The following is a 71708-nucleotide window of genomic DNA, read 5'->3' on the forward strand; positions in this document are numbered from 1 at the left end:
GGAGGGTACTGTGCCAGGTTCTGTTTCTAGGAAGGAGACCTGACCTAGCTCAGGGAAGAATTCAACCATAGGTGAGTTCACTCTAGCAATCTGGGCCTTCAAAAGAGGATGGTGATGTTGAACTAAAGAGTAAGTTAAGCTGAGTGTTATCTATAAGGAGTGTTTGGTTGGGTCATCTAGACAGGTGCCTGGACACTGGGTTGCTGGATTGAACACGAAGACTAACTTCAGCTTGCTCTGCGCCCGACCTAGACCACAAATGCAAGGAACTGAACATGCAAGGGCAGGCAGGCACGGTGAAGAGAAAGTAAGGCAAAGATTACAGCGAACATCTGGCAGCGTGCATTTGTCTCTTTGCAAGTCCCTAGCCCGGATTAGTTTCTTCCTCTTGCAGATCCACGTACAGTCTGACATGAATCTGATCCAGCACAGCTTTGGTTACATTTCCTTTGTAATTGTCGTCTTGTTCACATTGCTAATCACAATAGGGCAGGGCTGTTTTATTGACTTTTAGGTGTGTTCTCAATGCATGACTCACAAGATAACTTCTTGAGATATCAATTAAACATTTTCTTCTTCTCGTTCTCCTATTTGGAGAACAGGCTTTAGGCATCCTCGCCTTCGCTGGTGGAGGGCTTCATGACTTTTTGTCAAAACTTGAAATTGAGGCTTGGGATGACTGAAAGGATCCCACCGGAAGCTGGAAAAGGGCCCTTCATCTTGTGGGATGAACTGAGTTGGAAATAGGGATATGAAGGGAGAAAGTATCTGATATCTAAGGCAGAGAGAACAGTGCGGTCCAGGATTCAGGGAGGAAGCGACTGGGGTGTCCTCTTACTTCCTGCAGTGGTGGGAGGTTGGGAAAAGCAGGCAGAGCTTCTCTTGCAACTGGCTTCATGCGGGCCTTGAGGATCCTGGAGTTTATCCTGGTGGTGAGAAAACAGTAAGGGGTTTGCGCCTTTGCATCTCATTCTCCTGCATAACAAGTGTGCATCACTTCTGTGTTTTTGAGTAAATACTATCCTGTCAACCAGGAGATAGCACAGCCAATTAAAAAGTTTTCTTCCTGCTAATTAACATTAATTAATTAATTAATCACCTACCCCCCCCCCAAATCAAACACACAGAATCCTTCTCTTGCTATTTGCTTGGTGCTGCCTTGACTCAGTTCTCATTCCTTACCTTTTTACCTCGATGTGTTCACCCAAGGGTGTAAACTGGTCTCTTAGCTCATATGTCCTCCTTCAGTCCAACCTTCACGCTCCATAAACATGTTCTCTACCCTAAAGCAAAGCCAAGGCACTACTCTTCCCCTAAACTTCCACATGAGGTACACAACACTCATCCTTGCATACAGACTAAATCACACCTTTGAACTGCGCACTTTCGCCTTTCCCCAATCTACAATAACATTTCAACCTTTCCGCTCGGTCCACACCCCTCCTTCAACTTGGCCCTCACAGTCTTCCCCCATCTGCTTTATTCTTGTTTCTGCGACTTTGATCCCATTATCTCTTCTAAATGTCCCAGTTTTTTTTTTTTTCAAAAAAGGGTTGACCCAAATCAATCAGTTGCAAAAAGATCACACTCCAAATTTAGCGTCTTAAACACTAAATTTAAACATGAATAATTTCCCACAGCTTCTGTGAGTCAGGAGTTTAGGAGCGTCTTAGTTGAGTTGTAGCATGGAATCATTCACGAGATTGTGGTTTGCTGAAGGTTTGGCTGCAGGGAGAGGTCCGTTTCTAGTGACTGTCACACTGGTGCTGGCTTCTCTGTGGCTCCTAGAGAATTCTCCGTGGCAGTTGGCTTCCGCTAGAGCAGTGGTTTCAACCTTCCTAAATGTTGTAACCCTTTAAAACAGTTCCTCATGTTGTGGCAACCCCAACCATAAAATTATTTTGTTGCTACTTCATAACTGTAGTTTTAGTACTGTTATGAATCATAATGTAATTATCTGATATGGGACCCCGAGGGCTGAGAACCACTGCTCTATGGAAAACAGTCAGGATATCAAGGCAAAAGTCATGATGCTCACTGGGATCTCAGTCCAGAGTCACATACCATCAGGTTAGCCTTCGGACCAGCTCTGACGTAAAGAGAGACAAAGGTGAGGACACCACAAAGCAAAGCTCAGGGAACAATCGTGAGAGTTGGCTGCGCATGTTTTTCAGGAGGCTTTCTTGATTCTCCAACTCTACGCCCCCTATCTCCCATTTGCAGTAGCCCAAATTCTTTAAAGCTCAGGAGACTTAAAGCTGGAGACTGCTTAATAAACTTCTATTTTCTCTTTCTTATATTTATGGCAAGCCAGGGGTGAGCAAGCCAGGAAGCAGCACTCCTCCATGGCCTCTGCATCCGCTCCTGCTCCAGGTTCCTGCCTGTTTCAGGTCCTAGCCTGACTTCCTTCAATGAAGGATTACGGTGCAAACATGAAAGTCAAATAAATCCTTTCCTCAACTTGCTTTTTGGTCATGGTGTTTCATTGAAGCGATTGAAACCCAAACTAAAACTGCAACGTTTAGAGACAAGGGGTTGACTCTGCGCTGATGGAAAATGTATGTTTCAAAAGAAACGGGTGCTGGAGTCTACTTTTCAACTCAAGTTTTATATTGGAAGTAGATCTGGTTTGCTTTGAGCCTCTCAAGCATTACTTCATTTAGATTTTATACTAAGGGTAGAAATTACTTCGTCCTTTTTTGGGGGGATCAGGACCACAGTTCTTCGGCTGTGCAGTGTTCCTTTTTGCATCAGCTTGGTAAAACTAACTTGTTGGACTAACCCTCAGTGGTTTTTATCAGATGGGCACATCAACAACTAGAAAACATTGCAGCTTGTATAATTTTCCTGCTTTCTTCCCTCCCTCCCTCCCTCCCTCCCTCCCTCCCTCCTTCTCTCCCTCCTCTCCTTCCCTGCCCCTTAAGACTCTTCTATGTTTCTTGAGCAAGGGTATTTTGTAGACTATCTTGTTTGTGAATTCTTCTTTTTTTGTTATGTTTTTTGAATGTTTTGAAATCTATTTTCTCATAGATGATGCTTTCAATTAGTTTTGGAAACACTTCTTTCATTATTACAAACTCATTTTTCTCCCTAGGTTCCCAAAGCTTTCACACTATACTGGGCTTTACTAGTAAACTAGCACCGCCCCCTTCCCATGGGCTAGGAGGCTCCTCTGGCCTTAGGGCGTAACTTTGGAATCATTTTTTTTTTTTTTTGTCTTTGTCAAACCTTAATTAAAAGTTCTAGAAAAATTCTGAGTTTTCTTATTGGTATTCTCACAGCACTAGTTCACTTTCCCAACGTGACATTTAACTCATCCATATTTTCCTTCATGTTTTTCTTCTGTACCAGCCTCTGGAGAATAAGGGATTGATTGTTCATACATGCTTTCTCTGCGCCGGGCATACCTAATTACTTAAGTGATTCCCAGGGTAATGGGAAATACACGATGGCATATGGAGGATTTGGTAGAGGCTCTACTTTCGCGTAATTTAGATTTTGACTGATTGAGCACCTGCACACAGCACACGCCACGGTCTCTGGTCTTTGCCATTCTCATAACCTTTTAAATAACCACCCACCCACATAGAGGGCACCTAGGGCACCACTGTTTCATTGGTTACTTTAACGTGTAGGCAACTTTTAAACGTGTATGTACTGTGTGAGGCTTTATAAGCTTCCTTTATGGGCGACACTTGTTTCCAGGACTGAGAACAGCCATTCATTAAGTTATTGTGCATGGGATAGACTGAAGGCTAGGGATAACAATTCCTGCATGATAGGGTTGGGGCAGGAGAAGAATGCTGTAGTCTGTGAAGCCCTTCTGCTTCTGGGAGTAAGGCCAGCATTAAGACAACGCACGATTGTTATTTCTGAATGTCCCTTTGCAAAGAACAGCGTTTCTTAAACTTTCTTTGACCAGACCTAAGATAAATATACATTTTTTAAATCGCCATTCCTTGAGCATATCAACAAAAAATATTTTTTTCCTTAAAATTCCTTTTTGACTTGAATTCTGAGATTGTTTTTCTACTACATACTCTTTTTTAAAAAAATAGAACGATAGGCCCGTTCTTCTAAACTGATCTTACAGAACCCCAGGGATCATAACCCACGAAGGCTTGGAATAAGATATTTGATCTGTAGTCTTTCTGCCTGGGTCTCCCCTCACTCGTTAAGTGGCAAATGATGACCACGCCTCCAGTCTTGCTAGTACTCCGTGATGGGGACGGTCCTCTCCTTCCCCGGCTTCTTTAAGAGGGTGGCACCGACTCATGCAGGGGATGGCGAAGGGGCCGGGCTCGCTGAGTCGGCGGCGCAGGCCTGGCCCGCTCTCCCAGGTCTTGTGAAAGCCAGGGTGTGTGCACGCGGAGCTCACAAGACCTGGGCGGTGGGAGCCCGGGACCAGCGCCGAGGACACGCAGCCGGTACCCGCCGCGTGTCCAGCGACTCCGCAGGGGTCCGCGCGTGCGCAGAGCGTGCCCCGGGGGACCGACTTCCCCGCGCCCGCCCGCCCGCGCGCGCGCCCGCCGGCGAAGCCAAAGTCCGCGGGGGGCTCGGCGCGGCGGCGCGCGCCAGGGGGCGTTCCCGCGCGGCCGGCCCCGCCCTCGCTCGGCGCCGAGCTAGCCTCCCAGTCTCCCCCGCGCTTCCTGCACTGAGGCTGTCGCTGGCGCGTCCCCTGTCCCGCGGCTCGCTCGCCCTGCCGGTGCCATGGCGGCCTTCAGCAAGTACTTGACGGCGCGGAACTCCTCGCTGGCGGGGGCCGCCTTCCTGCTGCTCTGCCTGCTCCACAAGCGGCGCCGCGCGCTCGGCCAGCACGGGTGAGGCTCGCGGCCGCGCCGCCTTCCCGGGCCCGAGCGGGGGCTCCGGGCGCGCGCCTTGCCCTTTCCTCCCGGGCCCGAGCGGCGCGGGTGTCCGCGGAGCGAGGCCAGCGGTCCCCGAGCCCCGCGGCCCACGGCCCGGTGGCAGCCGCGCTGTCGCCGGACTGTGGGAGGGAGGAGGGCGCGCCGTGTCCCCGCGCCCCCTCGCCGCCTCCCTCCTGTATGCCAACTTTCTGGGTGCGTCCTGGTTTTGCCATCTCATCGCCACCGAGAGCGCTAAGGATTTGTTCGGTGGACGCTCTTGGCTATGACCCCAGGACCAGCTTTGGCTGGACTCCGGAGTAGTGGAGGTGCAAGTCTCCAGGGCGTTCCTAGGAGGGTGTTCTGGGGCCACTTGGCACAGTTTTCTTCCAGAGGGGTGCCCGGCTCTCCGAACTGGTCAGCGAACTCCCTGACATTTCTTTGGGAAAAGCTGAATTGGCTGCGTGGTGTGTGGAGGACAAAGTTTCCTCCCCCGGCTTTATAGGTGAAAGGTGAAAGTGTGTTTTAGGTGAAGATCACTTGTTAGTACCGTACTGCTTCCTGCCTGCAGAGAACGTTCAGTTTTACTTTGAACTTTTGGGAGATGAGGAAAGAAGAAGAGAATTGGGTTGTGGTGGTGGGATTACAGGCACAATTTTATTTCTTGTCGCCCAATGGATTTCAGCGAGTGATTGCAAAAAGGCGACTTTCTAAGCGTTCTTGCTAGTCTTTGGCTATTTAATATCCCATCTTAGAATAATGCTTCGCTGGGTTTTATCTCATCAATCCTCTGGGCAGGTACTATTGTCACCTGCTTTGGATTTGCTTGAACTATTTAGAATTTGGCCCAGAATGCTAGCGCAGAGTTCCTAGTACTCTTTCCATAAAGTAGTTTTTGTCCTTCTGTGTGTTTTGACTTGCCTGTTGCCTGCAGCATTGTGCTTTTTCTTCCTAAATCAGCTTTACAAAATAGTGACACACATCACCATCATACACTAACTATTCACATTTCTAAAAATTATTTTTTTGGGAAGAGAGGAGGAAAGGATTAAGTATTTTTTTCGCTAGATTGTGGCCTTTCCGAACTCCCATTTGCAATTAGAAGTTATTGGCTGTTTGGGGGATATGGCGATAGAAAATATTAAATGCTTTAAAGAACTTTTTTTTTTTTTTTTTTTTTTTTTTTTTTTTTTTTTTTTTTTTTTTTTTTTGCAGAGAAGCGTTTCCGTGCATAGAACAGACAGGTATTTTAGTAGGAAGGGAATTTGACTGCTAACCTCTCTGACTATTTCAACACAGTTCTCTTTACTAGATAACATACAGGGTAAGTGTCAGACTTGTAAGACTTGTGCAAGTAGAACACACCTGTGTAACCAGTGCCCAGATCAAGAAGCAGTGTGTTATCAGCACCCTTGAAATCCCTTCATGACCCTTTCCAGTCAACAGTCCCAGCCAACTCCACTGATTTATAATGTTGTAGATTATTGAGTGCAGGGAGTTTTAAACATAATCTAATGGGAAATAGTAGCAATAGTGGTGACACAGTGTAGTACAATTTCTTTTCCTAAATAATCGAAACTATTCATCTGCCATTCCAAAAATCTTTTTGAGAAATTTTGTGAACTTTCTGATGATGGAATTATGCAATTGGTAATTTAATGAACAAAATAGAGTTCATTGCTAATCTTTCATATTGGGGTAAGTAGTGAAATCTTTGTTTTAGGCATTAATGTTTTGAGGGATTTGAGCAGATAAATGTGAGACATAAACTCCTGAGATAAAATGATTGAACTTAACAAAAACCACTGACAATGACATGTATACCATTCACACACACACACACACATCATTCTTAGTGATATGTATATATATGATTTTATATGTATATTAGTATATAAATTAGATATTGTGTGCTTTCATGATTTTATGTTTGTCTTTCAGTCTCTACCTTTGGTTTCACAGTTTGGAGGTTATAACATTCTGTCCTTCTATTATACTAGCCTTTGCATGTGTTTGATAACAGCTAATTATTTTAATATCTAGTGCTTAACTAAGGGATCAGTGTTTCTAGTCCTTATTTTATCCATCTTGTGAATGAATAGTAGGTTTGTCTTAGAATATATATATTCTTTTGAAATTGGATAGGTAACAGAGCTAGTAAAACCACTTCAGGAGTTATGTTGCAACATTATTCTGAATATTATAGTGGATAAAATTCTGTTGTTTTAAAAATCTGTTAATATAATTTTATCATCTTATTAAGTCACACGTGCACACTTGCTCTTTTATTATGGAAATTTTTACATAATATACAGAGTAAGTAGAATAATAATCCCTATTAACTTTATTCATATTGTTTCATGCATATCTATTTTTTCCCTGCCCTTTTTATAGATTTTAAGGTAAAACGTATATTTATTAAAACACGCAATTCTTAGTTACACTTTTTTCAACCAAATAGACACATTTGTATTATATTCCTATCTTACAAATTAGAACATCTTCATATCCCCAGAAAGTTCCTTTGTATTCTTTCTAATTATTTCCTACCACTGTTTGCTAACTTTCCCCTACTTTGCTCTTCCTTAAACAATTGACCCCTTACAATTTGCCAAACAATTGGCAAAAGTCACTTAATCATCAAAAAGGAATTGCCTGTTTAGAATGTTGTATTTCTGTACTACATGATATAGGAGACAGATATGTGTAACATTTTAAAAAATGTCAGCCATCCGTCTTAAGGAGCTTATATTCTTGTTGGGGAAAATAGACTTACACATAAAATGTTAAAAGTGTCAGGTGACACAGTGGCGTATACAGCCACTGTACTATCCTGGCTTACCTGTGTTAATGATTTGGTCCTTGCTTTCGTTTTGTACTTATTCAGCCACGTACGATTAACTTGTAGTCTGATTATGATCTGTGCTCTCAACCACTTCTCCCACTGGGTTGGTTATTTTTCTTCACAAGTTGGCTCAGTAACAAACTTTGTGCTAGGTGTTTCCAGCTTTCCTAGCCCCAGGTAACAGAGCTGTCCTTTGCTTTTCTGACACTGTCCTGTTTCTCTTTGCTAGCACTCACTGCTTAGTTTTTGTTCTGGTCTCTTTCCTTGGCTTCTGCTTATACCAGACTCTGAATTTCCTGAGACTTTGGACTGAGTCATGCTTGTTTTTCCAATTTACTTAACTCTTATTTTTTGCTGCACTGGGGAGCGTACCTAGGCAAGTGAGCTAGGGAGACTTTGAGTCATATTTACATCCCTCATTTGTATATGTCCCAGGATAGACACTCAAGAAGTGTTATGGAGGGAATAAGTGATGCGGAACTGGGGAAGAACTTTGAAGAACAGTTGACAGGCGTTGGAGAAGGAAATAGAGATCTTATCTTCATAGAAGTCATGAGTGTGCCCAGAAGTCTGTAATATGATCTGAACAGTGGGAAATCAGTAGGCTAGTTCCAGTGCAGGGAATGGGACCAGTCTACGTTACCACAGTATTTTACTATGCTAAATAATTAAGCCATTAAAGCAGAAGAAAGCAATTTCCCTTCCTATCGGTGCTTGTGAAGTAAAGTTCAGATTTCTCATCCTAGGTTTCAGAGCTTTCCTCCGTCTAGTCTCATCTTACTTGGCTAATCTTGTTGTGGTCTCGCCTGCCAGTTGGTACTCTGGTCCAAATAGGCCAGTTTCTGCACTGTTCTCTGAGCAGGCTACCCTCATTTCTGCCCTTGGACCTTATCCCTGTGACCAGTCTTATCTGTGAGTTCTCTGTCTCCTTTGTTCTCCAGTTCTTTAGCATACTTAAAGAGCTAGAGAAGGGGCTGCTCTTGACGACCTCAGTGATGGTCACCCGGCTTTTGCATGATCACCTTGCATTCAGGTGCCTTGCCTGTTGTAGTCCTCTTCGCTGGCTGTTGTCTAGCTGGGTGTGTCAAGTACATCTTCATCTTGGTCCCTTTAAAGTCTTAGTCTGGAAGTGGTGGGGCACAACTTCCTCCCCAGATACTTCTGCAGAGTTCCAGGCAACCTGTATTCCTCTTACTCCCATCTTCTTTGCTTCCGCTGTGTTTTACATCTCACTCACTTGTCTTTTGAGGCTGTCTCATAACTATGTTGCTTTCTCTACACCAAGCAGATCCCCACAGTGCTATTTATAGAAGAGTTCTGTTAGAAAATTGGAATTAGTAGCCAAGGTTGTAGCTGACTGTAGTCAACATCTTAAGATTCTTTTCCTTAAATTATTTCTTGTGTTTTCCCACTGCTAGAAATTTCTTTGCTGTTTTCCCAGTCCGAGTCTTAGGGCCTGTTGCCAGGCCTTGGCTTTAGCACGAATGCGCTTCTGTCTCTAAGTCCTGGTAACTTTCCTGCAAACTTAATTTGTCCTTTCCTCATGTCTATCTGTCCTCTTTAAATCAAGCTACGGGCTGCCTTCATGTTTCTTCGTTTTACAAGTTCTTTGAGGGTTTTGCATAAGCATGAGCCATGTGAGGAACTGGATCTGAATGACATCTTTAGAATTAACCCTATGTGGCTTTCTAGACTAAAAGGAGATACTTAAGGAAAACTCATTAAGAAAAGGGGTATGTCAGCAACAGCAGCTGTGTACTGAACCCAGTTGGTGCAGTTCAGGCCAGAGCAGAGTTGTGAGAAGTGTGTCTGTGATCTGCTGGGGCCATTCGTGGGTAGAACTGTGCCTGGCATGGTGTACTCGGAAAATATTGTTCAGTGATTCTTACCTGTGAGATGCTGATTTCTTGGGTCTTACTGTTCTTCGGTATATCATAAGCGTAGGAAAGTAAGAAATTGTAATAGAATCATATATTTTCATCATTACAGACCAAGAGTTGGAGGAAGCAGACTGACCTGAGATTAGCAGGTAGATAGAAAATCAACTTCTTAAAGGATGCTGAGGTTTTAGCTTATTACTAGATGATCAAGGGGTTCTCTTCTTGAGAATTGAGAGGTATGAGCCAACTCTGAACCTTAACATGTGAGAACATAGTGATCAAGGAAGACATTGACACTGATCTCTGACTCTCACATGCATGAGCATTCTCACTGCACCCACACACAAACACATGCATGCGTATCCCACACATGCGGAATGAAAAAGCTAGACCATTGAAAGAGAACCATGCAATATAACATCTCAGTACTGCTTCTGTAGTTCAATCCCAATCCTTTTAAGAGCATCCCTCATAAAATAAACCTCTAGTAATAATATATTTAGAGTACTATTCTCTGTTTACCTGTGAATACAATTACATTGCATTAAGAAATAGATTTAAGGTATTTTCAACTGTAGGGTTCCTTTAAATTTTTCTATTAGTAATGCCCAAGATAGGCTGTTTAGTAGAGAGCTGGAGGTGGGGGAAGCCAATGTAGGATAACAGTAGCATTCAGTTTTGTGGTTAACATGGGTTCAACAATAGCTAGCTCCCCCTTGGAGAAAGTGGGATCAGTATGGCAAGAAATAGAACATTTACTCAGCACAGTCTATTGAATGTTTGTTGTTTCTCAGTATGTTAGTGAGATTAGCACGTTGACTATGGAACTACAAATAATAATTTAAAAATCCATACGGCCTAAGAATTTCTAGACCTGTGTTAGGGATGTAATCTTTCAGGAAAGAACATGAAATTAGAAAGATTTAACTAATATGCGTATTACATGGATAGATTTTGCCTTTGAGCTCAGCCTTAATCTCTTTTGCTCAGGGGTCAAAGGTATTCCAAGTAGGGAGAACAGCTTGAGCAAAGACATTGAGAAAGGTCAGCAGGAACATGAAGCTGGAGATAGTATCATAAGTGTCTTTATTGATGTTTGTTGATTTCACATTATATTTTAGACTTATTTTGTATTTATTGTTTACACCAGTTGTTTCAGATAATCTTATATTTTCATTTTGTGACTGAGGAATCAACGAGCTTTAGAAGCATAGGTTGCGGGAGGTGGTTCAACGGTTAAGAGCATTTACTGCTCTTGCAGAGGAGCCTGGTTTGCTTCTCAGAATCCACATACTAGTTCACAACCATCTTTAGCTCCTGCTCCAGCTCCAGGGGATCTGCTGCCTTCTGACCTTGTTGGGCACCAGCCACTCATGTGGTACACATATATACATGCGGGCAAAACACTCATACACATTAAAAACACAAATCTACAAACAGTTAAGGTTGAATTAATTATGTGTATTGTAAAGAATAAAGCTTTTTTACTCATTCTTTTAAATGAACTATGATTAAAAAAACAGTCAAGACTTATTCATGGGCTGAAAAAGGGTGTCATATTAAATACAAAGCAAAGTTAATTATTAAATTTATTTTACTGTTAAAATATAATGTTGAATTACTTGATTTTCTCTTATGTATATGTTTATCTGGTGTGTGCATGTGTGTCTGTGTGGAGAGAGAGAGGGAGGGAGAGACAGAATGTTACATAGGAGTGAGTGTGTGTGTGTGTGTTGTGGGGGGCCTGAAGTTGATGTCAGGGATCTTCCTCCACCACTCTGAGTCACGGTCTCAGTGGGGGTGGGGGGAGATTTGAGCTTGCTCTATGAGAGAGCGAGAGCGAGAGAGAGAGAGAGAGATTGAGTTTGATCTTGCTCTATCACTCTTTGACCTTACTCCTTACTCCTTGAGTCATGGTCTCTAAATCAGAGAGGAAGGGAGGGAAGGAGGGAGGGAGGGAGGGAGAGAGGGAGGGAGGGAGTGATCTTCCTCCATCACTCTTGACCCTGCTCTTGATTGAGAGTCAGAGTCTCTCAATCAAACCCAGAGCTCACTGATGTGGCTTCTCTCTCTAGTCTTGCTAGCCAGCTCGTTCCTGATATCTCCTGTCTCTGCCACACCCAGTGGGCATTTATTTTGGGTTCTGGGGATCTAAACACCAGTTTTCTTGCTTGGCTTTGATCCACTGGAATCAGAATCATGGTCTTCAAACGGTCAGGGTGAAAGGAGGGAGAAGAAAGGAAGCCAACAGATCACTGAGAAGAGTAGCAACAAGAAAGGTCAACTATTGATAGACATGTGCTGAAAGAGGTCTTTGTACTTTAATAAGGGAGAGTAAAATTTTTAATTAACTACTAATTTAGGGACAGCGAGATAGCTTAGTCCGTAAAAGTGCTTGAGTTCAGTCCTCAGAACCCACACTGGAAGGAGAGGACCAACTCTAAAGTTGTTCTCTGACCTCCACACATGGCATGAGTGTGCCTGCTATAGACATAAAACAAAGTTTTTTTTAAAAAAGAAATACTAATTTAAAATTAAGGAAATATGTATAAAATGAAGTTAAAAACTGAGAACTGACATTTCATAAGCTTTAAGAAAGACCTTACACTACACTACAGGCTTATAGGGTAGCAGGAATAGTACTTGCCTTGGAAGAAGTTGCAATCTAGCTGGAGTAAAATACTGATAGAACTGTAAAATTAGACACGTTAGACCCAAGCAGAGTGCTCTGAAATACGGAGTCTTTATTCCAGAAACATGCAAAATCTAAACTGAGGCTTAAAACTGAGCAGGACTTAGTGTGAAGGTGATTTAAAGGTGAGTAATAACCATGAGCACCATGAACAAAACAATCTATTTCATAAGAAGGTGGAGTACACTGAGGAAAAACCAGCTTTTCCTAGTGTGATAACAAAAAAGATATTCATTTTAGAGACATGTGTTCAGATTCTGGCTATATGCAGGTACAGCTTTGGAGGGAATTCCTGGGTCAGAATCCCAGTGACATCATGTGTTGGCTGTGGGACTTTGGGCAACTTAAATAATCGCTTTGTACTTTGTTTTCCTGCCTACAAAAATGGAAATAATGCCACCGTCATGAGCTAAAATACATATAGTGCTTATAACAGACACAAACACATGTGAAGGTGCAGAGGTTAGTGGCTGTGTAAGGAAGAACTGGTAGTTGTGTTCAGGAGTGGGGGCAATACTTGAGAAAAATCTCACCTTCAGTGAGAACGTACTAGAGTATATAAAGTGATTATCCTAAGTCAGACATAATAAATGCCTAACAAAGGCAGGAGCTATGTAAATAGGAAGAAAAACCAGGAAAATTATTAGAAATGACAGCAGAAGCAGATTAGAGTTGAGAATTAACTCAGTATGGAAATGAGAGGGAGAAAGGGGCACAAACTCAGAGAAATATTTAAGAAAGGGAAGTGTTAGAAACCATTAGCTCCCAACTCATGCCCAGCAAAATGAAATTTTTTTGTTCTCAGAGTCAGTGTGTCCCTGAGAAGGGTGGAGGGAGCGATTCCTTAACCACAATAAAGAATAACAGTAAGCATTATTAAGAGTGTAGAAAAATACTTCTTTAAAATGAGATAAAACAGCTTAATTACTCTGGCAAGTGCTAGGCGGTGGGAGGAAGGGAATGTGGAGGTTACAGTGGTTTGTCGAGCTTTATTCTGAAACGGTGCTTTTTAAAAACAGTCATGCCCTGTGTGTCTCAAGAAAACTGATGTCTTTGTCTGTACAGGTGTCTTGTTGAAAGAAGTTACTCACTCATTCACTTGTTCCCAACAACTTGCTGCCTTGGCTCTGGCACGTTTCCTGGTTTTCCCAGGGTTTGCCACTTTCACATCTGGTCACTTTGATTCTTTTTCTTTTCTTCTTAGGCAGGTTCCAAAAGTCTTAGTCTGAAACTAAATTTAAAGGAGAAAAGAAAATATAAGTTTCAAAAGTATCTACCATGTGTCAGACATAGTGTTGGGCCTCAGTGGTTTGGAGATGAGCGAGATGGGCCCTGTTCTTGTGTTGATGAGCAGCAATTACCGATTGTGAATGGGGGCAGCAGATGCCTGATATTCTCTGTTGGAGGGGAAAAAAATGGACGAAGAAGACTTCTAAGATAGAATTGCTGGACAGTTTGTTATCCTGATTGGTGCAGTTTAAGACTGAAGGGAGGTATAATTAATCACTTTGTCGTGAGCACAGTAGGTGTGAGGAAGGACCAGTCTGACCTTCATTTCAAGAAGTGAAGCCTCTGATGGTCATGAGTGGGCATGTGGGTACCAGGTCCTCCCGAGACCAGCAAGTACTCTTAACAGCTGAGCCTTGCTTCCGGCCCTGATTTGTTTTTTGAAATAGGTACTCATTGCATAGCCCAGGTTGGCCTGGAACCCCTAGTCTTCTTGCCTCATCCTGGGATTATAGGTGTGTGCTGACTCTTGCCTAAGAGGACTCCTTTTCAGCCGCAGCAGTAACGTGTAAAGACACTGCAGTGTGGGAGCATGTGAAGTTAGCTCTGTTGAGTTGGAGCTGGTCAGATCCTTGTAATTTCACAGTACTGATGTCAGAGCGCCTTCAGCATGTAGAGTCTGTGCACAGTGCCCGATGAGCCTGACTGGGGGAAGCCGGGCCCTGAGCTGCTTCAGTTCATGCTGTAGAATTTGGACTTTGTTCTGAAAGCTCTGTTTAAAGTTTTGATTACAAGCTATACATTCTTATGGTGTGAAATTAAAAAAAAAAAAACTACTGATAGGAGTGAGAACAACCTGGTTTTGTCAGGTTTTCGTAGTGACACGTTACATGTAGCAAGTGCCTGCTTCCTGCTCAGTTACTTAAAACTTGAGCTTACCCGTTCCTTGGGAATTTCCTTTGAAAGTGTTTTGGGCGAAGTGCTTTTTCTTGGGATGGGCAGGAGATAGTGTTGGACAAGAGTTTCCCAGCTTTTCAATCCATTTACTTTTTCCCTTCTTCATTCCCCTCCTGATTAGGTGATGGATTTTGGAAGGCTATGTTTTTCTAGGAAGTTAGTCCTTCCATCCAAGTTTTTGAGTAACTTTATAAGAAATCCAGAGACAAGCTTCCTGTTTTTTTTTTAAATATTTATTTATTATGTATACAATATTCTGTGTGTTTACAGGGTATAAGTGGGCACCAGACCTCTTACAGATGGTTGTGAGCCACCATGTGGTTGCTGGGAATTGAACTCAAGACCTTTGGAAGAGCAGGCAATGCTCTTAACCGCTGAGCCATCTCTCCAGCCCAAGCTTCCTGTTTTAAATTTTTTTTTTCTCTTGTGCTTTTGTATTTCTCTTATTTTCTTAATTTTGAGAGAGGCACTATTTACCCCTGGCTGGCCTCCTGGTCCTGCTGCAGTCTCCATGGTCTTGGGATTAAAAGACAAGCACAGCCTTATGTGGTCTGTATTCCTGCTTTTGGTATTGGTCTACCTGTGCTTTATTTTCTAAAGAACTAACTTATGGATTTTTATGGCTTAAGGTTGACTGTTTTTTTTCTGTGCATTGTGTGTTTGGGCCAACTGAGGGTATTGTATGTGTTTCAAGCTGAGAGTGCTGTGGGGACTTAGAGGAGGAAAGCTGATTGGTGGAGGACGGGAGAGTACAGAAAATGGGAGAGCCGATTGGTGGAGGACGGGAGAGTACAGAAAATGGGAGAGCCGATTGGTGGAGGACGGGAGAGTACAGAAAAGGGGAGAGCCAACTGGCAGTGGACATGATAGAGAGAGGCACCAGATCTGTTTGGCGGTTGACTTGAGAGTTCAGACATGGGGAGACCTGATTGGCTGTGAACGTGATAGATAGTACAGGCCCGGGGAGAGTCTGTTGGGCAGTGAAACCAGAGTACAGGTACTATTTCAAGATCCTAATTACATTTCCTTGGTTAAATACCAATAAGTAGAATTGCTAGATCAGATGATAATAATTCTTTTTTAATTTTTTGTGGAATCTGTGTTTTCTTTTTAATTACCTTATTTACATTCTTGCTAGCTATGTAAGAGTTATCTCTTCTGTACATCTTTACCGTCATTGTTATCATTTGTTTTTTTTGGTAATAGCGATCCTACTAGGTATTAAGTGTATCTCATTGTAACCCAAAACAGTATTTTATTTATTTATTCATTTTTATTTATGTGTATGTGCCTATGTGAGTTCATGTGTACCATGTCTGTGTAGGTAAATGGGGAGGGCAGAGGACATCAGATTCCCTGGAAGAGGAGTTGTAGGTTGTTGTGAGCCGGGATGAGGGCTCTGAGAAGTGAACCTGGGCCCTCTCAAAGCAGTAAATGCTTTCAATTGCTGAGCCATTGAAACAGTTCTATAGTTTGCAGTGTGTTTTAAGCAACCCTCTAATACACTTAAGAACAATAATACCCTTAGGTGCTGCTTTTTTTAAAAAAAACAAATTATGTATTTTTATTTTTTATGTGTACATGTTTTACTTGCATGTATATAAGTGCACTTCATATGTGCTTTGTGCCTGTGGAAATTGGAAGAGGGGCACCAGATCCCCTGGAATTGGAGTTACAGTTTTGAGCCACCATGTGGTTGTTGGGAACTAATTGTGGGTCCTCTTCAGGAGTAGCCACTGCTCTTAACCGCTGATCTAATTCTCCAGCCCCAACTCAAGCACTTTTAAAAATGAAACATCCTTTCACTTATTAGGTTTGCCTTTCTAGCTTTGCTTGGTCCTGTGTATCTTAATGCTGAAAATGAAGTCTACAGATTGTTTGAGCTTAATGAGGCATTGGCAGTAGAACGTTAAGTATATGTGGTCCTTGCAAGAGACTTGATGTGCAGCAAAGATTCCCCTTTAAAGTGTGACTTACTGACTACCTCTGAGGAATGTATAAGCCAGGCAGCCCCCTCTGCCCATGCTTTAGAGTCTACTTCGAGCACACAGACCTCCAGGTCATGACTTAACAAGAGTAGCATACATTTGGGTAAGCCTGAGCAAAGCCGAGGCATAAAGACATTTCAGTTCATCACAGAGCGTACTGAGAGTATGACAGTACTTACTGAGAGCATGTCTTAGTGCATTCTCTACTGCTGTGATAAAACATTATGACCAAGAGAACTTATAGAAGAGTATATTTGGGCTTACTGTTCCACAGGTGAATATGGCAGCAAGTGGCAGGTGTGGTGGCAGAAGTAGGGAGCTGAGAGCTTACACTTAGAATGACAAGCATGAAACAGAGAATGAATTGCTGGCAGGGTGAGGCCTTACGTTCTCAAAGCCTGCCCCCAGTACATACTTTCTCCAACAAGGTTACCTTTTCAAATAGTGCCATAGTTGGGGACCAAGTGTTCAAATGCCCTTAACTATAGGGGACATTTCTCATTCAAATTACCACAGAGCATCTCTTGGACTGGCTGAAATTTTCCTGGGTCTGTTTCAGTTCTCCCTAAACTTGCTTTCCCCCTTCTGTTCACTGATACAGATTTCATATTCCAGATACACTATAGCCTCATCTTCAGGAAGCTAACCTTCATTAATGTCTCTTCTCCTCAGACTTCTGTTTATATAACAAACAGGATTTAAAACATGCTCCGCGTTTCATTGAAGAAGCACAAGGATAAGTGTTCTAACAGGTTGTAAGCCAGGTTACCGATACTGTGTAAACACAGATTAGTGATCAGATTGTGATCATGAACGACTCTTTCCAGGTCACTCTCCTCACTGGTAAAATGAGTAGGACAGATTCTTTTCTTGAGATGTCTAGTTTAGATTTGGTTATTCATGTGTTTGAGGGTGTGGATTTGGAGCAGCGTGTGGGAGGACACAGGCGGAAGGTTTTTCTAGTATGACTAATCTCAATTGTCAGCATGACAGGGAGAGAACTGCACAGAATATAGAGTCCGGACCTATCTATGCGAGCGTTTCTAGAGGAGAGTCACTAGAGGGTGGGCCAGTCCTGGGTGTAAGAAGCACTATCTAATAGCCTGGGAGCTTAGATGGGGTACAGGGATAAAAGGAAGCTCAGTCACAGGCCCTCTCAGACCAAGCTTTGATTCAAGAATGGGGAGGTAAATTGTCACCATTCCGTGGGAAGATTTATAGGAAAAAGTATGCATGATGTGTGGGAATTTACACACATAAGCACACAGACACAGAGCATTTGTTCATAATACTAGTAAGCTAGCATTTAGTGGTCACTTTCTCTAACCAATACTTAATACAAATGAAACATGTCTGCCCTGAAATTATCTGAAATAATCAAGCTCTTTGAGCAGCCTGAGCTGCTGCATGTAGTAGAGTCTATGTGTCAGATGTCCAAACCTGGAAACTGTGAGATCTGAAACACTTCTAGGCCCAAGCATTTCATGCAGCAGACACTCAACCTGTAAAGAGACAACTGATCTATTATTAATGAACTTCACCTCTCTAGGTTAAGAATAAAAAGAAAACAACCATCTGGAGAATTTGATATATTTTTGACATCTTAGAATAATTTTAATTATGGAAGCGTATACGAAGTAAAGTAAAGCTCTTTTATTTTTTCTTTGCAGTAAGAAAAGTGGAAAACCACCATTACGAAACAATGAGGTAAGAATTTTAAGTCTACTTTTGGGGATGGTTTGCATTATTTAGTTAATTTTGTTGAATAGTTTTGAATTAGGATTAAGTCAGAATTTTAGAATGCAGTTTTAAAAATAATCACTTCCAACCTTGAGGATATAAGAACTATAGGACTTCTCTTTAAAGAGTCCCTCCTAGTGTCTTCCAGAAGCGCTCCTAGCATCTGTTCATGGAAGCACTCTTGTAAGGAGGCAGTTGTGACTATTACTAGATTTATTTTGACTATTATTTTTATTATGACTATTATTAGATGATGAGATTCACTGCCCATGTAGCTTTCGTTTTCTTCTTTTTATTGAGACAGGATCTCACTATCTGTATAGTCTTGGATGGCCTTAAACCCTTTATTCTCCTATGTCAGCCTCCTTAGTGTAGGATTTAGCATATGTGTAACACTATGATGAGAAACTTTTTCTTCAAATATTTATAACATCATTTTTATCTTTTTAAAATTTTGGATACTTGCTTCTGGACTTATCCTGGAATTTCCTTAGACATGCTTAAAATAGAATATAATTACCCAAAGGAGGTTTAACTAGCATTAAATACATCAACACTGTTAAATTACTTTGTGCAAATACCATATTGCTAATATTCAGCCCAACATTAATATTATTTATTTATAACTTTTTCACATTAAGTTATTGGCAAATTATAATTATAATCTGTAGGTATCTTTTGATGATCTCTCTGATAACAAATCCTCTATTTCTGTATTTACCAACTGAATTTCTTTTACAATTTTTTTCTTTGTGTGTTTTTTAAGACAGAATTTCTTTGTAACTTTGGAACGTGTCCTGCAACTCTCTCCATAGACCAGGCTGACCTTGAACTCACAGAGACCCGACTGCTTCTGCCTCCCAAGTACTGGGATTAAAGATGTGTTCCACCACTGCCTGGCAACCAATTGATTTTTTTAAATAGTACCTTTATACTCCTTATTTTAATAGTCATCACTTAAGTGTGCAAGTCAGTTATTAGTATATTCATCACAGAGTTGAATGGTTGTTACCACTCTCTTAAAATTATTGGTGGTACCAAGTGGGTCCTGAGGGTGTGTCTTTCCCATATGGGTCTCTACAGTCCCCATTTCCTGTCTGAGTGGTTCTGCCACATCTTCCTGCCGCCCACACCATGTTCCTCAGCTCCAACTCAGCTGTGCCAGTTGATTGCAGCCACTACATTTGCTGTGGAAACAGTTATCCTTGGTTACCTGACTTCAAAAAGTTTTACATTAAAGACCATCACACCAAAGCTATGGTGCACCTTCAGATCTAGAAAGACAACCCCAGGTTGTGCATGCCTTGGAGATAAGCCATGTAGTGATGCCACTGGAGGTCCAAAAAGTCCCCTTTCTGTCATGGGCTCACATAAAACATAATGAAGAAACTGGAGACAACATGGGACCTCTGATCATCAAGAAAACAGAAACTTAATGGAGTCCTGATGCTGCATTGCACTGTGTTGTAATGTCACCTGATCATTTAATTAGACTGGCACCTATTCTGTCTGGTTGGCCTCCCCAGATTCTAGATGTAGTACCGTGCAAATAGCAGCTTTCATATTCATGGCATCAGCCTTGCTATTGAAGCATCATGGTTGAACATTTGTTGAAAGAAGAAGAAAAGAGAGCTGAACTAACCTCATAGTATATGAGTTATTTTGGTCTTGTAAGGATCCATTCTTTTAAAATAGTTCTCTTAGAATATAGTTGTATCTCGAGGTTAACCTAGTAAATTATTTTCAAAATCATGTCCATGTCCATTGTATTTGTAAGTTTTAAAAAATCACCTTTAAATATTGCTTAGTTAACCTGCAAAGTAAAAAGAATGTGATGAAGTTTCTGTGATTTATTATAGCATAGGAGAAACATGCTATGACCTTGATTGTCCTTGTGGTGGGATGATGACGGGAGTTCAGCTTGTGTGTTTTAAGGTTTGCAGTCAGAATGAACTGAATGCTATTCTCCTTAAAGCCAGGCAGATCAACATAACAGTAGGAGCAACAATTTAAAAACAATTCTTTTTGTTAACTCCCACCCATAAGTCTCATGCTTAGTAGCATCCACTCCTTGTTCCCATCTCCTCCCAACCCTTAGCAACCACTGATCTTCTGTTTGCCTATTGGTCTGCCTGCTTTGGGGGTATTTTATATTAATAGAATCATGCAGTATGTGTGATCCTTTAGGCCTTTCACTAGCATGATGTTTTCAAGGTTTCTTGCTGTTGTTACTGTATCCGTATTTCATTCCTTTTTATGCTGAATAGTATTCTGTTGTATAGGTGTACCACCAGGTGAGGGACTTTTACATTGTTAACATAAGCGTAAACGCTCATGAGTAATGCAGCTGTGGACATGCATGTACCAGTTTTGAGGTGGATATATGTTTTTATTTCTCTTGCATGATCTGTAACTTAGTGTGGAATTTAGGATTATATAGTAACTCAGTTGACACTTTTTTTTTCTCAAATAAATGGTATTTATCCCTGTGTCAGTTTATTGGCTTTAACTGTCTGTACTATCAGTATAGTTTTGAATGTAATTCTTATACCTAGTATGTTAGTACAGGCTATTACATACAAGTTTCATATGCCTTCTTTTTCTTACTTAAAATTATTGCTAGAATTGACTAAGCACCAAAGTGATTATTATTACACTCTGACATCCCCACCCTTTCTCTCTATCTCAGTTTGTCTCTCTGTTCACTGTGATGGTATCTAATTATAACAGAACTTGCAATTCTCCACTAAGGTCACTCTTTGCTCCATGCCTCCCCCCCCCCTCCTTCTTTTGAGATAGTCTTACTTTGTAGCCTTGGCTGGCCTTTAACTTGCGATGTAGACCAGGCTGCCTTGAATTTGTAGAGTTCTCTCTGCTTCTGCCTCCTGAGTATTGGGGTTGGAGGCAGGTGCCACTATTCTTGACTTACTACAAAGGTTCTAAGAGAAGGATGAGGTAGGACAACAGCTTGAGGGGAATGGTTCTTTTTCCACACATGGGTCCTGCTGAGGCTGTCCCTAAACTCGGGATCCTCCTCCTTGGTCTTCAGAGTGTCGGGATCACAGGTGTGCCTCCTCGTGCTCGGTGTAAGGTCTACTCGATTTAGCTGTTTGTCGGCTGGGTCTTTGTCCTGTGAGGGTACTGCTGTAGCTTTGTGTTCTGTTGTAGGAGTGTGAGCTGCTTCCTCTTAAAGTCACCATAACTGTGTAGTAGTGATGAACATTTAGATTGTTCTTTATTTTACAGTATTTTAAACTATGCTGAATGTATGTGTAGGGATATCTGGAAGTTAAATTTATAGGAGTCTTTCTCTGTCCTGCCAGCCAGTTCCCACACATCCAGGTGGAAACTTCTTACTAGTTATAGAAACTTGGCCAGTAGCTTAAGGCTTGTTTCTACTAGCTCTTATAACCTAAATTAACCCATACTTTTTTTAAATCTACATACTGCCATATGGCTTTTACCTTACCCTATTTTGTGTGTCTGACTCATTCCAAATCTGACTAGCTTCTTCTTGTCTCTGCCCTTTTTTCTAAAGTCCTCTCTGCCCCCCAAATCCTACCTAGCTATTGGCTGTGTAATGGTGCCGCCCACAGTTAGAGTGGGTCCCTCCACCCCAGTTAACCTGATCTGGAGACTTCTTCACAGATATACCCAGAGACTTGTTCCTAGGTGATTCTAGATTCTGTCACAGCGACAGTATTAAGAATCATAACAACTTCCTCTGAAAGACAAAAATCTGAATCTGAAATCCCTATTTCTGTCTAACCCTGTAAATACATTTTCTCCAGACTTCCTTTTAAATGTAACTACTGGAGAGAAAGAGAGAGGGAGAGAGGGAGAAAAGGAGAGAGAGAGGGAGAGAGAGAGAGAGAGAGAGAGAGTAGTTTCCAGGGTCTCCTTCTTATTCTCCCTATTTTACCAAAAGCAGTAGAGGCCCCTTTCTCCTTAACTTTGCAAATGATTTGTGTTTCTGTTTTCTTGCATGGTTGAAAACAGATCTCTAAGGGAAAAGCCATTATCTTATCTTAAATCTCTGTCCTGATAACAGATTCTTATCTGCTACTTCCTTTATGCTCTGTTCTTTGTAGACAAGCTGCTCCTTTTGTTGTTTGTGTTCTCTTTATTCCAGCATCTTGCTAAGTGTGCCCACCAGGGGACTTCCAGCACCGTGTGTGTGTGTGTGTGTGTGTGTGTGTGTGTGTGTGTGTGTGTGTGTGTATGTGTGTGTGTATGTGTGTGTGTGTGTACAAAAGCTTGCTGTTCCTTGTGCTGTAATCCCTTCTTTCTCCACTTTATAGTTCAAATGTTGAGATCTGTCGGCGTCTTCCTGCCCAAATTACTCGTTTTCTCTTGATTCTGACTAATTGATCTGTAGTTATTTACTTCTTAATTTACTGTTGTCTGTGTTCCCTCTGAAAGGGTTGCATTTTCTTTTTTTTTGGTTGGTTGGTTGTTGGTTGGTTGGTTGGGTTTGTTTGTTTTTGTTTTGTTTTTCCAGGCTGGGTTTCCCTGTGTAGCCCTGGCTGTCCTGGAATTCTATTTGTAGATCAGGCTGGCCTTGAATTCAGAGATCTGCTTCCACAGTGTTGGGACTAAAGGCATGCGCCACCACTGCCTGCAGAAGTGTCTTTAAATTAGAAAAATCATGTTTAAGATTTTAAAAAAGTTTCTATTTATCGAGAACTGTAGGCTAGGGTTGTAGGACAGTGGTGGTGGGGTAAATGCCTACTGTACGGCCGTGGTTTCAATACCTGTCACTGCAAATGTAAGTCAGGAAATACTTGACGGCTTATTCTGCACTCGGAGCTTCACCACACTGGTCACTTTGTTGTCCCTATGTACCCCACTGGTTTTTAGTGGATTGTGCTCTTCTCTCAGAGCACACTCATGCCTCTTTTCACCTTTAAGGTAATTCTGTTTTCTTGGGCTCTGTTTGAATCTGGAGAGCTGCTCAAGTGTGCACTCTAAATTCATCTGTCCATCTTAACACTTGGCTATGCAACTATTTTTAATGTGGCCCTGTAATCACTGCATTTGTGGCCACTGTCTTAAACATGCTCTGGAATCACTGTGCACTACTGCAGCTAATTTAAATGTGGTTCTGTAATCACTGCATTTGTTGCAGGTATCTTAAATGCGGTTCTGTGATCACTCCTTTTGTTGCAGGTATCTTAAATGCGGTTCTGTGATCACTGCATTTGTTGCAGGTATCTTAAATGCGGTTCTGTGATCACTCCTTTTGTTGCAGGTATCTTAAATGCAGTTCTGTGATCACTGCATTTGTTGCAGGTATCTTAAATGCGGTTCTGTGATCACTCCTTTTGTTGCAGGCATCTTAAATGCGGTTCTGTGATCACTGCATTTGTTGCAGGTATCTTAAATGCGGTTCTGTGATCACTGCATTTGTTGCAGGTATCTTAAATGCGGTTCTGTGATCACTGCATTTGTTGCAGGTATCTTAAATGCGGTTCTGTGATCACTGCATTTGTTGCAGGTATCTTAAATGCGGTTCTGTGATCACTGCATTTGTTGCAGGTATCTTAAATGCGGTTCTGTGATCACTGCATTTGTTGCAGGTATCTTAAATGCGGTTCTGTGATCACTGCATTTGTTGCAGGTATCTTAAGCGTGGCTCTGTAGTCACTGTGCATATGTTGCAGCTCTCATCCTAAAATGCTCCTTTTCCTCTCTAAATGTAGAAGGAAGGAAAGAAAGAGCGAGCTGTGGTGGACAAAGTGTTTTTATCAAGGCTCTCGCGGATCCTGAAAATCATGGTACCTAGAACGTTTTGTAAAGAGGTAAGTCTTCTGAAATTACAATACTATATGTTTAATTTACCACATTCATAAGTATTCAGAACAATAAGTCATAGCAATTCAGGTAAGACGTTTTCTGTGTAGATAAAAAAGACTATTAAATTTGTCTCTAAGTTAGCACTTGTATTGCAGATGTAACCATTCCCTGCTTGTCACTTTTTAACACCTGTTTTACCGAGTAGACGCTTGTGATCATTTTATGTTATCTGGATCTGCTGGGTCAGCACACCTTCACGCTCCGTGTGGTTTTTACTCTTTTCCTGCCCTAGCCTCCATCCTCTGCTGCTCCTAAGCTGTTTAATGGTTTCTCATGACACAGTTCTTTTGCTGTTCCAGACTTTCCTGTCCTCTCACTTCCACAAGATGACACAAATCCGTTTGACTAACTTTGCTGCTTTTTATGTTTAACTCTTGCCTTAAATGCTCAAGTTGAAAGCCCTAAGAAACCTGGACAGTGTTAGAGACTTTTATTTAACAAGCTAAAGCTCATTTATTCAACTTGTACAAAATTTTAAGCTTCAGTATTTGTTAATTGTTTAGTTAACTCAGTAACTATTACTAGTTTTCTTTATTAAAGTAGTATATTAAAAATAAACTGGAAATCATAAATCACCAAGCCAGATAATCTTAAATTACTTGTCCAGTTTCCACTGTTGACTTTTTTGTGTGGTATAATTTTAAATTCCTTTTAATCTTTATTTAAAGTTTATTATAGCTAAAATATACATAAAATATAAACAAATATTGTTAGAATAATACTCAGAAATTTGAAACCAAAAGCTTTAAGTTACTGTTTCTTTTAACATTCTGAAATTCATTTAGTTTACTCTATATGGTTTATTTTAGACAGGCTACTTAATACTTATTGCTGTTATGCTGGTCTCTCGAACATACTGTGATGTTTGGATGATTCAAAATGGGACTCTCATTGAAAGGTACTTGCTCATTCACCTTTTCTTGTATGTGTGAAATAGTAGTTTGCCTTGTATTTAAGCAATGCCATTATAAGCAAAAAAAAAATAGGATCAGTATATTGAAGTCTAGTCATGTGTTTGTCCGTTTACATAAACAGTTTTTGGAATATTTCCTGTGTATCAGGCACTGTGGTACATGATGGCAGGGATGTGTACCAGTGAACAGGAGAATCCTGTACCAAGTCTTGCTGAGCTGACAGTGTGTAAAGGAGTACGGACAAGCCAGAAATTAAAGTGCATGTAACAGGTGCTATTATTGAAGCTTAAAAGAGCGGGCAAAGTAGCGAGTGTCTAAAATTAAAAAGTAATTTGGAAGAACGTGCCTAATTGGTGAGGCATATAGAGTTTGCCTTTTTTTTTGTTTCTAATAGGAAAAACTTTTCTGATTCTAAACTTAATTTTTTTCATGGTTTTTATTATATTTCTGACATATCTTAATCACTGCAATTGAAAATTTTGAATTTAATACTGAAAATGGCAGTGGGATATCTTAAGTTGTTGTAATACACATTTATTTGTTAAAGAAACTACTATTATAATATGAACGACAAAGTGAAGATTTTTATTGGAATTCTTTTTTGTAGTATAGAATGTTTATTGGCTATGTATTAAAATATATAATCTAAGGTAACTTTTTGGATAATGTATCCAAACTTTTGAAATCTCTTAAAATACTGTTTTTTTATTTAGATTCTTGATCTGTAGGAAATGTGTTTTATGTTTTTGTTTTTGACTCATTTCTGAAGGAAAGTGAAGAAGTGTGATTGCCTAGGATAAAAGCCCTTTGTAACGTGTATATGTAAATTACATATTGAGGCTTTCAGACTCAACAGGATCTCCCTGAATGTATGTGCATTTCTTGAAGGCCACATGGATTTAGAGGGTTTGTCCTTTGAAAGGAGAGAAGCCGCTTTGCTTTTCTCCTCAGTGCCCTTCTCTATTGTTTGGTTGTCAGTATTTCCTGGTTACAGGATACTGTGTATTCCTGGGAGCTACGCGGCAGGCTGTGCTTTGGTAGTTGCTCTTCTAAAAGCGTCTTGTTGGTCCTGCCATTTATTAATTACAGGTTTTTGTTTGCCCACTGTTCTGACTCAGCTCGAGGTTTTCCACAGTACTGTAAAATCTCCACAGCACACACGATGTAATTATTGCCGAGCACACCAGGCAATCTAATTTTATATCCCTGTTTTTACCCCACCCCGTGCCTCTGTAGTTTTTCTGTGTGCCCGAATTTTTTATTGTTATTTTCCCAGTTGTTTCCCTTTCTCATTTTGGTAGACACAGTCTTTTTTTCTAAGAACGAGCCAAGGAAAGTAAGATTTTGAGACCTTGTAGTTCTGAAAATGTCTTCTGTGTTCACACTCAGTCAGTTTGAGCTGTGTTTGTGCATTCCAGTTTGAAAGTCTCACTCTGTGACTTCTAGTTCTCAACTAGACTGCAGATATAGAAGCATCAGTACGGCACGTCTTAAGAATTGCCTATGCCCAGGCCTCATGCTGCCTGAGATAGCCCAGGTGATTCTAATTTGCAGGAAGATTTGAAAACTACCTGTCATGTCTGACGCTTTAGTTCTATTACTAGAAAATTTCACCACATTTATTTTCCAGAGACTTTATTTCCAAGAGCCATCTTTTGTAGGATTCCTCATTTTTATAGTAGTCATACTTTCATTTTTTTCATTTCTGAAGCTATGGCCTTTTTTCTTAGTTATTTTGTTTGTTTTGTCATTTAGTTCCCAGTACTGGTCCTTGTTTATGTTAGAGGATTTTCTCAAGCAGCTTTTGGCTCTTGACTGGGATTCACAATTAGGAGTGATTGCTTTAGAAAACAGTGACGGCTTGTTGGTCATCTGATTTCCATTGGAGGATGCCTGTAGGAGTCTTAAGTGTGCGCATGCTCTGTTTATATAAGTTGTAAGCCCAAGTAATTTGAGGTCTTCGTATGATAGATACACAGAAGACATTTCTAACCTTCCGTATGGTTTGTAAAATTTCATATTTTTCTGATAATTTTATCTTTAAAGTGTCTCTTCAATTATTACAGTTTTCACAAATGATATTCCTTTTGTGTGTGGTGAAAGTATACAGTTTATGCATTCTATAAATATTATGTTAAGGATCTGGATAGAATTGCATAAAATGATACAGTGTTGACTATTTATCTCTTAAAGAATAAAATGGAAAATTATGTTTTTAAAGTTTTTCCTTTCCAATATTATAAATTCATTCTTCTATAGTAATATAGAAGTAATTTTTAGGTACTAGACATTTCTATTTTTTATTGATTTTCTTACATACTTAGTAACATGGAAAATGAATTGCTGAGAGTAGGTAGTACATAATTCAATTGATGATGATGAACATGAGCCAATTTATAATTCTGCTAGTCAGCCTACTGGGTGTCTAGTTTTGCATCTAATTGTGAAGCTAAAATTTCTTTTCTAGAAGTTTTCTTGAAGTTTTGTTTTATTTAAAACAATTATTTAGGAGTTGAGTGTGATGGCATACACCTGTAATCCCAGCTCTAAAGAGACTAGGCAGGAGGATTGTACATTTGGGGCCAGCCTGTACTCTCTCTCTCTCTCTCTCTCTCTCTCTTTCTCTCCCTTTCTCTCTCTTTCTCTCTCTCTCTCTCTGGTCATGGCATTTCTCACAGAGAAAGTAACTGAGACGGCTTCCTCTGCAGTACTCTTCTTGAGCCTCAGTAATGTACGGGACTTTGACAGTTGGTTAAATACAAATATTTATTAGTTGTTTCATTTAAAATAGTTTAAATATTGCAGGACAATTTTATTTAAAAAATTTACACATTTTTGTCTCTATTAAAGTTACATTTTCCTTGCTCACTCTTCTGAGTAGGTTTAGAGTTCCCAAGAGCTTTGTTAGTGTCATTAATGCACTGGGTTTTATCCTCTTTCATGTGGAGGACTTATTTGTTAGTAATGGCCAGAACATGTGTAGAATGAGCCAATTGGAGTAGGCCAGACATTGTAAGGTAGAAACTAGAGGACCTTCTTAACTGTGGCTGCTTTATCCAGCCATAAAGATGCATTTATTTTTCACCTGTTTGTTATAGGCATTATTTCTAAAGTACCAAACAGTCTTTCATAAGTGTCCTTATGTCTTGGGGAGTAATAGTGACTAGATTACTCATTGTTAATTATTTTTCTTTTGCAGTGGAATAATAAGCAGAAGTGTGGCTTTATTCAAGGAACCATTTTTTAAATTTATAGCCGCTACTCCATTGGTAAACACTGCACAAGGGTGGATGGCATGTGCTGTACCAAATGCCATGCGCAGTTTCAAGTGCCTCACGCTTGGGCAGCACGAAAGCACTTCGGTTTTCTGTAGTTTGATTCAGTTTTAACTGAAACGTAGAAGCTTTTTTGCACTGTCCTAATTGCTTCATATTTCAAGTAGAATTATTGCTATAAACAGTATCATAGTACTATTCCATTTTTTCCCTTCTAGTTCAGCTTTTAAAAAGACCACTATTTCTTTATAGAAAATTGCCTATTTTATTTTTCCATTAGTATAAGGTAACATTTCTTAAAAGTTTTGTTAAGAAATAAAGCATGCTGTAAAACACTTTAAGATTTTTGTATATTAAAGTCTTTGAGAAGATCTTTGGTAAAGATGTTTGATAACTTTGTTTAATCCAGATTTCTCCAGATTTATTTACCTACTCCCTCATAAAAAATAAATTATTTCCTTATCATATACTAGTCAGGTACTTGGGAGATCTAGGCAAATTGTTTGCTGCCATGTTTCTCCAAAAAAGAGAATGTGTGTGTGTATACATACATACATACATACATGTATATACTTCTTTGAAAAGAAAGTTTGTGACATTTTATCTCTTTAAAAAAATACACATGCATAGTATACTACCATCATAATGGCTTTCAAACTCTTGTTAGTATTTATTTTTATTTTATGTTTATGGGTTTCCTGCATGAATGTGTGTGCACCATACGCATGCCTAGTACCCGCAGAGGCTGGAAGAGAGCTACAGACAGTTGTGAGCTGCCATGTGGTTGCTGGGATCCAAACCCAGGTCCTCAGCAAGAAGAGCAAGTGCTCTTTACTGCCGAGTCATCTCTCCACTCCTGGCTTTCAAACTCTTAAATAAAGCAGTTGAGCCCTTTTAAGTATGTATTTTAAAAGCAGATAAATACATAAAACAGACCAAAAGCAGATAAAAGAGGAGCTGATTTTGCTGAACTGTGTTAGAGACCTAAAGCTTTTCTAGACTGATTCTAATGCTTCTCTAGTGTGTCAGCCAGTCCCAGGATTGGCCAGCCAGAACCTGCAAGTGAAGTCTTATTATCCCCCTTTCAAAAAAAAAGACAGGGTTTCAGTAAGTAGCCCTGACTGGCCTGAATCTCTTTATAGACCAGACTGGCCTCAGATTCACAGAGATCTGCCTGCTTCTGATTGCTGAGATTAAAGGTGTGCACCACCACACTCAGCCTCATTTTTTTTTTTTGGAAACTTTACTAGAGTCTAGCCAGGCTGTCTTAGATTACTTACACTCCATCAGTGACAATATTGAGTAGTTGCAACAATAACTTTAAGACCACAAAGCCTACACGACTACCTCTCCCCTGTCGAGCTGGCTGAGGTAACCCTCTTACTCTTTCTACTGTCGTCAGTTCATTCCAGTGAGAATCAAGGATACTAAAATATTTAAAGCAAGCAAATACTACTCTGGTTTGTCTGTAATAACCCAGAACCTTGTGTATGCTAACTATGCACAGGTTCTACAGTTCTCCCCTGGAGTACATCTGTAGCCCTTGGTTACTGTTTTGCTTCATCTTATCATATGCAGAGTCAAGGTCAAGCTAGCCGTTAAAAGGTTTCAAAACTTGTGAACATTTTTTCCAAGATTTTTTTCTTATTTCTTAATGATTCAGTAGAAATTCCCAAGAGTGATTTTAGAACTCTAGGTTTTCTAATGTTACATTTAACTTCTTCTGCAACTAATGCATTGCATGTGGTGGTTTGCAGTGGCATCATTGGTCGTAACAGTAAAGATTTCAAGAGATACTTGTTCAACTTCATCGCTGCCATGCCTCTTGTAAGTGCATTTCTTTAGAACTCTTATTTGTGAGAACTTTGCACCTCATTAAATCTTGAATTTGTTCTTACTAACTTTAAAGATTTGTGGTATTAAATTCTAATTTTGTATAGTTTATGGCCTAATTTTTTTCAGTGTAAATCTTTATACTTAATTGAAAATTTTTAAAAAATGTTATCTGGTTTAATTTTGTTAGTGCGTGTGTAATATAGCACGCAACACATATATATATACACACGTATGTTGTTTTTCTTTCTCCATTTTCTAGTTGTTGTCTACCCCCCCCCCCCGCTTTCCTCCCCTTTCTCCTTTCTCTCTCTCCTTTTGTTTCTCTCTCCCTGTTTTCCTTTCAACTCTCTCCTGACCAGGTTTTCTCCAGGTTTAACCACATTCTGGTAAATGGCAGTAGCACCTCTCTCCCACTTGGGACAACTGAAAACATTTTCAGGTTGTGAAATTGAGAGTAAGATGGGCAAACTACCCAGGAACTATTGATTGAAAACAAACAGTTGCAACTTGAACCACTGTTAAACCAGTCTATTTGAGTTTACTTAGAAATTAGTTTAGGCTAAAACTCAAGTGATTTTCTTACCTTGGTTTTTATTTTTATTTTCTTGGCCCTGTAAGACTTTTAATGTCCGTATTTGGAAGGAGAAAAGAGGAATTTGCTTGTGAAATCTAATTCATCTATAGTTTAGTACCTGAGGATGGGCATGCATAAGTTTTAGACCTTTTCAATTAAAAACTTAAGATAGAAGCATTTTTAATAAAGTGAGTTTAAACGGAACTGTGGAAGGATTGGTTTAATAGTGGGATAGATTAGTAAAGTGATTCTAGAATAATCTGTAAAGTAACATAAAACTCACACTTTGAAAACAAAGACACATGGCGTGTGACTAACACCGTCTAGGTCGTAGTGTTGATAGAGGAGCAAATGTAGAAATACAAGTTTATGAACTTGTAAACTGCCTTTCAGGTAGAAATAGGAAAGATTTGCATTTTTGATTACCCAGAAGGGATTTCATAATATTTTAAAAATTAAGCTCCAGGTTATAGGGGAATTAGATATACATGGCTTAGCTTATTATTTTTGCATCTTATACAACCTAAACAAAACAGAACTGAGTTTCAGTATGGCCTATGAGTTAAGATAATCAGAACTTGTAGATACAGCAACTGGTAGAGAAGTAAATTGCAATTTAGTAAGTAGAAGTTGAAGCAAAACTGATAATGCTTGTTTGTTTGTTTTAGATCTCTCTGGTTAATAACTTCTTGAAGTATGGGTTAAATGAGCTCAAACTGTGCTTCCGAGTAAGGCTCACTAGATACCTCTATGAGGAGTATCTCCAGTAAGTGAAACTCTTAATACTTAAATTGGACAGTAATGTTTATGGTAGCAGACGGTTTTCTTGTTTACTGGATTGTTTTTCAAGATAATGTCTTAGACTAGGAGTATATTGGGAGGAGTGACCTGTCAGTGATGGGGCTCTAGTCCTAGCTCTCCTATCAGCCACCAAATCACCCTTCTCTGGGCTTGCTTCCCCATGGCTGTCGTAGTTAGGACAATTCTTAGAGTGTCTAGACTGGTATGTTTGTGTGTTTATGCAGAGGGTGGTGTGAGATGGATGCCTGGTTTCCATAATTGCTTGTTCTGAAATCACTTTAATTGCCCTTTCAGAGCGTTCACCTATTATAAAATGGGCAACCTGGACAACAGAATAGCCAACCCAGACCAGCTGCTTACACAGGATGTAGAAAAGTTCTGTAACAGTGTAGTTGATCTGTATTCAAATCTTAGTAAGGTAAGTTTACCTGCTTAAAAATTTTTGATTAAATTTGTTGAATTTTGAATCTGAGCAAATTTATATAGAATTGATTGGGGTAGAAGGGAGTAGTGTATAGCTAATTCTTTTAAAAGAAAATTGGGACAACTATACTTGTTTTAATTATATAATTAATTTAAAAATCTTATTTCTGTGAAGTATTTGGCTTAGAATTGAAATTAGTGTCTCACAAAAGTTCTGTAAGAATTTTGTGGACTGATTTCAGCCAAAGGATCTCCTTGCCTCTTTTCTTCTAGACTTGTTACAGGCTTGACTTTTCAGTTTATATTTCCAATTACGCATCCATAAAATGAGATGAGACTTCCTGTTTCTCGTCTTCAGTACTGTCCTATGTGAAGAAAGTAACTGTGTGCACGTGCACAAGCATGTGTTGAATGTGTTCATGTCTGCAGGTGCCCCAGCGTGCAAGTGGAGGGCAGAGGACAACCTTGTGTGCCAGTTCTCACCTTCCACCTGAGCTGGAGATAGCGCCTGTTGATGCTCACTGTGGTGTTTAAGCTAGCTAGCCCACACGCTTCTGGTGATTCTCCTGTCTCCATCGCTTGTCTCCAGAGAGAGGCATGCTGGGATTACAGAAGTTTGTGCTGCCGTGTTCTGGAGATCACGGCTTAGATGGTCAGGCTTTCATGGCAAACAATTCATCCATTGAGCCACTTCCCTAGCTCCTCTCTCTGCAGTATATTAATAGATCTCTGGAGCTAACTTTGTACAGAAACTATTACGTATTCTTTTCTCTGAGCACTTGAGAAAATCTGCAGTTCATAAAGTGTCATAGCCGTAATCGAGAAGTGTTCTGAAATTAATTATACTGTTTCTATGCACTATAGTGCATTCTCTGTTTTAAGCATCAATTTAATTCCTGACATAAATTATGAACATTGTTTTTGGCCAGTAACCTTTGCATATATTTGAATTGAATTTTTAAAATAGTTTAAGCTCTTAATAATCTGCAGGACAAAGAGAAAGGGTAAGATACATCTTTGTATGAGCCAGTTTATAAAGCCAGCCATTTGTATTAGTACTCATGTTTTAGACTTCAAATAAATGAACACATTTTGGGTTCCTTGAAAAGGTTAAAGTAGATGTTACTGTCAGACACTGGTTGAATTTGTTCTCAGTGAGTAGCAGTACTTTAATGTGTTGAAATTTTAGAATTGTATCATCAAATAAGTTCATAGATTCATATGACTATGTCATATGACTCACTTGATTATTTCATTTATGTAATTGTTATAATAAAGTAATGGGCTCAAACTGTATTACAGAAGAAGGACCCTCTCATTTTACAGATGAAGTTGTATCAAAACCAGAAAAATACATAGCACATTTGGAATTATAACTCAAGTAATTTTGTTTAATGTCTTTATATTACTGTGTTATTAATGGGTGATTTTCCCACTTGATGCTCAGTAGTTATTGTGTGGGATATCTCCATTTCAAGAGATTTAATTCTGTATATTCTAATGTTTGTTTTACAGCCATTTTTAGACATAGTTTTATATATTTTCAAGCTAACAAGTGCAATTGGAGCTCAGGTGAGTCACTTTTATTCTTTCATGTTTGGGTGCATTTTTTGCACATGTACACACACACACACACACACACACACACACACTCATGTATGGAGGTCACAGGACTACTTGTAGGAGTTTTATATTCTACTTCCACTATGTAGGGTCAGCCTTGGCAAAAAGTGTCTTTACCCAGTGAGACATATTGCTACTCCTGCTCTACATTTTAAAATCTACAGTACTGTGTTGTAATCATTGTGAAGGTCTAAGAAAAAAAAATTAAGATTGAGGACATCTTCACATTATACATAATATAACCTGGTTGTAAAATAATACTATAATGGAGGCTTTAAAAGTATCTTAATTTGGCTTTTTAATGTCTATTAAATTACTTAAATTGTTTTTTGGCAATAGTAAGTAAAAATACTTAAACACACACTACATACATTGAAAGCACATGTACTTATTGTTCCAAAGTAATGTCTAAAGAGAGATTTGGCAACAAGTAATTTTAATAAAAAGTTGGAATAAGATTAGCAATATGCTCAGAATGAAGTATTCATTTCAGGGGTGTTTCATAATGATAAATTATTGGCTAGTGCATGAGCCTTGTCCTCTTGTCTCCGATATTCGTGATGACAAGAATCTTTCTTTCTGAGTTTCATTGTCTAACCTGAATAATTATTTAGTATTTATTATATATTTATAGTAAACCATATAACTGTTGATTTTATGTCCCTATGCATATGTGTTTTTACATTCATTTTGTGGTTGATTAATAATTTACCTGGTTGTTTTTTATTGCTTTCCTGTTATTTGAATTTTCTGTTTTTCTCTTTACTACCCTGTGATTCTTTAGATGACTGCACCATAAGAGTGAACAGTCCTAATGATTCTAATCTCTATGCTGCAATTTATATTTCTTGTATTTTTTCATACCAATATGTACAAATCTGCATCAGCCTTTTAAAAATACAGTTATCATCTCTGCTCATGTGCTGTTTTTTATTGAAGTGTGTTGAATTAGTCAGGTACAATTTTGAAAACTCTTGGTGCATATGTTCATATACATTGTTCTAGCCATAAAAGACAAGTCAGTTCCTGCAGAAGGGAAATTAGCAATGGCTAAGGAAGTAGTTATTCAGGCGATTATAACGCATTGAAAAATGTCCACTAATGGGAGTTTTAGGGAAGTATTTAGTGCCTGGAAGAATTGGAGCTGACATTTAACTGTTTTGATACTTAGATGTTAAGCTTATCAAATGTAAAATAGCCCCACTGGGTGGCATGTTCAGGGAAACAGTTTTGATTGGGGCAAATTTGGTCTGAATATGAGAGATATATAGGAATTAAGGGTGGTTTGGGAACTGGTTGCAGCTTCCTATGATGGTCAGTGGACTGTGAGGTCATTTACAGAGTTGTAACTTAGCTCATGAAACCCAATATGGGCAAGTCTGCAGAACTCATATATGGGCTGCCCATGCATGCTTCAACATTGCCAGGGCATAAATTTCAAAATTCATTCAAAGTAAAGAAGACAAAAACTTAGTGTACAAGCAGGGAGAGGCTGTTTAAGGAATTGTCCTTGAGGTACCTGTAGCTGTTGGAGTCGGCACATATTTGGCAATAATATCTTCTACCGTAAAAGTGATGGCCAGGCTATAAATCTAGGATGAGACGAGAGCTGCGGAAGGAACCTAGGGAACAGTAACATCCAGATAGAGTATGAAAACGAGCTCTGAGAGTTTCTGTAGACTCGAGAGCATTAAGATGGTTGCAGCGGAAGAGTGCTAGATGGCAGAGAAGGTGAGTTGTTGGGGAGGGGAGCTGCAGGAGTTGTGGGTGATAGTGATAGGAGGATCGAGACCAGCATTCCATTTCCCAGAAAGAAAAATAAAGGCTCAACTTCTCTCAGAGTCTGATACTTATAGGCATTCTACATGTGGATTTTATTACCATGTTCTTGAGCTTTGTATGTCATTCTCTTTCATTAACCATAGGGGCCAGCAAGCATGATGGCCTACTTGCTGGTTTCTGGGCTGTTCCTAACTCGACTCAGAAGGCCCATCGGCAAGATGACGATAACAGAGCAGAAGTATGAAGGAGAATATAGATACGTTAATTCTCGACTTATCACAAATAGGTAAGGGAAAACTATAATGGAAATTTCTTCTTGTGGATATTGATTCATTTATATTGACTTGAAAGTTACAAGTTAACAATACAGTTACTAAAACAGTGTAGTTTTTTACTTATTTTGAAAACAAAATATTAGTCTTATAAAGTAGAATCCTGCATGTTTCAAGCACTCTTTCTGTTAGCTGTGTAGTTTCCTTGATTTACTTCTTCATATCTTCTATTGACTGATTTTCTATGAATTCACTCTAAAATTTAGTCATGATATAGTTCAAGTTTGTTTGTATTTATTCAAAGAAGCTTTTGCTTTAACTTATCCATAAGACATTTTAAAGTTGTGACTGTTATGCGGTACTTGGTGATTGTGTTTTCAGATGTGATTTGTAGGGAGAAGGGGTGCTAGGAATTGAGCTGCAGGGTCTCTTGAATGCAGGCAGGTACCCTTACATTGAGGTAATGCTCTTAGACCTATGGATGGTTTTGAGATCTAAAGTAGGAAGAAGAAAAAAAAATGTAGGCATTGAAACCATCCATAATAGTTTCAAGATCTACCCTTTCTACTTATCAACTATATTGCATAATTTTAACAAGTTATTCATAGCTTCACTTTCTTGTAGATAGATAATGAAGTTGTTAGGAGGATTAACTCTACATATATGTTTTTGGCCTAGGTTTTGATCAGGAGCTAGGATGCTCTGTAAATTTTTTTGTATCCATCTGCCAACTTGAAGTCAATTTTGAAGGTCCTAGTATTTATGTAATACTATGTAGGTTGCTGTACAAGAAATTACAGAATTACTTAGGAGATTTCTTTCTTAATAGTTCCTCTTCCAACCAGATGGTGGTGTTGCTCACCTTTAATCCCAGCACTCAGGAGGCAGAGGCAGGTGGTTCTCTATGAGTTGGAGTCCAGCTTAGTCTACAGAGCAAGTTCCAGGACAGCCAGAGCTGTTACACAGAGAAACTCTGTCTCAAACAAAACAAAACAAACAGAAAAACCAAACACTCAAAAAAAAAAATGGTATCCTCTTCCCTTGTTTCCTTGTTAAAATCATATTAATTTTATATTGTGCAGTTTCATGCTCTAGGGAGGCAGGGGCATAATGGGTATAATTAGTAAAAAGCTGTTTACAGGATGCTTTTACTAGAAAACAAACATGGTCCCATAGTAGAGACATTGTCTGTGTTCTTAGGACAGAGCAGTCGAGGGTACGTGCAGTAGAATTGGAGTTATGACTCTTGCTGGTTGTTCTCTTGCTTTGTCCTGCCTTACATACCACCCTGACTTAGGTAGGGTTTCTATTGCTGTGAAGAGATACCATGATCATGGCAGCTCTTATAAAGGAAAACAATTAATTGGGACTGGATTACGGAAATTTAATTAATTATTGTCATGGCAGAAAGCATGGTGGCATGCAGGCATACATGATGCTGGAGGGGTAGCTGAGTTCTACAGCTGGATCCGCAGGTAGCAAGAAGCAACTGATTGAGTCACTTGCCCTGGTTTGAGCTTCTGAGACCTCAAAGCCCTAGTGATGCACTTTCTCATACAAAGCCACACCTACTCCAATAAGGCCAAACCTCCTAATTGTCCCACTCCCTATGGAACTCTCGGGACCATTTCCATTCAAAACACCACATACCCCTTTCCAGTAGTTTAACTCTTGTGGTCACAGACTAGCAAAAGCAGCCGCAGGCTTCACTGCCAGAAATGAAAAGGAGAAACTGCTTCTTATTTCTTTAGAAGATTCTTCTCTCTTCCTTCATTTCCTCTTCCCTCTTCTGTTTTTCCATCATCTTATTTTTTCATTGATCTTATATTCTCTCTTTTTTTTTTTCCCATGTAACCCAGGCTGGCTTTGAACTTCCAATTCTCCTGCCTTAGTGTCCTGAACACTGAGGTTTTAGGTGTGCACCTTGATTAAATCGCGTGCATAGACCGCATAAGCAGGTGCATAACAGTGTGGAGGTCTCAGTTCTCTCTTGCCACCCTGAGTTCAGAGATGGCAGTCAGGTTGTCGGCCGTCATGCAAGTGCTGCCTAGCGGTCTCGCCAGCCTGCACATACATTCTCTGTGTGTCTGCACTGTGGTGTTTGAGCTTCCATGTAGATAGTTACTTTCTGGTGCTGTAAGAAGTACCTTGTGGGGGCCTGGAGAGATGGCTCTGCAATTAAGAGCACTTGTTACTTTTGCAGAGAATCTGGGTTTGATTCCCAGCACCCACATGGTGGCTCACAACCATCTGTAACTCCAGAAGTACTTTGCTTGGGCAGTTTACATCATATTTACGGAATAGAAAAGCTTTAGTTTAGACAAGAGTGGTAATTTTAGCTGCTGAACTCTACTGATTCCGTGACTTTAAAGAATGTGACTAATTACATTGAGCCTTTCTTCACTGCTCAGGTGCTAGCTTCTAAAGAATTTATCTAATTACACTGAGCCTTTCTTCACTGCTAAGGTGCCAGCTTCTAAAGAAGTTATCTAATTACACTGAGCCTTTCTTCCTCTGCATGGAATAGTTTTTCCTGCTGAAGATCTTGTGGACCCATTCACACTCTCAGGAACAGTGTGATGCAAGACTAGGAGCAGCTTTGGTGCGCTAGCCCTGAGGGCACTGCCGCAGTCAGGACTTCACTCTTCTCTCTTTTTCCCAGGCAGCCTATCAAAATACCACTACTTGTATTTTTCTGTTATTTTTGTCCTTTCTCTGGTTTAGGTTTGCAATTTAACTTGTGGTCTATGATGTCCGTCCCAGTCTAATGTTTCTTTATAATCAAAGTGTCTTCTTCTTCTGCATCAGTTATAGTTTGTGAGCATTTGCTCACTGCATCTTTAATGTCAGGTTACATACAGGTTGTAGTTCAATCTGTGATCCAGTCAGGTATGTGCTCATATATTCCTAAAGCTTTGCTAGAAACTGATCTCAAGAACAGGCCTTGGCTTGGCTTATGCCAAATATTCTTTTAGTGACAAGATGCCCATTTGTCTTTATTTTTACTTGGTTTATTGTTATTGAGCAGGGGGCCTGCTACAGAGTTCTCTTGGAGGTCAGAGGATAGTTTTGTGGAGCTTGTTCTCTCCTTCTGCTTTTCTGTAGTTTTGGGGGATTAAACTCAGGTTGGCGGACTTGTAGAGCAAGCATTTTACCTCCTGAGCCATCACACTGGACCAAGATGTCCATACAACTATGAATGTCCACCCATTGAACACTGCATTTCAGTTACATTTCAGGGTGAGAGAACATTGACATTAATTGCTTATTATTTTCTTTAATAGTGAAGAAATTGCCTTTTACAATGGGAATAAACAAGAAAAGCGGACAATCCACTCAGTCTTCCAAAAACTGGTAAGAGAAACATTTGAGGGTCACCAGATAGTGGTGGGTCACACCTTTAATCCAGCACTTGGGAGGTAGAGCCAGGCAAGTCTCTGAGTTTGAGACCAGCCTGGTCTATAGATTGAGTTCCAGAACAGTCAGGACTATACAGAGAAACCCTGTCTCGAAAAACCAAGTGAAACAAAACAAAACCCTTGAGGCTCACATGGTTTTTTTCCTATGCATTTACATATGTATGAATACATAGTTAAAGATGTATTTCAAGTAGCAAGTCTTTATGCTGTGTTTTAAACTAAAAATGTGTTTTAAAACAGTTATATTAACATTAAATTCTCCATTTATAAAATGGGTTGATTTACTAAAATAGTCTTGTACAATTTTGTAGTAGTTGCTAAAGAAGTCTCATGGATATAGTTAAGTTAATGAGTCCCACAGATTAGTAGAGAATATTTGATAGAGCATGGATCAGCAACCTTCTTCTGTGAAGGACAAAATAGTGTGTATATATTTTATGTTTCCTTCCCATATAGTCTCTGTTGGGACTATAACACATGTGTGAGTGGCTCTGGCTGTACTAATAAAACGTGGTTTAAACACAAGTTTAAACCTTTGATTTGGAATAGAAAGACTTTTTTAAAAACAGTTTTTCTTTATTTGCTGCTTGGAAATCTTGAATTCAAATAGTTTTACTCACTCAAAAGATATTAGGTACCAAGAAGGGTGCCATTATTAGGTGCTAATGATAATTATGTGGTAAGCCTGACAGATGAAATCCTGCCTCCAGGGGGCTAATATTTCAATGGAAAATTGTGTTATTAAGTACGTAATTTACAAATACTAAAAAGTTGTCTTAGGTTATTTCAAAAATTGGATTTTTGCCTTTTAACATGACTTGAGTTTTTAGAGTGATCACCAATAAGACTGTCTGCAGCTCCTTTCTATACGGCTTGTGCACACACCAACTTTCACATCGCTTCTCTCAGCCTGGGGGTTTTCAGCTCAAACACTAACACCGTGTTACAGCTTTACCTTCTCTGACAATTTTAAATGGCTTCTCAGCCTTCCTTTTTGCTTTGGTGACTGACGAGTTTGGGTATATATGTGTCTAGCAGTGTGGCAAACAGTGTTCTGCTGTTCCGTGTGGTACATTGTTGTTAAGTAGTCAGTGTTAACGTTTGATGGACTGTGTGTGTGGAACCTGCTTTCTTCTCAGTGTGGGCTTGTTGTGGGGTATATAACAGTGAGGAATCCTCCATACTCACTGCCTGTTTGTAAATTAATTGTGCTTTATCTTTAGGAAAAATTGGGTTTTTGTAAAAGAAAAAATACATTTTTCTTTTGTTTTCTGTCAGGTGGAACACCTACATAATTTCATTTTCTTTCGGTTTTCTATGGGTTTCATTGATAGCATCATTGCCAAATGTAAGTATGTTTTAAAAGAGATGGTGTGGCATGATTTGTGGGAAAAGTGAAATAGTGATACTTAGGATCCTAACTGTTCTGTTGCAGACATCGCCACTGTCGTCGGGTACCTGGTCGTCAGCCGTCCTTTCCTAGACCTGTCACACCCTCGCCACCTCCACAGCACACACTCAGAGCTCCTGGAGGTGAGGTGGAGTACTAATGAAGTGAAACTCAGAATTAAGGCTGTGTTTTTGATTTAGAAACATGAGCAAAACCTGTACTGTTTGTTTTTAAGGACTACTACCAAAGTGGAAGAATGCTTTTGAGAATGTCTCAAGCTCTGGGGCGCATAGTTTTGGCCGGGCGTGAAATGACTAGATTGGCTGGGTAAGATCTGTATTAATGAGCACCTGCATAGAGCAATTTAAAATATATATTGTTCTTATGGTTCTGGTACCCAGTTGAGATTACGATGAGGGAGCGACTGACCTTTCCTACTCTAGAAAGCTGGTTTTGGTAGAAAATTAAGGAGGACCTCTCTGTCAGTGAACTTTTCACGTTTCCTGACACAGCTGTGTTGAGTCTTAACTAGGATAGTGTTGTGTTTGCTTCACAGACACTGGTGTAGGGTGAGTTGGGAAATGATAATTCTTGCTAGCCCTGTTGTTTGGAAATTTAAGCTAGAGCACAAGTTTTACATTTAAGCAGGTATTTTTCCTCAACTATAGATTTTTAACCCTAAGGTTTATACCAACCATTTAGCTAAATAAATGAATAGAGGTTGCTTTTAATGGAATTAACCAATTACCATGTAGATATATTACCCAGTAACAAAACTGTCTTAGATCTCGGGATGGGGTTAAGCGTCTCAGAAGCTGAAATAGAAGGCAGAAACCTCGAACAGTACCAGGGTGTGAAAAGTGCCACAGACTTTGGATTGCCCAAGGAAAAATACTGCCCTGAGGTCTTTCATAGGCCTGTGTTTGTTACTGTGTTCTCTCTGCTGTCAAAGCTGCTATGGTCTTCATACAAGACACAGCCAGCATGGTGAGGACTTGTTCTTGAGAAGCTGCCGTGGGTTGTACTCATTAGCAACTTCCTCAGACTTTGTATAAGTTTGTGCGTGCCAGCTTTCCTTGCGGGGGGGGGGTGTCTTTTTTCCTCCTCTCTATAAAAAACATTAAGAGTGATTGGCATATTAAAAACATCATATTTAATGCACACAAAGTTTATGAATATAAGAATAAGTATGCTTATGTGACACTGTCAACACCAAGAGTGCCTGTCACCTCCCAAGGTTTCCTTTAGGGACTTTTTGCTTGTTATTTATACCAAATAAATAAATACTTCCCTTTGCTTCTCTGATAAGAAAACTTCTCTTTGACCTTCATGACCTTCTTATATTTCCCAACTTCTTGCCACTGAATTGATTTCTAGTGTCCCATGGATTTCAATCATATATTAAAAATTCTTCATCTTTTCCCTTCTTCAGAATATGAGAGCAGAAGTAGCCTCAGTTTCCCCATCTATAGAGAAGCAGTATGCATCTGGTGCATCCTTCCCATTGGTAGAAAGTATTGTGACAGCAAGTCACTCCAGCAGCTCAGGACGCCGCCTTCCTTCTGCTGCAGAGTGTACTGATAAGAATGCTTGATAAAGGGAAGCACTCTTGGCTTGCCTCCTAATGGGGATCCTGTGAAACCTCTCCCCTGACTTTCCTGTTCTTTCTCTTTTACTGAAGCAAAATAGGGCATGTGTGTTTATCTTTAGTATTTTATGCTGATGAGACTTCTTTTGTGTCCTTTAACCTAAGTTATAATTTTAGACACTTCAGTTCAGCTTATATAAAAGATGCAGTAATAGCCCGGACTTTTGATTATGATTTCTGTTAAATTTTAGTTTTACGGCTCGGATTACAGAATTAATGCAAGTACTAAAGGATTTAAATCATGGCAAATACGAACGCACAATGGTGTCACAACAGGAAAAGGGTAAATATAAACATTGTAGTTTGCAGTCACAGTTTTAAGGTTTTCCTAATATATGATGTTTTAATAATTGTTTTCCATTTAAGGTACTGAAGGAGCACAAGTTAGTCCCTTGATACCTGGTGCTGGAGAAGTCATCAATGTAGACAACATTATAAAGTACGTACAGAAAAGGCTGTGCTGTGCTGTAATGCCTTTGTTACCCTTCATGGCAGCCTTCCTCTTCAGCTTGTAGATATGTGTGTCATTTAAAATGGACTCTTTAAACATTTTAAATAGCTTTGGGATATCACTGACATAAAGCTATATATGTTTAAGGTATATAATTTGATGTTTTAATACTACATACATACTGTAAAATAATGTCCATATTCCAACAAATTATTTTATCTCTTGTCTCTTTATCCAAATGTGTGTTATGTATGCCATTTAATGTGTGTAGAGCATATTTTTAACTGTTGTCTTTTTGCTGCTGCGTAGACCTCTAGAACTTAGTCATCTTCCTTCATGGCCAAAGCTTTTATACTTTTTGAATGACACCACTTCCATTTTCCCTTCCCTCAGGCCCTAGCAATGACTACTACATTCTCTTCTATGATTTAATGATTTAGATTCTGCATATAAGTTATATATGAACTACACTTCTTTTTCCATCTTGCTTTGCTTACCATGATGCTCTCTACCATCAAAAATGACTGATTCAGTTCTTTAAAAATACGTTGTGGTTTTGAGGAGTGTCAAATGGATTTTTACTTGTCTGTCTGTGTACCATGTTGTGCAGGTGCATGTGAAGCAGAAAAAGGGATTGAATCTCCTGGCACTGGAGTTACAAGTGGTTGTGAGCCACCTGATGTGGTTGTTGGGAACCAAACTTGGGCCCTCTGCAAGGAAAGCAAGTGCTCTTAACCACGGAGCCATCTCTTCAGCCCCCCAGATTTAGTTTTTTTTTTTTAAGGCTGAATAATACTCCTTTGTGTGAGTGTGTGCTTACACATATGATGTATTCTTTATCCTTTTATCACTTGAAAGACATTAAGGGAATTTCCCCTGCTGGTGTACAGGAGCACAGATGCCGCTCTGTGACAAGTGTCTCATTTCCTCTGGAGTAGGATTTTCTCTCTGAAGCAGAAACTTGTAGCAGCTGAATCTTAATTTTTTTGAGGATCCCCATACTGTTTTCCTCCCATTGCTGTTTAATTAGATTCTTACCAGCAGTGACTAAGGATTCCTTTCCTCTGCACCTTGCCAGCACTTACGTTGTCCTTGGTGATAACTGTCCTCCTTGGCAGGGTGATAGTCACTGCAGCTTTGATTTACATTTCTCTGGTGGATAGAGAGCTGGAGAACCTTTCAGTTGCATTTTGTCTTCTGAGTGTGTTCTTTTCTGAAGCATCTGAGTGGTCTTTTGTTGTGTTGGATTATTTCTATTTAGGGCATTGAATCCCTTGCTAGTTTTTAATTCCCTTTTTTATTAATGCCCTTTTCAGGTTTGATCATGTACCTTTAGCAACACCAAATGGAGACATCTTGATCCGAGATCTTAGTTTTGAAGTAAGTTTTCAAATGTTTATGTAAGGGTTAAAATTGTCTTCAAAATATAAACTGAAAGTTTGAATATTGAAATTAACTTTTAAGGTTTGAGTTGTCTCTGTCTAAACCCATACGATTACATTTGAAACCAACTCTGAACCATCTTGAAAACCCGGTTTTCCTAAAATTCACTGGGCTTTAAAACCTCAGGGATTACTACTGCATCAAATTTGTTTGGTTGGAAAGTTGGCCAGCGGCTAGAACTTAATCTCTCACAGGGGAACCAGCTTTTGTTCCCAGCACCCACGCGTCAGTGGGCAACTGACTGTAACTCCAGATCTAGGAGATCTGACATCTTCTTCTGGTCTCTGCAGGCTCCTGCACACACGTGGTACACATGAACTTATGCAGGCATGCACGTACGAAAATGAAAAAATGATCTTTAAAAATTTTTTTGTAAATAAAACCCATGACAAAAAGATGCATAATTATGCAGGTGCAGGTGATGACTCAGCTGTAGCTTGTATTTAATTTTAACTAGCTTGGTTCAAATAGCCATGTGTGACACTATTGGACAGGCTTGCTCTAGAACACGCCTCTGTGTCTACCCATTGTGCTTATGTATTATATGTGTTTAATGTAAAGATTGTTTTTTAGCTGCTTTCACTGAAATGTTTTCCAGTAGCTTATAAAGTAAGAATATTGTTAGGTTTGTATTTAAACTCTTACTATCTTAGGTAATTCTTTAGTTTTCTGCTCTTACTAATTTATATTTGCTAAATATATCTACTGTTCTAAGTAACTAAGAGAACTAGAGAATGTTAGTTATGCAAAGTGAGTATTGTATCGTTACCACACTTTAAAGCCAGGAACCATAACGGGAGGTAGAAACTGGACTGTGGCTGGTAAATATTGACAGTCCTAGGGTGAAAAGCACTTCTCTCAGTCACGGGGTGCTGCCTTATAAGGCAGCTGCTCCTCCTTCCCGCCAGCCAGCCCTGCGCTCCACCCAGACAGTCTGTGCTCACTGCTGCTTGCTTTTCTTTTAGTTTCATTGGCCAAGTCTTTCTGAGTCCCGAGTTTTCCCTGATTTGCCATAGGAAATCTCTCTCCCTCCATAGTCCCGTTCCTGACTCACCTGGTATTTGCCTTTGGTCCCTGTTTCTCTTTCATGGGAAACTGTCTGCTTCCTGTCCTCTTGGTCTGCTGTTAAGAATACCCTCTCTGCCTCTTTCTGACTTACCTCTCGGGTAGATTTGGCTTTTTCTTGTTTGTCTTCCCAGGGTTGTCCTTAACATGGAGTTTCTTTATGGAACAAGCATCCTTCAATTCTTTTTAATTTCCAGTAGTGTCCATGTGGCTCACTTTTGAAAATCGGGATTCCTTTCTTTTAGAAAGTCCTCATAAGTCTGACTCGGCCATCAGAAAGCACACATTTCCTACTTGCTTGCGTGTTGTATTACACTACATCTAAGCAAATGGGCTTTCTGTAGGCTAAGATTTTACCCTCATCCTTTATGAGCTCTCAGTACAGGCATAGTCTGTTCCTCTTTAAGCTGAATAGTGTTCACTGTGTGCACATACTGCGTTCTGTTTGCCCCTTCTGCTTGGGCCCTTTCCGCCTTTTGACTGCTTTGAATACTGCTGATGGCTGTCTGTTTTACCGCAGCAGGAGGCTTCGGTTGGCTTGGGCTGTGTTAGGATTGCTGACTAGACCCACTCTTCCTACTTCTTAACCTCTCTGACTTCTGCTGCTCTCTTTGCTGTCCTTCTCACAGAACCAGTCTTAGTCCTGTGAGGTGGCTCGTTCCTGTCCTCACGTCTGCTTGCTGGAAGTGGACAGGAGTGGTTTTCTCATGATAAGCTCCTAACACATCTCTGGAAGTTTTCCCAGTTGTCACTTGCAGTGAGGTGTACTTTGACCTCCGTGACTTTTCTCCACGGTATTTAGTCTGTAGAATACAATTTTACTTAATATATATATATATATATATATATATATATATATATATATATATATTCTTGCTGACACAGAAGTTATGCACAGTGTTTTCTAAAAGAGCAAAAGAAAAGGTAATACATATCTAATTATTGGGGAATTTTTAGTAAAGTATAGTACATTCTTAGTATGTACTGTAGACATTAAAAGAATGGGCAGAAGTGTCATAAATACAGTGACCTGGAAGAATATTTGTGGCGTACTGTTAAGTAGATTTAGACCTCTTAAGTAAAAGAGTCTGCAGTGCAGCTAAAAATGTTAATAAACATGAATATACAAAATGATTATTTTCAAGAATCCTCAATTTTTTTTAAGCTTTTAAATTTTGCATTCTAAGACTACATTGGACAGTCTAAATCAATAATGGTTTTTAAGTGAGAAAAAAAGGAAACTTAGTAGAAATTGAAAGTAAGCAGAAGTGAAAGGATTTTCCCTGCATCACTCCATGGTTGCGCTGACACCACCTTTACAGGTGAAGTTATTTGATAATAATTAGCAAAGGCCTCGTCAACTCTAAGGAAATATACATGCTCCCTTTAGTTAATTAGTTAATTCAAAGACTGAATTGTCTTTCAGGTTCGATCTGGAGCCAATGTTCTCATTTGTGGTCCAAATGGATGTGGAAAGAGTTCCCTCTTCCGTGTTCTTGGTGAAGTATGTTCAAACTGCCCTCCAGAGCTTGCGTCTTATTCTGTAGTGCTCTTAGGTTACGAATTTCACAGTCTTCTCTTTGTGTTTATAGTTATGGCCTCTTTTTGGAGGGCGTCTTACTAAACCTGAGAGAGGAAAGTTATTTTATGTTCCTCAGGTAAGACTTTGAGCTATTTTATAACCTTTAAGATCTTTTGGTTTAATATTTAAAAATGTACTTCTAATGACTCTTGCTGTGTCGTTATGACTACTAACTAGCGACCCTATATGACCCTGGGAACACTGAGAGACCAAGTGATCTATCCAGACGGAAAAGAGGATCAGAAGAAGAAGGGGATATCTGACCAGGTAAGGGGTGATTACATCCTGCATTCACAGAGCATGCCCCACTCAGATTCTTCGTCATATTAAACGTCAGATAGTGTGACCTAATCTGAAGCCTTCCAAACCATTGTCACAACTTTCCAGGCAGTGGCAAGAAGATAGCTGCTTTTTTTTTTTTTTTTTTACAAGTTTTACACATGGTTGTGTGACATTGTTTCCTTCTTTAAGCTCTCAGACATTGTGTCAAGGGCAGTATGGCTAGAGACTGACAGCTCAGGTCAACTTTGTGCCATTTCTTTTCTGAAGAGACCTAGCTTTCCAAGTGGTTGGCCATGGAGTTTCTGAGCTAGTCTAAAAAATAAGGTAAGACAGGACAGCTTCTAATAATCAACTTCTAATTCTTTTTTGATCTTTTATCTTTGTATAAAGGTGCTGAAAGAGTACTTGGATAATGTGCAGTTAGGTCATATTCTTGAACGGGAAGGAGGCTGGGACAGTGTTCAGGACTGGATGGATGTACTCAGCGGAGGAGAGAAACAAAGGATGGCGGTCAGTATCCTCTGGACTGATACCAAATGTTTGCTTAGAGTCACTGTTAGAACCCGTAGTTTGACTAATCTTAGCACAAGGCTTTGTCTTCCTCAGCAACTAGTAAAGGATTAGTTTAAATTGTAATAAAAGCTCTAGGAAATGTTTAACTTCATATGAGTTTGGAATCTGAAAAATGTATTAGTAATGCTGTTGTTCTGTGAAAGGGGAAGCTGTAGATCATTTCTGTAGAAGTCAGGGAGGACACTGACTAGACATTGACCCTGTGAGGACGATGTTCGCTTTCATCTCCTCCAGACTGTTCTCGCTGAACAACTGGAAGGGAGCACTAGAAACATTAGTTTTTCATTCTGCCCTTTGTCCTTTTGTTTCTTCACTGTTACATACAACTTTGTTTCCCACTCACTAACCTACTCTAAAGTTATTTAGATTTTTAAAACTTTCCCAGTACAAAGAAGAATTGGAAAGACAATATTTAAAAAGTTATCTTGGAACAAACAGATTTCCCCCTACTTCCCAGCACCTATCTTCCAGTGTACCACCCTCCCGCCTTGTCTTCCAAGCCCCCAAAGAACAGTCCATTCAGCTCTGAGCAACGAATGGCTTTTCTAGCTCCAAGTTCCAAATACTTCCACTGTCCTTCCAAAAAACATGGTCAGGTCCACTGTAGCAAAACCCCACTGTACAATTTCTGCCCCGGTTTGCTTTTGGTTGTTATAAACACGTGACTGAAACCATTTGGAGAAGAAACTTTATTTTAGCTCACATGTTACACTTCAGTGTGTAGTGAAATCAGGGCAAGGACGCAGAAACCACAAAGGAAGGCCTCTTACTGCTCAAGGATGGCACAGCCCCAGTGAGCTGGGTCCGCCTACACCAGTTAGTGAGCTGGGTCCGCCTACACCAGTTAGTGAGCTGGGTCCGCCTACACCAGTTAGTGAGCTGGGTCCGCCTACACCAGTTAGTGAGCTGAGTCTGCCTACACCAGTTAGCAATCAAGAAAACAAGCTAGAGAGGTGGCTTAGTAGTTCGGAGTAGGCTTGATGCCTAGTACTCACATGACAGCTCACAACTCTCGGTGACTCCAGAGGTCTACATTATATGTCTTGCACATTTACTTTTTCAGACGGTCTTTCATTGCATTTGGAGTTCTTCAGTTGGCTAGGCTGACTAGCCAGTAAAGCCACAGGATGTTTTTCTGCTTTCCAGCGCTGGATTACAGGTGGATGGCACTATACCCAGCTTTTTTTTTTAACATGGGTGCTGGGGATTTGAACTCAGGTCCTCATGCTTGCATAACTGTCACTTTACCCACTGAGCCATCTTCCCAGTCCCAATCTTTAGTTTTCTTACATACTACTTTATCTCTCAGCAAAAGAATTCATTTTATACTTGGAAAAGAGCCTATTATTCAACTTATTTTTGATTGCTTAGTAGATGATAGTCAATATGCCAAGCAGATTACAAAGGCCAACACGTTATATTTTTAAAACAGCCCTATGAAGTAATTACTGAATATCCCAGTCACCTAGGAAACTGCACTTTAGTTGCCAGGCAGACAGTTGTGTTAGAACTGGTGAAATGTGGCTCACCACGCTCAGCTCAGGCAGTGTGATGGTTTGAATATTTGCTTTACAATTTCCTTGTTTTGTGGCGACATATAGTCAACAGCAGCATGGAAGGAGATAGACACACACGCACATACACATGCGCATGATGAGAAAAGAGAAAGGCACTTGTGAAAGGCAGTTAATGAGCTGTATCTCTGTGATGGTGCCTGTTTGCTGCTTCCTGTTCCTCACTTCATGCTCATGGGTATAAATCCCAAAAAAGCAGTTTGCTTTAGTCATCTCCTTGATATGTATTTGAATGGAGCAGCAGTGTAAATGTTGGGTATATTGTAGTGGTTTAATCATGATTTCTACTTCAGTGTTTCTTCCAGCTCAGGCAAACACACAAAGAAAGATAAAGTCAAGTGTGCCATATATAGACTGTTGCAGTTCCATAAAGCGTCCACTTGGATTGAGAGAGTGACATTGAGCAGACACTTGAAAGATGCCTGGACGAGAGTCAGGCCTTGGTAGTTAAGAAAGACTAAGCTTGATGTGACAGCACAGGCATGGTCCCAGCATGCCAGAGACAGAGGCAGGAGGATTGCCATGAAGTTAGGCCAGCCTGGACTACATAGTGAGTTCTGACCCACCAGAGGCACAGAATAGGAGCCTCTATCAAACACAGACAAATAACACAGCAACAGAAATGGAAGGGAAGAAAGGAAAGAGTGACGTGCAGAGTCCAAGGCTTAGGACACCATACTTAGGAGGAAAGAAGAGAAAGGATAGCGACATGCGAAACTACGGACTTCTAACTCCTAGTGGCTGAACAACTGGGGAAAGACAGCCCTGGCTGGGATGTCCAGATCAGAGCTGTAGGAAGAAGACTCTTCAGGACCTTTGAGATGAGAGAGGGGAAGCCATGGAGAAGGTTTAGTCAGTGGGTTCTTTGATTTATATGTGATAGGTTCTCCCTAGTTTCACGGAGAGTGGAGGAAAGCAGAGAGGGAGCTGGCGGTTGTGTAATCCGGCAGAAGTGAGTGTTCTCGGGATAAGGGCATGGCAGAGACAGGCGAGTGGACTTTAAACTCTGGAAAGGAGACTGCCTGAGAGGGAGGGTTAAGGCAGGGTCAGGAAGATTCAGCTTCTAGCTCTGAGGGAGAAGAAAGAGGATCTGGGATTTAATTTTGAGGACCCCAGATACATACACACGCTTAATGGCCAAGTGGGAATGCCTGGAAGGAATGTGACAGCCGCAGTAGGGGAGGACGCCCAGTGGGAGGGGTCTGAGTAGAATGCTTCACAGGAGATAGTTGATTGGGCTTAGGATCATGTCGCTTGGTTTTGCAACATAGTGATCTCTTGGGGACAAGTGACAAATTAGAATAACTGTCCAAGACAAGGACAGACCATTTCCAGAAATATATTTGGAATGTAATTAAGGAAAAATGTTTCACATTCCTTCTAATGGAAGAAATATAAGGATTAGTGCTCCTGAGTCCATTTACAAGATCAGCAGAAGCTTTCAAAAACTGCACACCAGGGAGGCTGGAGAGACGGCTCAGAGGTTAAGAGCAGTGACTGCTGCTCTTCCAGAGGTCCTGAGTTCAATTCCCAGCAACCACATGGTGGCTCACAGCCATCTGTAATGAGATCTGGTGCCCTCTTCTGGCCAGAAAGCATACAGACAAAACACTGTATACAAATAAATAAAATCTTTAAAAAAATAAGTAAATAAAAATAAAAATAAAAAACTGTACACCTGGGCCCAACAACGGAGCCTTGGCAGGTGCTAAATAAAAGATGGTTGGTGGGAACTCTAGCAGGTGCCATTACTTAAATAACATCTAAGTCATCTATAATCTGAATTTTAAGGTTTTGTTAAAACACAAAACTTGTTTGTATAGAGAACTTTTATTATTTTAAAACTCAATCTCATTTCACACCAGTTTTTGTTTTTCTCTTAGCAGTAAATATTTCCCACACACTCTTTTTCTCCCTTTGTTTAAGATGACAGTGAGAACAATTCATCTTATTTATATTATTTTTATCTCTAGAAGTGGTGCTTTTTTAGTTAGAATAATTTTCATTTTTAGTTTTTTAAGGCTCCAAAAAGTATATTTAGCTAAAGTAAATTTATTTTTCCTTATTAGTCTTATTTTTAGGCCTGCCTCTATTTACACAGACTGTTTCCTCTTCTGCTTTAGATGGCAAGATTGTTTTATCATAAACCCCAGTTTGCCATTCTGGATGAGTGCACAAGCGCAGTTAGTGTTGATGTGGAAGACTACATTTACAGCCACTGTCGGAAGGTGAGTGTCCTGCCACAGGAGCTTCACCGCGTCTCTGTGTGTCCTGTCCTACCGCAGGTCTATGCCAAAGGAGATTCCAAGCAATGAGATTGTTGCCAGAAGGTTGCCCTGTATTGTCTTTAAAATGGTCGCTAGTAGGTATGAACAGAGTACACAGAATTATCAATATATTCTCAATACAACTACAGATATGAACAGAATATAAGGAATTATCCTTGCATTCTAAGTATCTTTCTTTAGCAGTTTCTTAGACATGGAGAGTGTTCAAGTATATCTATATCCATCTTCGACTTCATTACTTACACTCAGACTTAACAAAAGAATTCGCGTCTTTCCTTTCCTGGCTCTTCTTAGAGTAGTTTAATTCATCTAATTTATTCTAACTGGACAGTATTTTACCAGATTTCTTTTGCTTGGCAAATATGAGGCTGGCTGTGCTGCCATTATTTAAAATTGTTCACTAGTCCTGGTGAGTTTTTGTTTTTAGGAACTGCTGCAACCATCTGTACTCTTGTTAGATTGGAAAAATAATAATACGTTCTGTTTTAGAGGTCCTGTGTAAGTAAATGAGTTACAGGAGTATTTTAACCTTTTTAATCTGTATTTGGGGCATTTACAACAAATAAAAATAATCACGTTGAACACACACACACACACACACACACACACACACACATTCTGGCCATTTGGAAGATAGCCATGTACCAGCAGCATTAGCACCCCTGGCTGGGAGTTAGTGAGAAATCAGAATCTCTAGCTTTGCCAAGTAAAGCAGCACATTAACAAAATTCCCATACGAATGCATATGAAAGGCTGAAACTGGTGTGATTATAAAAGGATCCTCCATAGGAAGGCTGGAACAGCTCTTTAGTGGCTTGCTTTTTATTTTTCAATCCCCTTTAGTAATTCTTATGTGGTTTTCTGTTTTCTAGGTATTAGAGATCTTTGTAGTGTTTTCATACTTAAGACCAGATATACTGTTTTTTTTTTAAAAAAGGCATTTTTCTGACAATTTTATGTTGTTGCCTCCTATGTTTTAAGGTTGTCTAAGTCTATAAAACACACTGCATTTGAGGGAAGAAAAGTCACTTGGGTTCTATGATGATTTAACATTGCCACAATAGCACCGAATACAAAGAAGCAGAAAACAAGGGAATGAATCCTTAAGCTTAGAGCCTTTAAACCATTTGTTTGTGGATCTCATATACGTGTGCATGCCATGCTGCTCCTGGTACAGGTCAGAGGACAGTTGTGGGAGGCCGTTCTCCACCATGTCAAGCTAGGAAGTGTCTTTACCCACTAAGGCGTCTTACCAGCCTGAGAATTTTTTTCTAACTACAAAACCAGTGTTAATTTACAAAGGGAATAAAGCATCACTTAAGCTCAATATAGAATATTTAACATTAAAGAGAACAGTGATGCTGCTTAGCCAAAACTAAGCCATAAGCATGAATTTAATTATGGAAAGGTAGCATCTGGTGTTCAGATCTTAGCAATGAACATTGCTTTTGTGTTTTGGCTTAAGTAATTCTAATATACAGTATGCATATTCTAATTAAGGTCTAGTCCAATTGCAAAATCAGGAACAGAAAAATGTGTCTAAATGGGCTTTTGGTGCAGTTGAAATGTATGTTTAGCAAAGCTGATAATGCTTATCTTCTTATTCAGGTCCTCACGAATTTGCACATGGCAGCCAAACTTAGGACACAGTTTAAGTGGTACCACTTGGTGCCAGCAGAATAATTTAGTCCTGAAGTTTTATGGTAGAAATTATCAGGAATTTACTTAGATTAATCTTAAAATTCCTACAAAATAAAAATAAAATTAGGGTGTGGAGAAATGACTTAATGGTTAAGAGCACTTGCTGCTCTATATGAGGACCTGGACTCAGTTCCCAGCATCCACATGTGGCTTACACCCACCTATAACTCCAGTTCCAAATCACCCAAGCATGAGAGGTGTGTGTTGAGGATCTGACCTAAGGTAGTGCTTCTCACCCTCAGATATATTGTCTGGATAATTCCTAGGCTGTCTGTGCAGGGCCTGTCCTTGGCATTATACTGTTTAGCAACAATTCTGGTGTCTGTCCATCAGATGGCAGTATTGTTCTCAGTATACCAAGAAGAAAACCTTCAGTCGTAACCAAAATGTTCACCAAAGAGAGAAGGCGCCTCTCAACTAAGAGCCATTGACCTCACTGATCTAGAACAATTGTATCTATTGATGCTTCTCTGAAAACCTGAAGTGCAGTTGGAATCCTGAAAGCTGGATCAAGACTGAACATTTTTTATAGTTTTATAGCAAGCTTGTTGGATAGCAATACCTGATCCAAACTTACAAAAGATATTTAAACATTTTGTTTCAATTTTTTCAGTATTTGTACATGTTACTTAGACACATGCAGAATTCTGTCTTAGAACCTTGTGGAAGAAATGGAATAGTCAAACCAGAATGTGTCTGAACTCCCAAGACACATTCCAAAATAAGACTCTACAATAGGGAATTATGATCCTGCATTTGAAAGCAATTTGGCTATAGACCATTTATGCTATTGTGTCCCCATTTTAACCTTTTGCCTTTTGGGGGGCTGGGGGGTTAAGACAGGGTTTCTTTGTGTAGCCCTGGCTGTGCTGGAACTCACTCTGTAGACCAGGCTGGCCTCGAACTCACAGAGATCTGCTTATCTCTGCCTCCCAAGTGCTGGAATTAAAGTCGAGTACCACCACCGCCTGGCTACCTTTTGCTATTTTTATCTTACTGTTTTTCATAATAAATCAAATGTAGGGGGATGTATTTTGACATTCTTTACTGTAGCCGCTGTACATGGTATTCTAGCAACTTAAGTATGTAATTTGTGTCTTGCTGTTATTGATATCAATGTAAACCTTTTCTCTGAATTAGGTTGGCATCACGCTCTTTACTGTTTCACACAGAAAATCCCTGTGGAAACACCATGAGGTTTGTATTTCTTTTCTTTTGTGAGATGACGAATGTTTATCTTACATAAAATGTGAGTTTTGGTGACTGATTTTTGGATTTCATGGTGAATGTCACCATATAGGCGTATACCTTAAGGCAAAGGGTGATTTTGAGTTTTATAGTATACAGTAGGACTTTGTTCAGTATTATTGCCATCAGTTTTGAAGACTATAATGTAAATAAACTCTAGCTCTACTGAGATTAGAGAGCAGTTCTCTAATGTTATAAGTGACTGGTGTGTAATAGCTATGGGTAAACGAGCTGTGTCATTATAACGCAAGTTTGACATAAGAAGAGAAAGTCTTAGGTGGCTGGGGCTAGAGAGATTGGTCAAGGGTTAAAGACACTGACTGATCTTCCAGAGAACCCAGTTTAATACCCAGCACCTACATGGCAGCTCACACCTGTCTGTGGCTACAGTATCAGGGAACCCGACACCCACGGCAAAAACTCCAGTGCACATAAAAATAAATAAATAAATTAACTAGTTAATTTTAAAAGTTAGATGGCAAAATTTTAGGAATATTTTCAGTAAAGATCAGGACTATATGGGAAAGATGGCATAATGCCAACTGTGTTTGAAATGTAATAAAATAGGATCTGTATACAGTCACGGTAATTTACAAAGATACTGTGTTGAGGTTTGCATTGGTACAAAAGTGCTGTATATTCTGGGGAGTGTCTATAAGGTCGGTGGGGTGGTGTTGAGAACAGTTCTTTCCCTGCCCTCCACTTCTCTAATCTCTCCTCTTCTTTCTCTTTCCCTTCCTGGAAATCTAGCCTCCCTGGGATCTAGCCCTAGGCCTTGTATTTGTTAGGCAAGATCTGTGATCATGTGAAGGAGGGGAACACAAAGAGCAGCTAAGAAATAGCAATACAGAAAAATAAACAGAAAAAACTAATCTTTATGTATAAATAAAAGTTCACTAGCTGAAAATAGGAGGCTTGTTCTGTGTCTTAGAAGGCACATGAATAGTTCTTTAGTTTCTGCTGAATCTAAGCAAAGACTTTGAAGTGGAGATTGGTGAGCTGCAGTCCTGAACTGTGGAAGCATCCTCATTTATGGGCTGCCTGTGCATTGGCTAAGAAGGGGGCAAGCACTCCTGTTCTTAGTTACTGACACTCCCATCTCTCCCATAGTACTACCTGCATATGGACGGTAGAGGCAATTATGAATTCAAGAAGATCACAGAAGATACAGTTGAGTTCGGATCCTAGAGACCATCTCGAGAACTTCCCCTGCTTCCGTGAAACAAGAATGCATTTGTTAATGCACAGTGCATTGTAAAATAAGGTTAAGCTTGTTTTTTTTTTTCAAAAAACAAAGCAACAAATTGACTAGATACAGGATAATTGAAATGTTAAAACACTTAATATTGTATAGGATATTGCTAATTGTGTATATGTTGGTTTAATTATTAATTATGTACTAAGAATGTCCTTATTCTTGTGGTTAAAAAACCTGCCTGAATTAAATTGGGCTTAAATCAGTGTGACCTGATTCATCCTGGGATGTAAACCATTTAAAGTCAACTAATTTGACTTTTATGGCTCTATCATTTCTTTTAATGAAGAACCCTATTTAAAACGGGGGTCATTAGCTGTTCTATTCTAACAAAGTAGTCTTGAGTTTTATTTCTATATGCCCCATGGTAATGGGAACCAGCCAATCACAATGTATTATTAAACTATACCATCGGTACAGGATAGCATTTATTACACAGTGGCAGATTTCTTTAGCTGCTGCATTTATACTCATTCCTCATACATGCTTTGAGGTGCATTTGACTCCAAGAGAGCCGTTTGGGTTTTCTTTAGCTAACTACTAAATGTACCCCCTCTCAGTGTCTTGGACTGAGTTGCTCTGGAGGTTCTTTGTGGTGGTGTGCAACAGTGTGTGCAGTTGTGCTTACGGCTTGTGGTTACTACACGCTACACCCAGTCTTTTCAACGTGTGGGACGTCCCGGCGTGATCGCCCCGTGTCGAGCTCCAGGTCTTACCAGGATTTTAGATATTTGTGCAGAGGACTGGACAAGTTCATCAGGAATGTGGGTGCGTAATGGTGAACGCCGTGTGGCTGTAGAGGCCCTACAGGAAGTCCGCACGCTGAGCACGCAGTGCACGCAGTGCTAGTGCTGTCCTCGTCTGCGGTTTTATGTTCCTAGAAATGCTAAACATTATCATGCACATGGGTGAATGACATTTCAGGAACTGTCTGGCTCCTGAACAACTGCGTTTGCATCGGGATTACTGTGTTGAGAAATCATCTCTGGCTCCAAGCACCATTAATGACTACATGTGTTGTGTGCATGAAGGAGAGCCAAGACTGAACGGGATCAATAAGTGGTTGTGAAATTAGTTTTATCAAATGGGTTCAGAAAGGGGCAGTTGATAGTCTTTTTTCTGCATAACTCAGAATCACTGGCTACCGAAATAACCTTGATGTGTTGATTCTATCAATACATCACATTCAATTTCTCCGTGTCTCCTCAGCAAACTTGTATACTTATTTTCTGTTCAGATTAAAAAAAAATGGATAAAATACACAACTTTTGCTTGTCCTTTTTTATTCTAGTGCTTGAATGCTGACATTCAGAAAGTGTTTTTAGCACCCGGATGGCCTTTTTAGAAAACCTTATTAAATGAGCTTTAATTTTTTTTTTGTTTTATAGTTTTAGACAGCAAAAAGAAAAAAGAAAAAACAATGGGCAACTGAGCCATTTGCGAGGAAAACTAATAAGAAATGAAGACATGTCCTCCCAGACCCACATCCAAACTCCATTTGAGCATGACTAATCAGTCTTAATAGACATATACATCTAGAAAATACAGAATTTTTGCAATCCTGAAACACATGTAAAATCCTATTACTTAGGACTTTCCTTTCTGCCCAGTAGTGTTTCATGGCTTTCTGTGTTTTCCACCTCCTTAATTAGTCTGATTCCTAAGTATTTAATACTTATTGATTATCCTATCAATTATACATAACATTTTTTATTGATATTTTTAGCGTGCAAAATAGTGGGTTTCATTATGACATTTTCACACAGTCATGTCATTGTCCTTTGCTCGTCTTCGCCCCCATTACACTTCTCACCCAGCTCCTCTCTCAGTGGTGTTCCTTCTCTCAGATATCCCCTTCTGTCTGCCTCCCTTCCCCCTTTCTCCTTCCCTCCCTCTCTCCCTTCTTCCCTTGCTTCCTATCCATCCTCAATTACATGTATGAAAATATAATTGTCTTCCTGAGTCTGACATTCACTGATCACGGCAATTTCCAGTTCCATCTATTTTCCTGAGAATGACATAATTTCATTCCTTATTGCTGAATAGGACTCCATTGCATATATAAATTGCACATTTTCTACATTTTCTATTGATTAGCATCTCGACTTAGGTATCTTGGCTATTAACACTTCACTTTTTCATTTTTGCCATGATAAAAAGCGCAGCTGATCTTTGTACATTGGCCTTACTGGTAAGTTGCATTTCCCCATCCCATCTGCTGTTTATCACAGTGTGGTGTCAGCATCATCCACGGAAAGGTGAGTCCATGATACCTCTTGAACTTGTAGAGCTTATTGTGATAAATTTGGAGATTTGGGTACTGATGCAGAAAGAGACTAGGTCAGGGGGGGCTTGACATACAAGTTTTATCTTGATAGTGTGTAGATAGGTTTGCACAAGAGGATGGTACTATCTGTTGGAGATAAGAGAATTTGGATTTGATCCAGCAAGCTAGTGGTGCTAGCCCACTGTGGCGGAATAGACTATGTAGGGCCATCCCTGGCCCGCTCATTCACTTGACTGAGTAGTTCTCTTGTATCGGCGAATCAATCCCACACCAATTATGTTTTAAGGGGTTATTTATTTTGGGGGGTAAAACTTACATACACCATAAACCGTCAGGAAGGGAGCCTAGTCGCTGGAGCAGGAGCCAGGAGCAGGAGCCAGGAGCAGGAGCCGGGAGCAGGAACCAAGAGGGCCTGATCCGGATCTGCTTCTCTTTTTAAAAGAGAAATATACCACGCCCCAGTGGGCTGGTATTTCAGCAGCTATTGGCTGACGGAGCGGAAGTCGCTCCCTGCTGCACTGTGGGCTCGTATTTTAGCGACTATTGGTTGAGGCAGTGGAAGTTACTCCCACAACACTCTTGGAGTGGATAAACCCTTTACTGGTCTTTAAACAATCCTGCGGGGCATGCAGAGTCAGAGCACAGTGTTTCTTGCTGACCTCCCTCTGGAATCGGGTCCCACCATTATTGTTAGCCTTGTCAGCCGTCATTACAGCAGGGAATAAATAAATCTTTATTACTGCGCCGGCTGTGTTTATGTCAAGTTGTCCCAAGCTCGAGTCCTCTGAGAGGAGGGAACCTCAGCTGAGAAAGTACCTCCTTAAGATCAGGCAGCAGGCAAGCCTGTGGGGCATTTTCTTGATTAGTGATTAATGTTGGAGGGCCCAGTCCGTTGTGGGAAGAGGCTGATGGTTCTGGGTTCTATATGAAAGCAGGCCAAAAAGCAGTACCCCTCTATGCGCCCTCATCAACTCCTGCCTCCAGGTTCCTGCCCTGTTTGAGTTCCTACCCTGACTGCCTTCAAGGACTACGATGTGGAAGTATAAACTACTTTCCTCCCCAACTTGCTTTTGGTCATGGTGTTTCATCACAACAATAGTAACTATAACTAAGAATTAACCAGTTGTCAGCCAGCCCAGGGGTGGTACATGCCTTTAATCCTAGTAAAGCAGAGGCAGGCGGATCTCTGTGAGTTTGAGGATAGCCTGGTCTACAAGAGCTAACTCCATGACAGGATCCAAAGCTACAGAGAAATCCTGTCCTGAAAAAACAAAAAAACAAAATGAAAAACAAAAGAAAGAAAAAGGAACTAACCAGTTGTCTGACATATCTGTGGCCCTCTGGGAATGCTCGTTCAGGCTGCCCAGACTCCTGCACTCCAGGCTGCTGGTGCTGTAAGCCAAGCTCCTAAAGTTCCGTATCCTCTGTTTTCCTCTCTTTTTGATTTATTCTCTCACTTAGCAGAGCGTGTCCCTACCTACAGTGCCTTCTGGGCAGGGTGCAGGGAGGGAGAGGTTTCGTATGTCTGAAAATTCCATTATACTTGTGAAAAGTCCAGCTTGGATAAATTCAGTAAGAATCGAATTTAAGCCAGGCAGTGGTGGCACACACATTTAATCCCAGCTCTCGGGAGGCAGAGGCAGGTGGATCTCTGTGAGTTCAAGGCCAGCCTGGTCTACAGAGTGAGTTCCAGGACAGCCAAGGCTACACAGAGAAACCCTATCTCAAAAATTAAAAAAAGTAGTGTGTATGTGTGTGCACACAAGGTGTGTGTGGGGTGGCGCATGCATGTTAGATCAACCTTGGATATCATTCCTCAAGAGCTGTTCACATTACTTTTTAAAATTGTAATGCATTTATGTGTGTGTCCTTATGTGTGTACAACATGTGTGTTGGGAGCCAGAAGACAGCCTTGGGTCATCCCCAGTCAAGCTGTTCACTGCCCTTGAGACAGGATCTCTCGTTGGATTGAACCCCACTGATTAAATTAGATTCACTGGCTGGCAAACTACAGGAATCCTCCTGTCTCTGCCTCCCCAGTGTGGGATTCTGTGTGTGCACTGTCCTGCCAGTTTTTTAATGTGAGTTTTAGGGATTCAACTCACTTCGCTGACTGAGCCATACACCCATCCCCTCACCTGGTTATGTATTCCTGTGGGGTTTTTAGTTTTTGTTACTGTTTTTCAGACCAGGTCTCTTGCTGGAACCTGAAACTCATCAATTGGCCTAGACTGTCTAGCCAATGATTCCCCAGGTATCCTCCTCCATCAGCCCTCCTGGTGCTGGGATTGGCAGCTATATGCCTCACACCCAGCAGGTTACTTTTATTTTGGATATCAAACTCAGATCCTCATGCTTGTATAGGAAGCATTTTACCCACGGAGCCTTTCCCCGGTCCCCTTCACTTAAACATGTGTGTGCATGTTCCACCTTTGTGCAGGTGCCTGTGGAGACCAGTCGAGGGCATTGGATGCCTTAGGACTGAAGTCATCTGGTGGTTGTGAGCCACCTGATGTAGAATAAATACTCTTAACTGCTGAACCCTGTCTTATAGTGTGATACTTTACTCTTGGCTTTTGGTGGGCCTACCACTCAAGCTCCCAAATAAATCACACAGAGGCTTATTATTACTTATAAATGCCCAGCCTTAGCTTGACTTGTCTCTTGACAGCTTTTCTTAACATATCCTGACTACCGTTTGCTTCTGGGCTGTTTCCTTTCCTTACTTCTGTATTTCTTACTTTCACTTCCTCCGAGGCTGGCTAGGTGCCTAGCTGGCTGACTCCCAGAGTCCCCTTCCCCATGTTCTCCCTTTGCTCCTCCTCTTACTCCTCTTCTCCTGTTTCTCCTCTCTGCCTGCCAGCCCTGCCTGTCCTTGCTCCTGCCTTGACGTTGGTGGTTCAGCGCTTTATTAGACCATCAGGTGTTTTAGACAAAGTAACACAGCTTCACAGAATTAAAATAAAAATGCAGCATAAACAAAAGCAACACATCTTAAAATAATATTCCCCAATAATCTCTCCAGCCTGTCCTTTAAATTTTGTGGTCATTGTTGTCCTGAGTTTGCTGTTAAGAAGAGCCAATGTTCTAATTTCTTTGAATGCTGCATTACTACTGCTTTTTCTCATCCTTTCTCTGTCTCCACTTCTGTGCTTCCCCTCCTCACTCCAAGAATGTTCTCTTCTCCGTCTGGCAAGTCTTGGTGTCTTAACCTCCTGTTAGTGCTATGGTAGAAATTGTTCTCTCTTTCTTACATGCATGCTATGGATAAATATTCCCTCTCCCTCCCTGTTTGCCCTGTAGATTTAATCTTTTTTTAATATTGCTTTGAATCCTTTTTGTAGGGCCTTGGAGGGAAGAAAAGCACTTTTAGCTGGAAGTACCTGTCAGTTCTTATATTCATATTTTTTTTTATAAATTGGTGCTTATAGCTTTAGAACTTAGTATATTTAAGAAAAGTCAAAGTATTGGGCCATGATTCTGGACTGTCCTTTAGGGCATCATAGACTTGGGATACTCATATAGTTTCTTATACAGAACTGCCTGCTCTGGGATTTCATGTGGTCATTGTGGTCCTCTTCCTAAAAAATCAATGGTCATCCTAAATTTTAATTTTCTTAAATTACTTAAATGTTCCCCAATTTTGTTTGCCATTTTTTGACTTATTAGTTGGCCCCACTCGGATTTTTAGCTGGAGCCACGTAGGTAGTGTCTGACTAGGAATGTGTGAAGTAACAGAGAAGCTCAGATTTGATGAGACATGTTTACATGAGTATTATCTGTGCCCGCAGGGCTGTTTGGATGCTTCAGCTCAGGCGATACTGCTTCCCTTTCTCCTGGTGGACTCTGTCTTCAAAATGAGCTATTATAACACTCACAAGTTCAAGCTAAATAGTTCTCGTGAACTCCTTTGCTCTGTCCATCATAACATTCACAGACTATTATAAGGGCTTGACATTTTACCCTACACGTATGCAAGTTCTGCGGATCTGAGATGATACCTGCCCTAGTTCCATAAAACCCATAACGTCTGGCAGCACAGAGGTGAGTCTGAGAGTAATGAACAAGTGAATTCAAATGCATAAGCAAGGCTCTTGCCAAGAGGATTACAATCTATAAAAGGGCTGTAACAGCTGAACGGCTGTCTTCACAGCATGCAAGCACAGTGAGGATGCAGGAGGTGGGGGTAGGCGTGCAGCAGGGGACAGCACCCAGATGTAACAGGCAGGCAGAAGCAGGGCACCCACCACTGGGACTGGAGCAGGGAAGGCTACACACACACACACACACACACACACACACACACACACAGGGAAGGTTCACATAGCTGTGGGCCAGGGGTCTTGGGTGTGTCTCTGGGAAAGGAGTTGGTGATAGGGTCACAGCTCTCCTGTGAGCATGCATGAACAGCGTGCTTGGGGGTTAATAAATGGCCCCTCCCATCAAGTCTGTAGCTCTGTCCTTTTCCAGCCCATGTCCCTCACCCAACCTTTGTGAACGACCTCAGGAATGGTACGCTGAGTGGTTAGGGAAGTCACGGAGAGCAGTTCTGATTTCAGTGTACGTACACAGCATCTGGCGAATTCGATTCTGGCTCCATAGGTTCAGTGGCCGTCCAAGAATTCCAACTTCTAAAGAGTCCTCCAACGTTTGCTAAAGAGTCTGTGCCTAGACGGTGTGACACTTCTAGTCAGGGGCCCAGAAGTCACAGGAAACGGGAGAAGATCATCTTGTTCCTATTCTGGCCACCCCTTCTCTCATGATTCTTCATTTGTAATCATTGACAGGCAATTTTATGATCTAACCTGATTGTCTGCAGGAACCGTAGAGGGCTCCTCCATCTCTGGGATGAAGACATGTTATAAACCTGTGCGAGGGGAAAGCGCCCCACTGTCCTGGGGGCCGTCTCTCCTTTTTATTACCTGAGATATTTGTCAGGGAAGATGACTCACTGTGTTGAAGCAACTTTCTGTTTGCAGTGCTTGAAAACCAGGGCGAATAACGACTGTATGCCAGGAACCTCTTTGTGTTCTTAGGTCTCTTTAGACGTTTCCTACACGTCTCTGCAGTTCCCAGACTGGGAAGGCTGCAGCAACAGGTCATCAGTTTGAGACCTGCCTGGGTTACATGCAAGATCCTGTCTGAAATACAAATTGTCTGTTTAATTTAAAATGAATCACAGTTTTTCAGCCTCCTAATTCCTGGATTTTCTTTTCAGTGGTTTCATTTTCCCCAGAAAAGACCGACTAAATTATATTGATAGACTCCTAATAATTTAGTCACAGAATTGAGGTTAAAAAGAGATGGACTTTTTGTTTATTCTTTGTGCCATTTACATCATGCCTCCTGACCCCATTCATTTCCCCACACCTTCATATCTGCCCTGTGCCCTTGCAACCCCCACCCCCGCTGCCACCAAATAAAATTTAAGAGACAAAAAAAGGAAAAATTACATCTCGTCATGAAAGCTGCAATGTGACACAGTGAGTCACGCAGTAAGCCCTTTTGCCCATGTATCTTTACTTGCACGTGTTCATTGCAAAAAGCCACTGGTCTGGTTCAAGGCCTCTGGTGTCTGCTACACTATCAATCCTGGGCCCTCACTGAACTCTTGGCTATCGTGGTGCTCTGTGTTGTGGAGATCCCACAGCTTTGGATCTGCAGGACACGCCCCTTCAGATCATAGATAGGGTGGATGTTGAGGTGGGCCAACTCACAACCGTGGTTCTGGGCCTGGGTCACCCCTCCAGTTCTCCCCTATCCTCACCACCAGGGTGAGCTCTCCAGCGTTGCCCTGGTGAGTTCACTCCTTGCAGTGATGAGCAAGGGGTGGGGCCAGTTCTCCCTCAGAGTCGGCTCTATGGCTCTACTATGCTGCACAGGCGAGGTGCAGGGGCCACTCCCGAATTCTGCAGTTGATGAGGGGCTGGGACAGCTCTCCCGCTCATGAACTCGGAGCCTGCTCTCACACCTGCCACAGGGTTGGGAATATCTCCCTCATCCTGACCACCACGATAAGGAGCAGGACCAGATCTCCCACACTTACATTTTTGGGCCAGCTTACTAACCTGTGATCCCCCCTCCTTCGCCCTATCAGCAGGGTCACCTCTGCTGTACCGCCCAGAGGTGCAGGGCTCTTTCCCGAGTGCTGCAGCTAGAAAGAGGGAGGGTCAACCCCCCTCGCCCACCACAGGTTACAGTAGGGGCAAGGTAGGGAGGGCATCTTTTCCTTGCCCTCACCAACGCTTGGCAGATGAGGGGAGTGTGGCCAACCATCCCACTCCTGCACCCTCAGGACCAGCTCACTCCCCCTCCCACATCCCCCCCCCCCATGGTCTGTTCTACTGGGCTCCCCTGGCAAGGAGCAGGGCCCACTTTCCCGAGTGCTGCAGCTGGTAGAGGGGAGAGTCAGTTCCCTTGCCAGCTAGAGGCAGTAGGGGTGAGGTGGGAGGGCATCTTTTCCTCACCCTCACCATACACCACAGACAAGGGAGGTGGTACCAGCTATGTCCCTCTCACGTCCTCAGGGCTGGCTCACCTGCACCCCTGTCTACAGGTCCAGGGTCAACTCTACTATGGTGCCCAGGTGAGACTCAGGGCCTGTTCTCCTGAGGGCTGTAGCTGGTGAAGGGGTGGGTCAGGTCCCCCATCTGCTGCAGTTGGCAAGGGGCAAAGTGGATGGACCAGGCTTTTTCTTTTGGGGTCACCACCAGCTCCCAAAACATGACATAGACTGACTGGATGGCAGAAGGGTCAAGGGTGAAGCATGAGATGAGAGGGAAAGCAGTTGCTGATCTCAAAGGACATCTATCATTCTACCATTTCATAATGAAGGAAAGGATTTAAAACTCATTCACATCGAATTACCAATGTCTCATAATATTGTACCAACTCCATGTTCTTAAAATAACCCAAGTTTTAAAGAGCAACGGTGGTACTGAAAGACCCCCAGTATAGGGAGACTCTCACTCAAGTCTCAGGATAACACGATTCCCCCCACCCCCCGTAACTCACAAGAGACCATCCTTGCTGCAATCACAAGGTTTATTGACAGGTACCAATGCACTGGGGCCGAAACTCATAACCCACACAGGGGAAGAGTTTGACCCCGAGTAACTGGGAGAAGGGGTTTTTAAGGGAAGAAACCACAGCCCAGTAATCTGAAGGGGGTAGGGAGGGCATCATAAAAAAAATCCCGAAAATACCAGTGATGATCACAAGGGGGCAACTCGCTGTTTCTCAAGATTATTCTCAAGATTACAATCTAACTTTATTTTCAGCTAGTTCCTGAAACACTGAACCGGCTAATCCTAGATTCCTGATTCTGCTCTCCCTGCTTAGATTTTTGGCTCTATTTTTTCCTGCTAGTGGGGGTCTGAATTTATCCAGGTCTTTCAGTACTTAGTTCCTTGGTCAGAGTTTTAGAGGGAAAGGCAGGAGACTTCTTTTTCCTACACCCAATTGCACACTGCAGGCTGTCTTTCTGATTATCCTGTTTGTCCTGCTGTCCTTTGCTCTGAGCCCAGGTATCCACTTGTCTACAGTTTTACATCATTCCCCCCATATCAGGTAAGCCAGGCCATTTCTTTTTAAAGGACACTGTGTACTGGCCACAATGAAATCTTGTGGACACATTTGTCTGCCAGGGCTAAGTCCATTCCATTTCCAGCATGCTTCCAAGCCATTGTGCCAGCTAACCTGATTGTGCTCCAGGTAAAGCCCCCAGGTGATCAGCTCTGATGTCACCCAAGAAATACTTATTAGTGGTCTCTTTGATAAGAAACTCTGAAATCGACTCTAATACCTGAAGTTTGAGGTCTCTATTAACAACTGCAATTAGTCCACTGTTTATCATTTACCTCTTGACAAATCTGGTGCAGGCATGGACCTGATTGTCGAAGTCAGAATGCAGCCACTTATGAACTCAACACAAATTAAAGGCAGAAAAAACAAGACAAAATTGTCCCTCTGCTCATGGCAATCACCCTGTGAAGGTCTGTTGCATGTGAAGCTGCAGGGGACTGGCCAAATTGAACGAAGTCATCCTGAAAGTTTAACTGAAAATTGGAGGTCTGGTGGAGGCCCAAAAATGTGAGCCTATTTCCACGTTGACCAAAGGTCAGAGAGTTGGAACTCACCTCTAGTTCCCTCAAGGTTATTGTGTTTCTACCTCAAACAAAGGTCCCCCCTAGATTTAGTTCAGAGAGTTCTGCTCGCTCAAGGTCATTGTCAACAGGTGTGGCTAATAGCCAGACTTTGTATTTTGGGAATAGAGAAGTAGATGTGTTCCTACCTCAAACAAAAGTCTAAGGATCCAAGGGTCCAGTTCCTTTATGGAGATAACTTAGGATTCCAGCCAGGGAGTGGTTTGCTTACAGAATGTTTTCGTCTAGGGTGTGAGCCTGACTTGTTTTGTTTTAGCAACAGAATGTTTAACTATGGCTGTAGCCCGCACTTTCAATTGCTATGTTCATTTCCTTGTATCATGTTAATGTCGTCTTTTGTCTTACTCCTACCTTTTGGGGTCAGGGGTATTTTAAGCAGTTGGAAATTAAAGGCAGGCAAATTTTCAGTACTCACTGAAATCCCCTCCTGATACTATTCTATGTTTCTCCGTTTTATTATGTTCACTCACGTCTTCACCGTCTTTACTATATTTCTAAATCCCCACACCTCTACCCAGGCGGGAAGCATGTTTGTCAAGGTCTGAGTGTGTGTGAAGAAGGTAGCTATTTTAAAGTTCTTCATCTCTTGGCTCAGTGGGTAAAAGCAACACAAGCCTGGTGACTGAGTTCCATCCCTGAAACCGAAGTAAAAAGGTGGAAGAAGAGAACTGGCTCCACACAGTGATCTCCTGACTGCCACACACACACACCCTGGTAAACGATAAGTAATTTAAAAATGTTAATTTTTCAAAAAAAGATCATCTCCCCCGATGTGACTTGAAGTGGGGTCAGGGGAGGTAATAGTTGCAACTAGGATCTAGTTTAACCAACATGCTGGCCAAGTTCATTTAGGTTGAAGGGTACATGGGAGCAGGAAAGAGAAGTTAATGATTATACCAGGGTTTGTGGCTGGGCCAATGGTGGTATCATTTCTTGAAATGGGAAAGATGGGAGAGAGATAGGTTTGCATGGGTAGGGTGTTAGTTTCTCTTTGGATGGTTTGAATAAGCTCCCTGTTAGGTAGCAGGTCTGTTGTGTAAGCAGCTGGATCAACTCTGAACTTCGGAAGAAGCTGGGGCTGCAATATGTGTTTGGAAAGCATCTCAGTTAGATGCTGTGGGCATACCGCGTGTGTGATGCTGCAGGCATACCGCGTGTGTGATGCGGTGGGCATACCGCGTGTGTGCTCCACACTAGACCACAGGCATGGATAGAATGCCTGAGTAATTAACTGCACATGGAGGTCGGTTCAAGCACTAGAATAATTCAACATTTACAAGCTGGAGGGTAGAGGATGGTGTCCCAGAAATAGGGCTTTTATAATGTTGACTGTTTTTTTTTTTTTTTGAGACAGATTATTGTTAGCTCTCTATGTCAATCAAGACACAAGCTCTCAGTGACTGTTCCAGCTCCGTATCTACCAGCCTACTCCCATGCTCTTTACCACGATATTCATAGGCTCTATTGTTCTCTGGGACTGAGCCATAGATTAAATAGTGCTTTGTCATAGCAAATGAAAAGTAACTAAAACAGCACGTATAATAAAAACTTAGGATGTAGAGAACTCCTAATGTAAATAAATTCCATTTCCATGTGTCCCTGAAATCATCCTTTTCTAGCATGACATTTCTGCCTTGTTTGGTCATTCATAAAGACAAAGATTCACCTGCCTCTGCCTCCCGAGTGCTGGGATTAAAGGCGTGCACCACCACGGCCCAGCTCAAATTCTAGTTTCGTACGAATATGCCAAACAGTGATTTAAGATCGAAAAACTATCTGTAGAAAGCATTAAGGTCTGTATATTAATTAGTCGTAAGCTTTATCAATAAGTTCTAGTTCTGTGTTTTAATTAGTAGTAAGCTTTGTAGTAAGTAAGCAGTAAGGTCTTGCACAGGTAAGGAGGCGTTCAGTTTGGCCCACTAGAGGGCAGCCAAGTCCTGGTGTGTGGTTTCAGCTGCAGAGCCCTCTGCGGTGCTGATTCCGAAAGCAGCTGTTTAGTGTCAGCAATAAGAAGCTGCGTGGCTGAGTGCAGTGGTTAATGTTCAGAGTGGAACCCTCCAATCCTTGCCTCGCTGCCTCACAAGACCTGTGATGCCTCCCTCCCTCTGTGAACAGCTAGGTACCTTATTTATTTATACCGAGGCCTGCTTTCAGTCTGCGGATAATTCAAATTCCTTAGATTATGAAGAAAGACGATTACATAACGCTATAATTATTTTTGGCAGAGAAACTCAGGGCCAGGCACGAGCTCCTGCTTTGCCCTTCATGTGGTACATGGGAGCTCTTTGTCCCGGCCAAGACCTGTGAGCAGGAACTCAAGATAAGGGCAAAGGCTCTCTGACTCTTCTCTTTCTGGACAGCCACACACACTCTTTGCTGCCTAACAAAAGCTGCGCTGGTTGCAAGCAATCTCAGCCCCAGTGGGCTGTGCAGACTGAGTGTGTTTGTTACTGAGTAAACAAACAAACCCTACCAAGTCAAATTGACCACTGGCCGCTCCCCAGCCTTCCCTGAGAGGGAAGCCAAAGCAGGTTTGTGGTTGAGCCAGCTCAGAACTTCACCTTCATCCTGTTCGCCTCTTCTGAAGGCCTCGTTCAGTTTCTCCACTTCAGAAGTCACTAAGTCAGCTCAGCCTAACCAAACACGCGTGCTCAGTTTCCTCAAATGAGGTCTAAATCAAGAACTAAACTCAGTGGTCGCCCTCAACGAGCTCTCAATCTAGAGACTTCGTTCCACCCAGCTCGCTCCCTTTTTGATCCTTCTAATTCTTGCCAACAATAATCCAAAGCAGTTTTCTTTCTCTTTTAGCCTCATCCACAACGCAAGGGAAGAAATCTAAGCCTGTACTAGATTACAGCGTTTTCCTTCTTTCTGTAAGATTGTATCCCTGCCCATTGATATAGGATTTATGGCCCCTTCTCAGAAGGTCAAGTCTTGTCAGGCTTGGTCACATGACTTATTTGGTCATGTGAACCAAAGTGTGGACCAGGAGTTTTAAGACCATGAGTTTGAATGAGACTAAGGGTCAAGGGGCAGCATTACATGGAAGGGTCTGGAGGGAGGAAAGGAAGGGAGGGAAATGGCCTAATTATATTATAACCTAAAAAGTTATTTTTTAAAAGTGGCTTAAACATTGAAGGTGCAGCAACCTGTTTTTTGTTGTTGTTGTTGTTGTTGTTTTGTTTGTTTGTTAGGTTGGTTGGTTGGTTTTTGGTTTTTAGTGTGTGTGTGTGTGTCCACCTTTGCTCTGATCCAGAAAGAGACTTCTGCTTGCTTTGGGGTCTTGCAGTGGGAAGACAACTATAAGGAGCTACCACCTACCAAAACTTAACAATTGTAGTATAAGTGAAAACGCTACATTGTTGGAAGCCACTAAAATTTTTAGGATCATGTGTTACTGCAGTGAAGTCGCCTAAAGCAAATACCAAGTTGTAAATAATAAATGGAAGATATAAATGTGATAGTCTCAATTCCCAATCACCTTTATTTATATAAAAGTATATTAAATAAATTATCTCAATATATACAAATAGAAACTATATACATAGAAAATCCCATATATAACACCTTTAAAATTAATATAAATATATGCAATGTTAACCATAGACACTTTTAAGTACCTTAAATCATAAAACTCAATGTAGTTTCTTTGTGTAGTAGTCTTATAAAAATAGAGTTGGCTATCAAATCTTTAATCCCCACCATTGTCAGTTAAAGTGCTAAATTGTAATACATAGCAGAAAGATGCCCCAAGCAGAAATATTCTGCATTTAACACATTAATATGAAAGTTTGCCAGTTGCTTTGAACTTTCAAAAGTACCTAGAAGTGGGGAAAAAAAGAAACCAAATACTACTTTATAGAAGGACAGCTTTAGAAAAGCCCCACCCAACTTCCTTTTACTGTCCTGTAGCCTAAGAAATCAGCTTCTCAAAGGTTCTCCCAAAAGGCCACCCAGGTTATATGAAAGGCATCTGTCCCCTGTTGACCTAGTGTCTTCCTGAGTGTAGTATGTAATACACAGTCTAAAGCATTTGTGCAAAAGACGCCGTAGTGTTAACCAGTCCGTACCGTTCAGGACATTCGAAAGTGGCCAAGGCTAGTGTTGGAATCAGCGGTGGCTGGAATAGCAGGTCACAAAGGGAGCCTTTCTGAACCAGGGTCTTCAAGCAGCGTCCTCTGCTCCTGCCAGAGGTCTCGGTAACAGTGCCGTTCAAGGAGTGCGGTAGTTAGCAGCCTCAGCCTCCTGCCTCTATACTGAGCGCAGCGGGGAGCTCTCCCTCCTTTTCTGCCCAGCTCTGCCATTTCTGTGCTTGCACAGATATATGGACAGGAGGATGATAAAGATGGTGACCACGAACACCACTGATCCCACAATGATGAGTGTTTCTGAAAAAAAAATCAAATCGAAGTCAATTTGGAGGCTCAAATCCCACTTGCAGGTAGGCATGACCCCAAATTACACCTTCCTGCCTTTTTAAAGTCTATTTCTTCCACTTTTCCTACCATGCTTAGATTAAGAAAGAGTTTTCCTGACCTCATATGCTTGAGAGAAACCGACAGTGAACAGCTAGGGCATTAAATGAGCCACCCAGTGCTCCTAGGTTCGAGAAGGCCCGCCAGAGCCGGATGGGAGAGCAGGCATTGGAAAGGTAGACAAAAAGGACCCCGAGTTTGTGGCAGAGATTATAATAGAAGATGAATGGGAAGAGCAAAGAGAGGAGCCGACTGCTGCAGGAGATGAAGAAACACTAGCTGACTGGTGGAGGAGGGAGGTTTCCTGGAAGAAGCCTTGGAAATACCTCAGAAGATAGATGAGGCAGGGAAACAGGCAGAGGTCGAGGCAGCAGAATTAGAGTCCGGCTTAGGAAGGGGAACCTGGGGGCCTGTGGGTCAGGAGACGACCCAGAGTGGGAGGGGGGGCCCAATGGAGGGGGAGCTTCCTGCCAACAGTGGTAAGAGGACAGAATGCTTAAATGTGTTCTCGCATTTAAAAATATTGTGTTTTTCAGGTTAGCATTTAAGGCAATGGGTTTAATTATGGCATTTTCATAACTATATGCAATTAGACTTTGCTCTCATTCATTCCTTGTCCCCGTGCCCCTTTGTCTCTCTCCAGTCCTCGCCCCAGATAGGCCACTGCTCTTTTTTCTTATCACATCTATCCCATTATCTCTCCCCCTTACAACTCTCCCTTCTCTCTCATGGTCCCCTTTCTAGTTTCATGACCTACACACACACACACACACACACACACACACACACACACACACAAATGCACACATGTATATAATTTTAAATCTAGATTTCCACATAGAAGGAAAAATGTGGTATTTATCTTTCTGAGCCTGTCTTACTTGGTTCAACATAATGACTTGAAACTTCAACAGGGGCCAGGCCACTACTACTGCCCCTTGTTTCTTCTTCTTCTTCCCTGATAGCAAGCAGAATCCTAGAGGGATACCTTCAGACTTGCAGGCATGACACTGAGCACCCAGAGTGTGTCTTCATGCACAAACACACACACACACACACACACACACACACACACACACACACACACACCCTGAAGCAACAGTTCTTCATAGGTGCCCTAAAATATCCATGTCCAGAATCCACTGCCAGGATCATGCTACCAGAGAAACAGGCTGAGATGGTCATGACTGGAGACTTATGCCCTAGCTGTGCCCTGCATACCCAATGGTCCATAGAATTTGGCCCATTGCAAGTGCCCAAGGGGCCACCTGGAATCACTTCTAAATGCCTCAAAGAGAACCCAAAAAGAAACCCTAAAGTCGTTTCTCCCCGAACG

The 71708-nt window shown here is 41.0% G+C and overlaps 2 protein-coding genes and 1 pseudogene across 4 annotated transcripts in view; 2 read left to right on the forward strand and 1 right to left on the reverse strand.

The window, feature by feature from the left end:
* The first annotated feature begins 4634 nt into the window (after positions 1-4634).
* Positions 4635-56710, forward strand: Abcd3 (ATP binding cassette subfamily D member 3). Its single transcript, XM_085677768.2, has 23 exons — positions 4635-4820; positions 18101-18137; positions 23873-23971; positions 24836-24924; positions 29973-30042; positions 31294-31391; positions 31721-31844; positions 33365-33421; positions 35398-35540; positions 38811-38880; positions 40224-40293; positions 40381-40478; positions 40571-40662; positions 42175-42266; positions 42350-42422; positions 43751-43814; positions 46369-46446; positions 46535-46600; positions 46702-46791; positions 47197-47316; positions 51077-51181; positions 54083-54139; positions 55301-56710. Exons 1-23 carry the CDS (start codon positions 4711-4713, stop codon positions 55376-55378), a joined length of 1980 nt encoding a protein of 659 aa, XP_085533894.1. The 5' UTR covers positions 4635-4710; the 3' UTR covers positions 55379-56710.
* On the forward strand, positions 18880-20651 carry LOC146891223 (CDGSH iron-sulfur domain-containing protein 1 pseudogene; annotated as a pseudogene).
* Positions 56711-69358: 12648 nt separating the features above from the next.
* F3 (coagulation factor III, tissue factor) overlaps positions 69359-71708 on the reverse strand; it is an 11410-nt gene continuing 9060 nt past the window's right edge. For all 3 annotated transcript variants that reach the window (XM_048456950.3, XM_085677770.2, XM_085677769.2), the window contains one exon: positions 69359-70285. In XM_048456950.3, coding sequence (XP_048312907.1) covers positions 70149-70285 — 137 coding nt within the window. In that variant the 3' untranslated portion in view covers positions 69359-70148. The remainder of the gene's footprint in view (positions 70286-71708) is intronic.

The sequence above is a fragment of the Myodes glareolus genome, chromosome 17 (assembly GCF_982192425.1).
Source record: "Myodes glareolus chromosome 17, mMyoGla1.1, whole genome shotgun sequence".
Classification (NCBI taxonomy): domain Eukaryota; kingdom Metazoa; phylum Chordata; class Mammalia; order Rodentia; family Cricetidae; genus Myodes; species Myodes glareolus.

What these genes read in the sequence shown, in the direction of transcription:
- Abcd3 (XM_085677768.2), top strand. Translation starts at nt 4,711, where the DNA reads ATGGCGGCCTTCAGCAAGTACTTGACGGCGCGGAACTCCTCGCTGGCG. An exon ending in TGTATTCAAATCTTAGTAAG is followed by an intron (nt 31,845 to 33,364) that starts GTAAGTTTACCT and finishes TTTGTTTTACAG; the next exon opens with CCATTTTTAGACATAGTTTT. An exon ending in CAAGTGCAATTGGAGCTCAG is followed by an intron (nt 33,422 to 35,397) that starts GTGAGTCACTTT and finishes CATTAACCATAG; the next exon opens with GGGCCAGCAAGCATGATGGC.